The following is a 72,089-nucleotide window of genomic DNA, read 5'->3' as shown; positions in this document are numbered from 1 at the left end:
CTGTGGTGCATCAAGAATTTTGTTTATACATCCATACGGAGTGATTGTAGTCTCACCCAGGAATATCGTCTCAAAACAGAGCCTGATGCAGCAGATTTTGATGAGGCTTCCACAGCATCATAACTGCACTTGGAGTACCTAGTAACTTTGGAGGCTGTGAAAGTATGGTGTTACTTTGGGCTTTAATGGGAGAGTCAGAAGCCTCAGCGAGGAAGGTAGAAGCTTTGATGATGTGTCCAGGACATACCTAGCCATATGCGTTTGTTAGTTGAGAGCTCTTATAGCCAGAGTAGAAGAGGTATACACTTTCTTTCCTAGTCTGCCAATGGATTTGCTGTCTTTATCCATCGGTAGGCAGCAGCAAAAGACAATTGCCTGGATGTTTTGTAAGCATGGATTGCAATAACTGCCGAGTCTGATGGAGGGTTTTAAAAAGGAACTGGGTGTCCTGAGGGACCTTATAGAAATGGTCTGGACACTGAGGCTGGTGGTTGTGAGTCTGGGGACTGAGAAGCAGCTAAGAAGGCATCCTGGAAAGCAGGTAACAGAGGGGGCACAGCAGAAGGGGATGGTTGCTCCATTTGAATTAGGTCAAAGTACCTTTGCTTGGTGTCAGATACTTCTGATGCCTGCCACTTGAAAATGTTCCCTCATGAGGGAGATTGCGTCTCCAAAGGTGAATTCTTACCCAGGGGACTCAGGAGTAATGGAGTTCTCCTCCTCTGGGGTAATGAAATCCATGGGGCAGTCTATTTGTGATTCATAAGTAATAGATTCCTCTGAAGAGGAGTAGTCTTCCTCTGATACCTCTAAAGGGAGCCGAGGAGAGCAGGTGGTAATTGTTGTGTCTGCAGTACCTGGAATGCCTTAAAAAAACTTTGTGAAAATATTTCCCATCCAAGAATCGGCTGAGGCTCAGGATGCTTTAGTTTTTGTTTTCTCTTCAAGGGGGTAACCGGTGGAGAAAGAATCGGAGCGGACGTCTGTTTGGGTGGAAGTGTAGGAGCAGGGCCCTCTGACTGAATGAGCCGTGGTTCCCCTCCGCCATCAGGATCTGATGGCTGATTAGCCTTAGCGGACGTACTTAAAGATTCTGCCATCCCAGCTTCCACTGAGGTTCCCAGGCCTGGCTTGGAAACAGAGGTCTGACAAGATCCCAGACTTTCATCAGCCTCAAGAATCTGCTTGGGATTCTGGCCTGATTTTCTTGGCCTTCTTCCTTGGCGGCTCGGCAAATGGGCCTACTCCACCTTCCATACCGGCGCAAGATGTCGGAATATCTGATTTTCAAATACAGTTTTAAAGCGGCCAGACTGCTGCAAAGTGTTTTTGGGAAAAAATATCTGCCAATGGGGTAGGACATATGGTCGTGGGCCTTGCCTAAGCAAAATATGCACTTTTTGTGTGTGTCCTTGTGAGGAATTTGTCTTCCACAAGCACACTTCCCCTTTCTAGTTGACATGTACATCTTAGCAGTAATCAAAAGACAAAGAAAAACCCAACAGGGCACTTATCTGTATTGGTAGACTGAAGTAGTTGTCTGGTCTGGAGCGGTAGCTTTAACCGGTCATCTGAAAAATAACAATCTGCTTTCGGAACAGGCAAACAGGAGTCAGACGTTCACTGCGGCAGAAAAATTCTGAAGAGGGTACGTGCAGACGTCACTTTTATACCTTACATCGCTTTATGGCCCTGACAAGGGACGTCACATGTACCCTCTAGGAGCACAGACTTTGGTATACTGGCCAGATGGCGGAGCTGCAGGCAGCAACCTCCATACTGTAATGAATACTGCAACATGAGACAAGAAGGACATCAAAAGTAAAAAAATAGATAAGATAACAAAAACCCTAACAGGGCACTTATCTGAAAGCAGCTTGCTAACCAGCAGATGAAGAAGTGCTCAGCTTGACAACCAAAGATGGCATTCGGACTAGCGGCAAAGATGTTCTGAGAATGGTATGTCTGGATGTTACCTTTATGCCGTACTCTGTGTGCGAGGAGCATACACGTGACGTATGGCATACCAATTACAACCTAAAGGCTTTGGTATGCTGGCCAATTGCCTGGCTGTCTTAGGCAGGGGGATCCCTATTGTAAAGAATACTGAAACAGTGATATGGAAGGACATAGAAGTTCTTTGCCATTTTACATATTTTTTTTAGTTGTTTCATAAAGAAAAGAAGCCTATCTAGATTTAGGGTTGGGTGACAGTTTCCACTGCTATCATGCAGAGTTCCTTGTTTTTAAATGAGTTGTAGCTCTTAGTTGTTGTTTGCTATTAATTCTTTAGTCTTGAGATCTTTGAGAGAAAAAGTAATGTTTTTCTAGGCAGTGTAGTTTATTACAGAGTACAGAGGAAGCTTTGTAAGGGTCTGAAATGAGAAATATAAGAGACCAATCAATTGCGGACATTGCATACATATTTCAAGTAACTACTTGAAAGGTGGTTAACTTTTGGGGGATTTTCATTAAAGGCACATGAAACTAGAATATAATAGATGCATTATCACTAAGTGAAAGATTTACGATTGTACAAGAGGAAATTTTTGTCGAGTTGACAATTACAAGGGAATGGAGGGAAAGGTTATTGGTTTTGAAAATGGACCTGTTATAATCCATCAGGAAAACATTATATCAAACTACAGAGGGCTGAGAAGATTAATGTTGACATCAAACAGATAAGTACATTTTTATATACATGAAAGGCTTGAAGTAGGTTTTGTATTAGCTTACTGAATTTGTCTGGAGGGAATGGAGATAGTTGGTAAGCTACAGCAGGTGAAGTAATGAAGCATTCTCCACTGGGATTCACACCAGAAACCAGTGAGTTATGACTGTTAAAAGAGGTAGCTTGGTAAACTGGGCTGGATTTCTCTAGAAAAATAACCTAAAAAAAGGGCCTCCCTTCTCCAATTATTTCACCTGGATGTGCATTAAATGTATAGATGGGTTGCATGCTTTGTCTTTAACCAAGGATTCTGTGACTATAAACACAGTTGGGGGGGGGGCATGTAGCTGGTTCAAAGGTTAACACTGACACTAAGGAGGACAAAGTTTAGATGGTAACTACTGTGTTGGGGTGTTTAGGCTATATTGGGTTAACTCGTATCTCTCAACTGCCCCTGATTTTGCCTCATTTTCCCTGTCCCTTGTAAAATGTTTGATTTTCTGGTAAATTAATAAGGATTCCATTTAGTCAAAAATACCAGTCATTACAGAGGTTCATACCTCCTGTTGGTTCAGAACATGCACATCAATGCAATATCTATTTTTCTATTACACATTTAAGTGAATTACAGTAATATCTAAAAACTGACCATGATTTTGGGCCTTTGTGCCTCCATTATTTTTGTCCAGAATTCTTGCAAACTTGAGATGAATGGGTTTACTGTGAGTGAGGCATGGATGACAGGTAAGACCATACTTTATGAGGTATATCGCAGTAAGACTGATGATGTATTATGTGAAGAGGTGGGAGTGTGATTCTTTGAAACAAGGTTTTGTCAGCAAGGGCCAACGGTGGGGCGTTGACAAAAGTACGAAACTTGAGTGCAGGCTAACAACGGGGTATGAGATGTGTGGTTAAAGTGGTTAAAGTGTGATTTAATAGCAGAATGTTTGTGAGAAACAAGCTGGTAAGGTTGGACTGGGAAATGTACTGTGGAAAGTCTGGTGCATACATGAATAAAACAAAAAAGGGTCTGCTGATGTAAGATATCAGGGAACACATCTTGTAGTTCGTATCTAGGAAAACAATGGTTTGTTTTTGAAGTGAGTGGTGAGTACATACACTTAACTATGTGGAGCATATCTATACAGATGGCAATATAACTTGAATTTTTGTAAAGCTGGAAAGTGGGGGTGGTTAATTAAAGGTAATAGTGGAAGTTGATTTGGCTAAAGACACTGTGTAATTATGTAAATTTTGCTGAAATTATTTAGAAAGATTTTTGCCAATTAGTACAACTAGTTATACAGTGAAACCGTCATTTAACTGGAATTATTAGTAGTAATTTAGTGAGCTGAGAACTAAAATGGTAACTGTGTTGGATAAATGAGACTGGGGAGTGGGTCAGAATAAGTAATTAAAGTCTTAGCTTCTCATTTCTGTTGTAAAGAAGGTGAAGTTTTAATTTATAGTACATATGTAAACAACTGAGGTGCTTTCTATTGTATAGCTTGAGAAGTTAACACAAAATTAAAAGTGGCATACAGAATGTTGACTGAACTAAGACAGGAAACTAACTTTTTTAATACACCTGACTGCATGTAGTGTTGATGAATTAGTAAGGAGGTCGGTGGTAGGCATTATCACAGTCAGAAAACTTTGGCTGCTAACACTATTGAAAGATTTTTGTTACTGTATTATGGGGGCTGCTGAATTACTGTGTTTCACAATTTTTTTATTACAATGCAGACAGTAATATGCAATAGTATTATACGAGGCCTGTAATGTTGTTTGCTTCAGTTTTATTGACTAGTAATATGGAGGAGAGACTAGGTATGAATAAATAAGTGATGTGTGGTAAAATTTGTTTTCCATATGTCTATTTTTTTGTTAAATAACACATGTACTAAAATATCAGTTTGAATAACTCTAGTAAGTTAACTGATCTTGCTAGAACACAAGTTTATTCTGCAAGAATGCTTGGCATGCAACAAACAAACTCTTCATAAAGGCATTACTGCCTGACATCAGGACTGAAAACCCAAACAGCAAGCTTGCTGGCTAGGTGGTCCTGATGGTTTCAGTCCCACTCCTAGTGGCCCAGACAATCTTACTTGGAGGTGGTAGAGTTCATCTGATGGCTCCACACAGCTTATTCAGGCTGAATCTAACCAGGCTATGTGGGTTATCCATTTCCCAGGTGTTTTCCAGTGAAAAGCAACCCTAGTTCTGCTACAGGAATCCATCCCAGTATCCTTGTTGGTGGTGTCACAGTGCTATATTTCAGGACTTTTGTCTGACCCCTCTTCTTAAATTAGTCTAAGAAGGGTGGGGCAGTCATCAGGAGCGGAGAAGCAGGCAAATCACTTTACCAAAACAAGACTGCAATCCCATCAGTAGGTTAGACAGAAGCCACTATGCCAAGTTGAACATTTTTAAGAATACTTGAGGTCTTCTTCAAAAGGAAAGGCAGAGGGGAAATCTGAATACTGACTAGTAGATAGGTGCAATGCCAGCTGTACAGGTTTCATAGTTTCATAGTATAGTACTAGGCTATCTGCCCTGGGGCATTTGTAAGCCTAGCCATAGTGATGTGGCTTTTGCCACCCCATGAAATGGTACAAAAATGTACAGAATAAATCTAGAATACTGTGCCTCTGTCTAGTAGTGACACAATGAAGGTCCCCTTATATAATAGAATTAGTTTACTGTGCCCCTGTCTAGCAGTGACACAGATGTGACCCCTGGGGTAAACTTACGATCTCCCATCCACTCATCAAGATTTCTCTTGAAGAGAGTCAGTGAGGGGCTCTGCCTAATACGAACTGGGATCCTGTTCCAAAGCATGGGAAGCCTCTGGGTTATGAATCTATCCACCCAGCATGTCCTATTCATACTTGTGCCGAGGTTAAGTCTTTAGCTCTCGTGGTCCTGATGGATTTGGATTTTTTGAGGTGGAGCATGTCCATCAGATCCTGATTGGACATGGCCTTGTACGTCAGGCAGACATCACCTCTGAGCAGGCGGTATGCTACTGAATAGAGCTGAAGTTTCTTTAGTCTGGCAGAATAAGACATATGTTGGAGACCCTTGATCCTTTTGGTGAGGTACTTTTGTGGTCTCTCCAGCTGTTGCAAATGCCGGGTGAGGTACATACCAAATGGGGCATTGTACTCAATCATGGGTCTGATGAGGGAGGAATATAGGGGTAATGACATCCTTTGATCTGGATGTGAATCCCTTCATGATGAGGTGTGCGAGGTAGAATGTTTTTCTAACCACTTTGGCAACGTGGGTGTCAAATGAGAGGTCGCTGTCTACTTGGGTCCCTAGGTCTCTGATTACTTTTTCCGTACTCAGTGGGTTGCTGTCTATGTGATAATTTGTAGGTACTTTGTTTTTTCCAAAAGGGATGACTATACATTTTTTGGCATTTAGTTTAAGGCCGTGACTACGGCACCAGTTGTCCGTTTCAGTGAGGCCTTTTGTAGGATGTGTGTGTCTGCTGGTGTATCGACTATGGCGCCTAGTTTGCAGTCATCTGTGAACTTTGTCAGCCACAGCCCTCCCATGTTTGCTTTAACATCTGAGAAATAAATGCCGAACAAGAGGGGTCCCAGGACAGATCCCTGTGGGACACCACTTGTGACTGGCTTTGAGTCTGACATTGCTCCAGCGATTTTAACTTTATGGGTTCTGTCCTTTAGCCAGTTTGCAACCCATCTAGTGACATAAGGGTTTACATTTAAGCTGTTTAGCTTATCTATGATGCCTGAGTGGGGTATTGTGTCGAAGGCCTTAGCCAAGTCCAGGTATGCTGTATGGACTGCTTTGCCTTCATCAATGGCTCTAGTGACTGTTTCGAAAAAGTACTAGATTGAGGTGATGGAGAAGAGTGGAGAAAAAAGGTTAAACACTAATTGTAGATGACTACAGTTATTATAGGATCCCATGCTGCACAGTGTAACATCCTGCATTCTTAAAATGACTGAAATACTTTTCAGGGGAATCAGATGGAAATTTCTTTCCATGCATAAAAACAGTAGGACAGGAAGCTGTAATTTTCACTGAACACTACACACTACAGATTTCAGATTGAAATGCCTGTTTTAGACCAGTCAGCAAATGAAGAGGTCATCAAGAGCACTGGGTAGTACTTATGACTTCCAGGACAGCTACTGAAAATGGATGTGCTTCCAGGACAAAAAGGAATGCAGGTCAACTGCATACCACAATGGTGAAAAACAAACATTTGTTGAAATGTCTAATTAGGCTGCATTTCTAAGATTATTTTGTTAGTGTTGCCAAACCAAGTTAAAAATTAATTATGACTCCTTGAATAAATTGCCCCACCACCTGCAGCTGTACATGAAAAAGAAGTTATGTACTCACCATAACGTTCCATCTGAGTAGGTAACTTCATTTGTCAGCAACCTGTGGGATACGGATCCGAGCCGGCAGAATACCAAGCTAAAGATCCAAGCTCCAAGCTCCACCCCCTTACCCATACTACCCTGCAACCTCCTTCCAATCCTAAGATCGCATTTGCCACCTGCACAAACAACAAAACAAACTAACAACCTGAGAAAACCTGACTCAGAGCCAAACAAAACTCGAGCATCCAAACCTCGAGTTCAGCTAAATAATTATTCAGGTTAGGGGGAAGGAGGGAGGGACGGTTGCTGACAAATGAAGTTGCCTACTCAGATGGAACATTATGGTGAGTACATAACTTCTTTATCTGAAGTAGTTAACTTAATTTGATCAGCAACCTGTGGGACAGAGTCCCCAGCTACCCGAAATCTTGGGAGGTCCTCAAGGAAGAATATTCCGGAGCACTGCAGAGCCAAAAGCAGCCCTTCCTCTAAACACCAAATCTAGCTTATAATGAAAAATAAAGGTGTGAGAGGATGCCCAGGTAGCCGCTGAACAAATGTCATCCAGGGAAACTCTCGACCAGAATGCAGCAGACGTTGCCATAGAACGCGTAGAATGAGCAAGCCAGATTCTCTATATGCTAAGAGAATACAACTTGAAATCCATCTGGCAAGAGTCCCTTTAGAAATCGGTTTCCCTAGAAAATATTTTGCAAAGGAGACGAAAAGTTGGTCAGATTTACGAAAGACAGCCGTCCTGTGTAAATAAAAACGTAACTGTCTGGGAACATCCAGTAAATGAAGTTTATACTCCCCTTTGTTCTGGTAACTGGGGAAAAAAAATGGCAAATTAATGGATTGATTAATGTTCGTCTCGGAAGCAACTTTGGGAAGAAAAGAGGGATTAGCCCTGAGAGATACCCTGTCTTTGTGAAATACAAGGTATGGAGGTTTGATAGAAAGAGCCTGAAGCTCCGACACTCTCCTTGCTGAGGTAATAGCTACCAAAAAGGCAGTCTTCCATGACAAGAACTTCAGATCAACGGAAGCTGCAGGTTCAAACGGAGGCGCGACTAACGCCTGAAGAACCAAGGTCAGGTCCCACAGTGGGGATGAATTTCTAATAGGAGGTCTCAAAAGAAAGGTACCTTTTAGAAAGGCCTTACAAATTCTGGTAGCAGTGAGAGAACCAAAGTTGTCCCCAATATGGAAATGGGAAATAGCAGCCAGCTGAAACTTTACAGTAGATGAACTGGCCCCCTGCTGAAAAATATGAGACAAGAATTCTAAAACCGCTGGAATAGGAGCGGTAAAAGGATCCAAGTTCTTATGTGAAGCCCAAATGGAAAAACGTTTCAGTTTACTATTGTACTGAGAGCTTGAGCTCGTCCAGGTTCGGAGGGGCAATTCTCGAGGGGTGAGAGATCAGATCCGGGATGGGATCCAAGATCCAGAGAGGAGCTATGAGATGAGACCGTAGGCAGGGGAACCAGACTTGATGAGCCCAGAATGGGGCTATGAGGATAATTTTACTCCCCAACCGACAAACTTTCTGCAAAAATTTTGTCATCAGCGGAAGTGGTGGATAAGCATAAAGAAGACCGGGCGGCCAAGCATGGACTAGAGTGTCTCTGGGGGCTTCCCCTAAAGGAGAAATTAGAGCGAAAAAAAATTGCTGCACTTCGCATTGGAAGGCGATGCAAAGAGATCGCAGCAAGGCTGACCCCACTTGAGGAAGATCTGTTCCGCTACGGAAGGATTCAGAGACCACTCGTAAGGGGAGAGAATAGTTCTGCTCAATTTGTCTGCCAGAATGTTGGACCGACCCGGAATGTGCGTCGCTAACAGGAAGTGGGTGGTAGAGATTGCCCATTCCCAAACTTTCATGGCTTCTCGGCAAAGAGGGTAAGACCTGGTTCCCCCCTATTTGTTGATATACCAAACCTCCGACATATTGTCTGACTAGATCGCAATAGTCCCCAGAGGGAGGAAGGCATGAAGGGCCTGCAATGCTAAAAGGACCGCCCTCATCTCCAGTACATTTATATGCAGAACGGTCTCTGTCTGAGTCCATGTGCCTTGGACAATCTGGACTGCATAATGCCCCCCACCCTAGGCGGGAGGCATCCGTGGTCACTGTGGCCTGGGGTAGGGGCATAACAAAAGGTCGTCCTTCCCGAAGGGCTCGGGATTGGAGCCACCACATGAGGGAATTCCTGCAAACCCTGCGGAGGGGAATCGGCAAGTTTAGCGGATGGTGTAGAATGGACCACTGGACTTGCAAAGTCCACTGTAAAACCCTCATGTGCAGATGAGTGTAAGGGATCAAATTGATCGTTGCCTCCATGGACCCCAAAGCTCTCAGAACTAACTCTGCTGGGGAAGCAGGAGACTGAAGAAGAGCTAGTACACGTAGAGTCATGCTGTGAAGTCTGTCTGGCTTTAGGAAAGCCTTGACCTGAAGGGAATCTATCCTGGCCCCTATAAGTCTATAACCTGAACAGGTTGGAAGAATGACTTCTTGACATTTATAGTGATCCTCAACTGGGATGATAAACGGAGGAAGAAGTCCCTGGCTAGAGAGAGTAGATGCCTGGTGGGGGGGGGGGGGGGGGCGGTGAGGAGCCAGTTGTCTAGGTACGGGAAGACCTGTATGCCCTGCAGCCTCAGGTGGGCCGCTACAACTGCCATGACCTTGGTGAACACCCTGGGGGCTGTGGTGAGACCGAAGGGTAGGACCCTGAACTGGTAATGACTGGCCCCTATCTGAAAGCGGAGAAACTTCCTGGACTGTCTGTCCATGAGAATATGGTAGTACTCATCCTTGAGGTCTATGGAGCACATTCAGTCCTCCTCCTGCAAGAGGGGCAGGATGGATTGGAGCGTGACCATCCGGAATTTCTCCTTGGCAACGAAAAGGTACATTGTTGACAGGTCGAGAATCGGCCTTAAGTCCCCCATCTTTTTTGCCACCAGAAAGAACCTGGAGTAGATGCCTGATCTGGACTGATCTGGGGGCACATGCTGTATGGCTCTTTTTTCTAACAGCTTTTCTATTTCCAAAGCCGCGGCCTTCCTTTGAGTGGGTGGAACATCTGGGAGGCACCTTGAGTAAGGGGGCTTATTTATGAAAGGGATTAAATAGCCTCTGGATATTATCTGAAGCACCCAGCGATCTGTCATGATGGACTCCCATTGAGCTAGGTGCCTCGAAAAATGCCCCCTGACTGCCTCCAGAGAGGGGCAGTCGGGCAACCCCTCATGGCTGCTGCATGGGTCGGTCGGAAAAGGGTTCCCGCGACCCAAAGTTCTTCGGACCCCCTCTGCCTCTGGGCCGGCGTCCACCTTGTCCCCCTCTGCCTGTGGGGGAGAAGGAGTCCTAAGCGTTCCATGCCTGCTAAGATTTCCGGAACCACATCTTCTTCTGCCCTTGCTGGTTCCTGGAGAAGGACCTTTGAGGGGTAGAGAAGCAGATTCCGACGGCTGACAGCGTTTTCCCATCTTTCTCGCTCTGGACCAGCATCTCGCAGATGGTCTTCCCAAACAGGGTAGACCCGTCAAAGGGTGCATTCGCAAAGGATGCCTTGAAAGGTTCCGAGAAATCGCAAAGCCGAAGCCAGGCATGACACCTTAAGGTGATACCAAACCTGCTAGCTCTAGCGGCTCCTTCCGTGGCGTGGGAGAGTAGCCGCATAGACGTATTAGACACTGATTTGAGAGTGGCCATATGAGCTGAGAAAGTCCGTTTATCCTCGGCTGACATGGACTCTGGGGGAGATTCAGCGGACTCTTTAACCAGGTCCCGCTGCAGTCTGATTACACGGGCCAAGTAATTCAGCGCCCTAATAGAGAAGGTAGCTGAAGCAAACATACGCATTCCAATATGGTCCATTGCCTGAGACTCCTTGTCAGGGGGATGGACTGAAGAACTGTCTTGAGCTAGTTCCTTTTTGGTGGCCACCGCCACCACCATCGCATCTACAGGGGAACCCTTGCTCCACGAAGCTTTGTCTGCAGGGGGGCTCAGAATCTGGTCGGGCCTCCTGGGGATCGGCTCTACAGTGTCCGGTTCTTTCCATGCCCTGGTGGTAATCAGGTTGACTAGAGGGTCGGCCGGGGGGCACCCAAGAGGTAGATGGGCCGGTGTCGAACGCCTCCAGGAATACTGCCTCGTCCGAGGAAGGTTTTTTTGGTGGACCACCCCCCCCTTTGGCGGAGCATTTCCATAATGTCTCTGAAGGAGACGTCGTTGAGGGTGACTTGGGAGAACCTTCCCCTTCCTCCAAATCGGTATCCTCGGTGAGGGACTCAGGGGAATCCAAGTGCCTTCTTTTGCACAGGTGTTTGTGAGGAATCTCCTCGGGGGGCTCGTCAACGGATTTGTGTTCCCCCAGGGAAACTGGCTGGGGCGTCAACGACACAGGCTCTCCCTGGGATTGGATGATGGAGGACAAACCAAGCTGCGAGGCAGCGGGGGCGGATCCTGAGGACAGAGCGAGGGGTCTCGATCCTCTAGAGAGAACCCTCTCCACAACATTGAATGCCGAAGGGGAACCGGCCTCCGTAAGACAGGTGGCCGGCACCCTCCGATCCAACGAAGGGATCGCTGTCAGAGCCGAAGCGCTTGGATCCGAGTGGACGGTGTGCTCCGACCGCAATGGAGCCGAAGACACACTCGCCCCCTCGGATCAGATGCCCGGCTCTTGTCCCCGAGAGCTCGGATCTGAAAAAGGACCCAATAGGCTCGAGGGCATGGCCGGGGTCGAGGTAGCAATAACCATTGGTGCCAACTCCCTGACTCTGAGGCTCCTCGGATCCAAAGACTCTGAAACCCGGTAGTGGATCGGAGAAGGAGCTATCGGGGCAAACAGTGGAGCTGAACCTGCCCCAGAGGGGGGGAGGCGGGGCAGTAACACTCCCATCTGCAGCTGAGTCTGTAAGAAGTGACGCATCATCCAGTCCATATCTGCCTCCGAGGGGCTTTTATTAGATCAGGACGAGGCCTCCGAAGACGGTCGGGAGGGCCGATGCGACGACCTCGAAGATGGTCAGGCCTCCTCCTCCGGAGCGAAGTGTGGGGAACGGAGCCGTGGGGAGGAAGGCTTGGAAGCCCTCGAGGAAGGGAGAACATTGGTGGGCGGGGCCAAAGGGTCCAATTTGGCCCGCCGCTTTTGGCTTCTCTCTTTCCTATCTTTTTTTTTGCCTCTCGCTCTCCCTGAGATGAGATGTGAGGGTGAGTCCCAGGCAGGGGAGGAGGGCCAGATGGTTGGGCAACCGCAGCCGCGGTTGTCGCTACAGAGGGAGAGCAGGAGGAAGAAGAAGCCGATTCCGTGGGTAGGAGGCCCTCCTATCTCTCAAGGCCTGTGGGGTTAAAGGCTGCACAAATTTGGCAGCCTGAGGAAAGATGGGCCACCCCCAAGCAAAGAACGCACTTAGTGTGACCATCCGCTGGCGAAAGCTTATGGCCACATTCAGTGCACTTAGAAAAAGTAAGCTTTTGGCTATCAGCCATACCCACACTCACACACACACCTGAAGGAAAATAGGGGCCTACTAGGTGATAGAGATATGAAGGATAAGAGGGAGATAGATAAATTAATAAGAAAAATGAATATCTAACAATATAGAAAATACTACACACACACACACACACACACAAACAACTAAATACCCAAAGTTTTTAAATATAAAATGGAAAATACTAAACTCGCCTGGAGCTCGAGGAATCCCATGCTTGGCAAAGCCACGGCAAACGAGATCTGGGGATTGAAAGGAGGTTGCAGGGTAGTATGGGCAAGGGGGTGGAGCTCAGATCTTTAGCTTGGTATGCTGCCGCTCAGATCCGTATCCCACAGGTTGCTGATAAAATGAAGTTAACTACTTCAGATTGGAGGTTTACTATGGCTCAGTGGCAAACAGATTAACAAACAAACCTGGATAAGATAACAAGAACAGCATTACCAAACATGCGTTCTATTGAAGAGCAAGATACAGCAGCCTTTCCTTGATGTGTTTATTACAAAACTAAAATACCTATGGCAACAATATCAACATGACACTACTAACAAACATTTCAGCTACATGTTTCTATGAACCTTTTTCACATTAATAAAAGCTCTATGGCAGAATGAATAGCCACTTACTAAAACCATCAGATGTGGACTCAAACATATACAAATTTCACTTTTTAATCTTTGGTGATGTGGTCAAAGGGGAACAAGATGGTTTTAACTTTTTCCTGTGGGTTACTAGAGGCGTAATTTGATTTGTGAAGTTATTAACCTCCAATCCAAATGCATATTACGGTACAAAAACCTGCTTTTTGTCTTGAGTAATGCATACCACATGTAGTACTCATCAGGATTGTAGGCATACAATTGGCAAAATATTCTTGGACTCAATGTAAACGCACAGATAAGAGAAAGGAGAAAAAACAGATCCAAAAGGGATGAAACACATATAAATTCACATTGTTGTAAGACTGAAACATGCAGCTCATGGGCAACAAGTAGAAATAGTCACATTAATACCAAGGTTTCCATTATCTGCAAAAAGATGTGCTATGGCTGTGTCAAAAACAAGACAATCACTGTTCATTATAGCAGCAGCCACTCCATCGTGAATAGACTGTGGTGTAGCTTCCCAAGTTAATCGTCGGCGACTGCCGTTCAGTTCAAGTCTGTATGCAAAGTTCTCTGCTTGCTTCCGTGTACCGATCAGTAAAACAATGGCAAAAAACTGCTGGTGACCTTCGTACTTCTCCTGTTTCTCCAGTACAAGCATGAAATGATGGCCAAAGCAGGACTGCATCATTACCCAGTCTACTGCCCCCTGCAGGTTAATGTCTGTGGCAAGGAACACAATATCTTCTCCTTGCAAGGTGGTGATGCTTTTGTGCGCGTGCATGAGGTGTGGCATTACAGCTTCAAGGGAGCCCTGCCATTTGCAGGAAGCACCAGGGCAGGGGCAGGAGTAGGGACGGTATTCACAGATGTCCTCATGTTCTGGCTTCTCTGTGTGATGAAATGACTGCGAACATCCTGTTGAAGCATACTGCACAGAAAGAACACAGACAAGCAGAAAAAGATACCAGTGAGACAGATAAGCAAAAGAAAATGTGTTTAATTTTTTGACAGCAGCAACAGCTATATATAACAGAGGAAAAAAACAAGGACTACGATCCAAGATTATACCGCATATGCTCTTTGAACATTTAAATTCTTGAAACATAGCAAAAGTTACTAATTAACACCAGTAACATTCACTCAGTGTGTACTAAGACATACTGTACAAAACAAAACAATGCTTGTGTATTAAGTTAAATACCATTTCCAAGAATACAGCAGGAAAAGGCATCTCTTAAATACTGACTTGTGAACACGGAAAACCCAGATGTACTTTGTGGCACATATGAGGCATCATTAAACTACAAAGACATCTGCTGCACATGCGTATGCTTATTACTCATGAGAAATGCAAAATCATGATACATACCTTAGACCACACAGTTCAATAGAGGACCACAGATAATACACTTCCTACAACACCCCTCAACTGTTCAGAATGTTGCAGAATATCCCCCATTCTGACTTATATTTTTCTCCCTGTCCCCATAACAGTTTGATTTTTCTGGTAAATCACCAAGGATTACAGTCAATAAAGCCAGACATGGATTTCCATAGATATTATTGTTCAGAAAATGCACATTGATGGCAAAACTGTTGTTCTATTAGCTGTTTCAGTGAACTAGAGTAACATCCAAGAAAAAAAAATGTCAATTTGAGCCCTTTGTTGTTCCAAATTATTTTGGGGTTTGCAAAGAATTATTGAGCAAAGGGGTTGACAGGTATGTTTCTTACGCATGTCCAGTTTCTACTTACAAAACCTTTCATTTTAGACTACTACCATTACATTTTCTCAACTACAAATGACTAACTGAAAAGGATTAAGCACACAGGTGAAGGATATCAATGGCAGAGCAGAGCACATTTTAAAAAACTCTTCAAGCACAAAGGCAGGAGAGTTTCCCAGTCAGTGACAACAACTTAAGTTCCAACTAGTATTCCGGACGCTGAAGAACCAATCAATGAGCAGGAGAAAAGTTAAGAGAAACAACAGATTCCCTTTTTTTTGGGGGGGGGGGGTCATGAAGGTTTTTCATGTAATTTTTTCAGTGTGCTAAAAGACAAGCTAGGAAAAAAGGATCAGTCGATAGGTCTGAATGTGTCCCTTCTACCCACCTTGGCATCCCTGGATATCAAATACCATGGTAGAAATCAACAAAGTATTAAACGCATACCCACACACAATGGATGGCTTTACAACCTGATGAGAACATGCTGAACAGCCAATGACTGGGGCAGTCTACTTGAGGCAAGTAAGGGGAACCATAAGAGGAATAACTTATTTGTGACAATGATGCGTGACAGAAAAGAAACATACAATTCCCTTACTTTTAAAAAAATGTGTATATGACAATTGGCTCAAGTACTGGTGTCATTCTAAGGGGATCCAATGTCTGTCTGCCTGGGATGACATGTTGGACAAGCCACGCTGCTTCGCAAGGGACGGCTTGCACCTGTCACCACTGGGCTTCCGGATATTGGCTAAGGCTCTTGCCACCCCCATAGTGCCTTTTTTAGGCAAGGCTCAAAAGACAAACCCACCTCCTTAGAAAACAAAAATGGAAAAAAACTAAGGGTAATGCTGCTCAACGCCATAAGTCTAAATCTCAAGATGCAGGCACTCGATGCACTCCTCAGTATGGAGAACATTGACGTCTGTGCAGTAACTGAAACCTGGTTCAAGGCTCCTGAGAGCACCCCAGCGCTACCAGGCTATACCTCGTATCATGCTTTTCGACCCCAAAACCCGGGCCGAACCACAAAGGGAGGGGGAGTGTCCATATTCATCAATGACACCCACACCTCCAGGTTAGTAGCAACACATGAAGCATCGGAGACCATACATGTGCAACTAACTATAGGCAAAACTGCTATACAACTGGTAGCATGTTACAGACCACCCTCCCAATCTCAGGAACCCCACTCAGCCTTCCTGAAGACATTGGAGGATATGAATGTATCACAAAATACCATCATACTGGGAGACTTCAACTACCCTAACATAGATTGGGTACATTATTCTAGCCCTAACACCCTAGGCCAAAGGTTCCTGGAATTCATAAATTCAAATGCACTGGAACAACTAGTCACCTCTCCCACTAGGGGAGATAATATACTAGACCTGATCATCACAAACATGGGGACAAAATGCTCCACACCGGAGGTATACCCTCACTAGTGAGATCTGACCACAAACTAATCACCCTGGATATACATATCCCACCTCCACCCCAGCACAAAAGACCACAGTGAAAAACTTCTCAAAAGCAGACTTCACTCTTCTTAAGACTGAGATGGTATCCTTTAAGCCCACTGGGCCAGTGGATACCACATCCCACAATGCTGAATCCTTCACAAATGCTTTCTATGGACATCTCCAAGAATGCATGGATCATGCAATCCCAAATAAATCCAAGTCCCTCTCCACCAAAGGCAAGCGTCCTGTCTGGTGGACCTCAGCCATTAACAAATTGTATAACAAAAGAAGGAAACTACACGACAGAGCAAAATCCCATAAAGGGAAGACATCTCTGATCAACACTAGCAGAAAACTACATTCTCTCATAAAAATATCCAAGGCCAACTTTGAGAGAAAAATCACTAAGGACACTAAAGATAACCACAAAGCCTTCTTCAGCTATGTTAGAAACCTGGGCGGAAACCCTCAGATATGCTCAGAGTTAGTTCACAATGACAAAAAATACACTGAACCCACAGATATTGCCAACATTCTGGCTGACAGGTTCAGTGCAAATTTCTCCCCTCCCTCACCCCCTAAAGAAGAAATACTTATCCCAGCTGAATGTAATCTCCCTGTCATCTCAGATGTCCAAGTGAGAGCCGCCCTCAGCAAAGCTAAAAACACAGCATCAATGGCACCTGACGGTATCCCGGGTTGCGTGCTACGTGAACTCCAAGAGGAGCTAAACCCGCACATAAAAATGCTATTTAACCTTAGCCTTACTACAGGATATGTACCTGAACACTGGCGTACAGCAACAGTGGTCCCACTCCACAAAGGGGGTACCTCTACAGACCCTGGAACTACCGCCCCATAAGCTTAACCAGTCTGGTCTGCAAAGCTATGGAAAGAATCATTATGGAACTCATAAACAGAGACATTGGGGACCTACAGACACTTGACCCCACCCAGTTCGGCTTTGTAAAGGGCAGATCCTGCCTTTTGAACCTGGTTGACTTTTTCGAAACAGTCACTAGAGCCATTGATGAGGGCAAAACAGTCCATACAGCCTACCTGGACTTGGCTAAGGCCTTCGACACAATACCCCACTCAGGCATCATAGATAAGCTCAACAGCTTAAACGTAAACCCTTATGTCACTAGATGGGTTGCAAACTGGCTAAAGGACAGAACCCACAAAGTTAAAATCACTGGAGCAATGTCAGACTCAAAGCCAGTCACAAGTGGTGTCCCACAGGGATCTGTCCTGGGACCCCTCTTGTTCGGCATTTATTTCTCAGATGTTAAAGCAAACATGGGAGGGTTGTGGCTGACAAAGTTCGCAGATGACTGCAAACTAGGTGCCATAGTCGATACACCAGCAGACACATACATCCTACAAAAAGGCCTGACAAAAACGGACAACTGGTGCCGGAGTCATGGCCTTAAATTAAATGCCAAAAAATGTATAGTCATCCCCTTTGGGAAAAACAAAGTACCCACAAATTATCACACAGACAGCAACCCACTGAGTACGGAAAAAGTAATCAGAGACCTAGGGACCCAAGTCGACAGCGACCTCTCATTTGACACCCACGTTGCCAAAGTGGTTAGAAAAACATTCTACCTTGCACACCTTATCATGAAGGGATTCACATCCAGATCCAAGGATGTCACTGTACCCCTATACTCCTCCCTCATCAGACCCATGATTGAGTACAATGCCCCATTTGGTATGTACCTCACCCGGCATTTGCAACAGCTGGAAAGACCACAAAAGTACCTCACCAAGAGGATCAAGGGTCTCCAACATATGTCTTATTCTGCCAGACTAAAGAAACTCCAGCTCTATTCAGTGGCATACCGCCTGTTCAGAGGTGATCTCTGCCTGACGTACAAGGCCATGTCCAATCAGGAACTGATGGACATGCTCCACCTCAAAAAATCCAAATCCATCAGAACCACGAGAGCTAAAGACTTAAACCTCGGCACAAGTATGAATAGGACATGCTGGAGGGATAGATTCATAACCCAGAGGCTTCCCATGCTCTGGAACAAGATCCCAGTTCATGTTAGGCAGAGCCCCTCACTGACTCTCTTCAAGATCTTGATGAGTGGATGGGAGATCGTAAGTTTACCCCAGTGGTCACATCTGTGTCACTACTAGACAGGGGCACAGTAAACTAATTCTATTATATAAGGGGACCTTCACTGTGTCACTACTAGACAGAGGCACAGTTTTCTAAATCTATTCTGTGCATTTTTGTACCATTTCATGGGGTGGCGAAAACCACATCACTATGGCTAGGCTTACAAATGCCCCAGGGCAGATAGCCTAGTACTAAACTATGAAACAATGTAAATTGATAGCCAATACTATATTTTGACCACTTCCTCTCTTTCTGTCCTGTCCAATATAGTGCAAGATACCACCACCACCATGCCGTGCACATAACTTATCATATGAGAGAGATCAAAAGCAACTGGAAAAGAATTGAACAAATAAAATTCAAGATAAAATAAAAAAAACAATTATAACAGAAATATAACAGTGACATGGCAGCAGAGCTGTCGGACATGAACATTAAATTAACTTTAGGCATGACAGTTGATGAAGTGCTTTCTTAGGATCAAGAGGATTAGAATAACATATAAAACTTTGATGAGCAAAACAGAAACCGAAAGCAGGTACAAGAAACAGAGATGCATTCATTTCCATTTATAAATATACATTGCTCGTGCATACAGACCTTGTAAAAGTAGAAACCAAAGTGAGAATACCGACACTAGCATAACTATATGCCTCAAGTATAAAAACAAAGAACAAAGAAGGTCTATTGTTAGTCGTTGTTTGGTGTGATTTGGACTACCTACAAATAAATGTGCTGTTTTTAACCTATTTGTTTCAAAGTACATTTCCTGGAGATTCGGGTACTGTGGCCTTGGATTTTGGTGATTCTTGGTTTTGTGTCTACATTTTTTGATATAAAAACAAAGAAGACTGCATCTAACTTTACCTCTGAAGGTTTAGTAGTCCTAAACTGTAAAACAACTCAAAATAAAGCTTTTTTTCCAATAGAGCCTTAAGTAATATATCACCCACTATAAGGTATTCAAGTTTAGCCAGTTTACACATCCATCTTGAACATCAGCAACAAGATGAATTTTAGGAAATTGGGAAGGGAATGCTCTAAATTTCTTTTCAATATGTACATTTAAGGGCTTCCTGGAGGAATCTGTCCATCCTAAGAAATGGGTGGTCAATAAAAGCTGCTTTATCTGATCAGATGTCCTGTCTAAAGCATGATAAAAGCTATTCCATCCCTCAATAAACCCACCATTTAAAACAGGGCAATAAAAGTACAGCTCTCCCTCTCCTACTACCAACTACCACGTAAGCAAATGCCTGACCACTGCTATTTTGGAATAACCAGCTAATATGTACAGCTTACTTCTTGTAACAAGGAGACGCACCAGTATGAAATCATCCCTTAGCTTTACACACAGTTTCTACCAATGACTGACCCATGATCAATGCCACTTAGGACTGCACTCTCAAAGTGAAATGTTAACACTGGAAGAAAATGACAACACTTATCTCACAGAAAATACATAAGCAATTCAGTATAGATAATAACTACCTATTGTAGCAGACTGCTGACTGACTGTAGAAAGCCCACTTGTTAGAGATGGACAGACTGAGCAAATATATGGATAACATAAAAGTCCCTGAGGTTTGGTGACTTTTCCCTAGTTGTAAAGATGAATCTGTGGCTGTCCAACAAAAGGTTCTACACAGTCACCCATTTGATCAGCTAAATCTAATCAAATGGACTTTGTAGACTCTAGCCATGATTAACTGGCTCAACGTTGAATGAAATATTACAAATGTGTATGACAAAATTTTAGTATATCACTGTAGCTTCTAACAGGCCCATATGAACTCCCTAATGGAGAAACAAAGAAAAGTGAAAGATAAAGTCTCAGGCTTTGTCTCAAACCTCCAGTATCCCACTCTGATGTCAATGTTTATACATACAGGTTCATAGGCTAATGGCCCTGGGGCCTTTACAAGCCTAGCCACAGGATTACCCTGGCATAGTGCCACCTGACCTTAGTTCCCAGTGCCTCTGTCGAGTAGAGCCACTGGAGTGATCCCCAGGGTGAATTTTCTGTTCCCCTCCACTCATCAAGATTTCACTTGAAGAGGGTCAGCGAGGTGCTCTGCTTGACATGTATGGAAAGTCTGTTCCATAGCATGGGCAGTCTCTGGGTTATGAACCTGTCCCTCCAGCATGTTCTGTTAATTGTGGTAATGAGGTTGAGGTCTCTGGAGCGTGTGGTCCGGAGGGATTAGGATTTCTTTAGATGTATCATTTCTAACAGAGCTGGGTCAGACATGGCTTTGTAAGTCCAGCAGAGATCGCCCCTAAGTAGGCGATATGAGACAGAGAATAGTTGGAGTTTTTTGTCTGTCCGTATAGGACAAGTGTTTAAGGCCTAGGATCCTCTTTGTGAGGAACTTTTGTGGCCTCTCCAGTTGTTGCAGGTGTCTAGTGAGGTACATGCCAAATGGGGCATTATACTCAATGATATCTTCAACAAGTTGTGGCGATGACACCTTGAAATCAGATTAAATGGTTAGGGATGGTGTTCTTGATCTACTTCCCTGCACAGCATTTTAAGCAAATTTGAGTATTTTACACACTTCGATAATAATGGACACTCTCAGAAGCAAACACAATGCAATTTTTAGCAGTAGGACATCTACATGATTTGCTGCCTATATGAAAGGAATCAGCAAAGACTTTTTTAATTGGTGGCTGGAACTATTTCACATCAGTCAACATTGCTGGTTTAGCTCTCCAAAGCAACACAGTAAAGAGACATTGGTTAGTGATGGTGGTAACAGATACAGTACTGAATCAAACAACTTTTTCAGTTTCTTCTACCTTGCCTCCACTACTATGCTCTCTGTTTTTCTCACATTTAAAACAGAAACTGAAATACTGACACCTTGTTTATGAAAACACAGTACATTTTTATCCTGAGCTTCAAACACAAGCAGCCTTAATCCTTCAAAATTAAAATGCAATATTTCTCGATTGATGCAATTTGCCAGAGTAGACTACTTAAGCGGTCTACAGAGAGTAACTTCCTAGGAAGTCATGCTTACTAAAATGTTCATTGTTTTAAACATCAGAATGCTTTTAGTAAAGAAGTTCTGCATGTCAACAACTTTATAGCAATTTATGCTCTGCTTTATGAATTCACATTTGTTGACCCTTGCATCTTAATTCTCTTGTAATATGCAATCAAGCATGCACGTTTCTTTTTACCTGGTCCATGTTTATTTACAGGTCCAGGCTGCACGCGATGACTTGGCCTAATACATATGCACATACAAAGAATTCAATGCTGCCTACAAATTAAGCTTTACAATACAATTTTACTTCATCATGCACATTGTAAGAGTTAATGCACAAACTAACACAAACAGAAGTCTACTAACTCTACACAATAAATCAATATAAAGTTTACAAAACTGCTAAAAACGTAGACAATACAGGTTTAGCTAAACAGATATTTTAGCACTGTACAACTCATAAAAGGACGTACAGCCAAACCAGCTTTATATCTTTCTATTAACTTCTACTTTTCACTTCCTGAACAATTCTACCAGTTTTCTGCATGTCTTTCTGAATTATAACATCTAACCACTGATGGAAAAAGTCAACCAAAGCATGCTGCAATTTTCATTCACACAGCTAATTGGTCACACAGTAAAACAGGAAGACATGGGCACTGATTAAAGCAGTGATGACAACATGCTTGCTTATTCTTCAAATATGATTATTGATTCAACAGAAATAAGTTACAACCTACTAGCCTCATGGTACCTATACTGGCTTCCAAATTACTGGATTTATTTTACTCCCTTTTAAATAACTTTTCATTAAAAACAGCAGAAGGGGAAGTAGTCCCAGGTTTCTTCTAAAACAAAATTCTGAAATGTTCCTCATCTCAAAGCATGCTTAAAGACATAACTGTGTTTCAGTCTCTTATCTTCTGTTTGGCTTAACATAAGCATCCTTTCTTCCATTCAAGTGTTTCTGATAAGTCTGGCAAATGTTGCACATTTTAGTAAAACTGAGAGCGGATGGAAAGTCTGACATTCTTAAAGCTGCAAAACTCGGAAACTCAACTATGGAAATTTAACAGCATTGGCTACAGCTGTCTTAACAGAAAACTGGAGAAAAGGCCACATTTGCTGGACAGTGTGTAATGTTTATTAATAAAGTGACAAATGTGCTGCTGGGTGATTTTTAGTTTGGTAAAAGACTTCTAAAATAATACATCATGCACTTTATTATTGCTGTTTCAGTTTACTGGTTGCCAGCTTCTTCCTACTGGCTTAAAAGTAGAATATGATGATTAATGGAGCCAATGACAGACTGCTGTTCTGTATCATTAATGACAACTATGTCACCCTGTGCAGAAACAAAAGTGGATAACTGAATCCCACATTTGCCCTGTATGAGCACCAGTGGTGATTCTGAAGATGTTACAGACTCTGCTTCACAAAGCAGAATTGCTCCACTGCCCTGTAAGCTTGATATCTGAATGTGTCATACACAGAGAAACAAGTGCTAGGTAACAGTGTATTAAATGAGGCATAAGTCCTTCTGCTGACTGTTGCAATGGGGCTTCAGGAAGGTTACATGTGTATTGGGAAAGACAGGCCCATGTTTAGCAAAAAAAAGTTATGAAAGCAACAACTCAGATGGAATGTTATGGTAAGTACACAATTTTTTTATCTGAAGTTGTTGTTTTCATTTGATCTTCAACCTGTGGAACAGAGCCCCCAGCTACCTAAAGACCCTGGGAGGTCCTCATGGAAGGATGTTCTGGAGCACTGCGGAGCCACAGGATGCCCTGCCTCTGGACAGGAGATCCACCTTATAGTGCGAAATAAACATGTGTGAGGATCCCCAAGTAGCTGCAGAGCAAATGTCATCCAAAGAAACCCTGGACCAAAGGCCTGGTGGAGATAATCCTTTGGCTGTATAGGCCAGAGCTAACCATGAGAGATCCAACAAGCAATAGTTACCTTGGACAAACCTAAGAAAGACAAAGGAAACAAAAAGCTGATCAGACTTACGAAAGGACTTTGTTTTATGCAAATAGAAACGCAACTGCCTATGAATGTCAAGCAAATGCAGTTTGTACTCTCCCTTATTCTGGAAGTTTGGAAAGAAAACAGGAAGACTGATGACCTGGTTAAGGTTAGATTCAGAAGCCACTTTCGGAAGAAAGGAAGGGTTCGTGTGCGAGGAAACCCAGTCTTTATGAAACACCATATAAGGGGGGACTTGACTAAGGCCTGAATATCTGACACTCTTAGCCGATGTAATAGCAACCAGAAAGGCTGTCTTCCAAGACAGAAATTGTAAATCCACTGTAACTGCCGGTTCAAAGGGGCAAGAAACCAAGGCTTGTAGGACTAGTGTAAAATCCCAAGGTGGCATAGGGTCCTTGACTGGAGGCCTAAGTAAAAAGGTACCTCTGAAAAACTCTGGTGGGGAGTCCAAATGCCTCCTTTTACACGTGTGTTTCAGAGGGAGCTCCCGGGGGGGGGGTCTATAGGGAGAACTCGGAAACTTCTGGCCATTGCTGTGGGGGAACTCCCTGGGGTGGAGAGGCAACAGGCTGTCCCTGAAGGGGCAAGATGGTGGAGTCTGGGCCAAAGAGAGAGGGGAGCCAGGATGGACTCAGAGGACAATAGCATTGAGAGTCTCAAGGGAGGCGAGAGAACCCTCTCCACTATGTCAAAAGCAGAAGGAGAATGAATCCTGGATCAAGGCCGGATCCGTAACTCTGAGTCAACGGGGGAGTCAAATCTGAGCCGTCAGACACCGAGACTCAGAGTGGAAGGGCAGACTCCAAAAACAACAAAGTCGACACCATCCCTTCAGCTCCAGCGAACTAGTTGGGGCCGAGCCACTCAGGGCAATGGTCAGCTTCAAGGTACATGGTACCATCAGTGCTGACCCCTTGACCCAGAAGGGCCTTGGACTCAAGGACTCCAAAGCCAGAGGTCAAATCAGACAAGGAGCAAGGACAGAGTGGGTGGCCCTCACAAGTATTACAAAATCCTCTAAGCTCCCACTGGACAAATGCATGTTTTTATTGGCTCTCGTGTCTCCCACTATTCTTGAATACCATGGTCAAGAAGAAAAAGTGGACTTAAATGTGACAATGGGCTTCATGGACACAGATGACGGATGGGGACCAAATTACAAACAATGATTTGCAAGATTCATGTTAAACTATGTGAAAAAAATGAAAATAGTGTTGCTGTGCCTTGCACAGAGAAGGTAGTTCACAAACTCTTGCTTATTCAGGCAAAAGGTCATTCAGCTATAGAAGACGGGGAAATAAAACATAGTAAAGAGGTTAGGCTGGTAAAACATAAGCTAGTTCTTCCCCTTGATGTTTTTATTCAGTTTTTTAGTTAGAAGCAGTTGCTGTGGAGACTTAACTTGTTAGATTTCAGCAATCTGCTGTACACTCCTTTTCTTCCTACTCATTTGGTCACAGTGCTATACAACAGTTCCAACAATAAGCATTCAAGAAGCATTGCATGCAACTTCCTTATTTTCAAAGGACCAAAGCTAAAAACGGCAAAAGTTCCACCACCTAGCCAAAGTGTCCTTGCAAAGTTTAACCCCCCCTTTACCACCACCAAGTGTGGTACAGCCCAAAAGTAGATCTAGTCTATAAAGCACGTGAGAAAACTGCAGTCCTACCAGCATCCCATTCCAGCTACTCTTATCAAAGCCAGTGCCACAAGTGCTCTTATAATCATACAAATAAATACTCGTACATCAGAAATACTCAGTCTGGAGATCTAAACCTCTTCTGCAACATCAACAGAACAGAATTGGAGGAAAAGGTACATCTCACAGATGATGCCGCTGCTGTAGAACAGATTCCCTGCCCATTTTCAAGCACAACTCAGATCTATGGATGGGAAGAAAATTTATCCCAGGACTGCCCCTTGCACTACTAATGGACAGAGGCAGCTCTGAAATGCTTCATCCAATGCATGGGTCCACTCAGATTATAAATAGTATAATTCCAATTATCCTTATCAGAGGTAACATATAATTATCAAACCTGGGATGGGTAAAGGCCAATGTATAACCAAATGTGATAGTTTTTTTCGAGAACAAAAAGTGAAATTGTCTACCCTAGCAGTCACCTATGAATCTACAAAAAACATTACAAGACACAGTCTCTTTATCAAGTTCAGCAGGAAATCCTAAATGGCCACACAAGTACATTTCTCCTCTTGCCAAACAAATACTATGAAAGGCATGGATAGCAAATGTATAATTGTGATAATTTTCATAAAACTGTAGCAGTTTTGCTGGCAAGTCAAAAAGCAGTGGATTTTGTCACAAACTGCACATGCCCATTCTAGGATCAACAAAGATGCTGTCATGTTCCGAGGACTACTTATGAAGCGGTACATCAATGGGATAACTAATGTTACTACATCACAGACCACAGTGCTTGCAACACTAGTCTGTTCCATTCCAAACAACAATCTCACGCAGTTACACTGAAAATACATAGCATCAGTAAACACATTGCATCAGTAAATGCATCATGCATCAAACTGTTTGACTATTACAGATTTCCTGGTAAAGATCATGGAAACTGTCTTGCATTACACTTCATGTGCCTGACAGGAGAAAAGCATATGTGGTATGCTCTTTAAACACATTTAACATTCTGCCTTGCCTCCATCCACATCTTCTCCTCACCCTTTCTCAATCAGTTCCATGCCATCTTAAATGTTTGTATGGATTTCCTCATCATCATCACCATTCCATAGGCACACAACCCTCTGTGAGGAAGTACTTCTACAAACCCAAGTAAGAGTGAGTCAACGTAATTTGCCACCTGTGCCCTGCTCCTCCTCCCTCTACACTTCCTGTCCAAGCTGACCCTTTCACATTTTCCTGACATGGGTTCTGCATCTCATATGGCCTTCAGTGAGAAGTGATTCAGCTCTTCTAGTATTGGGTCATATCCTTTACCTTTCATCCCACTAATCCTTCCAGTGCCTTTCCCTTGAGATTATTCCAGCAGCTTGATGTTACTCCCTGTATGACCTCCAGAACTGCACACAGTACAAGGTGCAGTCCAAACACGTCCTGATAGACTGACAACATTATCTTTTTGCTTCTACAGGCTAGTCTGCTAGAAACATCACCAAACCTTTCTACTGCTACGAATTCTCTCTCACTCTGCTGCTGGTGATTCAATCAAGGTTAGAGTGACAACACAAAATCCTCTTCCAGAACTAACTGTGAAATTCTCTGCTGATTAATTCAACACAAGACTATTCACGACCAACTGCAGCACTTTACATTTTAAACAATGAAGCACAGTAGGCACCTTTCTGTCCACTTGCTCAGACTTTATACACATGCATATACACTCAAAATCATGCACTACAGTATCCATCCTTGTTTTCCTAGCAAAGATGCTTAGCCTATGCTCTGTTCCAATAAGAAACATCTGAAAAAAACACAGTGGCTGCTCATTTTCCTTATTCCTGACACTATCCCTCTCACCAAATCCTTCTGTTGTCCGATCAACAGCTATGCACCATACCCGTTCCTCTATGGCAATCCTACCACCCAATCCCTCCATTTTTTTCCAGCAGTAGGCCTTGATGAATTCAAGGCTGAACATATCTATAGCTGACCCCCCTCCCCCACATCAAGTTCTACTCCAATTCAGTCATAGATCTTGATGACATTTAACTGACAGTTTCTTCTGACCATGAACCCATGTTGGTTATGTCCAGGAATCTAATGCTTTCATGGAAAAACAACCAATCCCGTCTTTTGGAGTCTGTTCCTAACTTCCCCTGTCACGGCTGTTGGGCTAGTACGCTTGTAGTTTGATTTTTTTAATAACCCTCCCTACCCAGTAGAAAGATATTATACTTGTTACCTTAACATCAGACCACTTCTGCACAGGGGTTCTGCCGGCAAACTGGCAAAATGGTGAAGACCCTTGTATCTAGCTCATACAGTCCTGTGTTCTATCCTTCTAAACAGCAGACACTGCCCACACCAGATCCTCCTTCGGTTATCTTTCTTTCCACTCAGCCCTACCTCCCTTGTCTTCCCACTGAGAAGAGTGACATATTCAATACACCTGTGTTCCTTTATTTTTTAATATTCTCTTACTGTTGCTCAGCCAGGTCTGACCATCATTTTCTCCTTTCTGACATATACCTATAAAGCCTCTGTCCCAGTCTTTCATCTTTCTCACAGCTCCCTTTCACATATGTATTTGCTGCACCCTTCTCTTTCCTCTTCCTTTTATTCTGCCTTCTTCATGGTAAACCCACCTTCCTTTCATCTTCTTTATACCCTATTTTTGCTCACAATGCTACATAGCCACATTAGCCTTCTTTCTGAGTCTTCCACAAGCTCTTCTTTGAAGTCAAAGTCTCTCTCTGTGATCAATACGCGGAGCCTGTCTCACCTATCAGTTTTATTTCCCACTCTAAATCACAAAGCACCATGATTATCACTGGCTTATGGTGCCTTTACCTGAACACTCCTGAGCCCCTCCATGTTGATTAAGACTATAGCCAGAATTATCATCTTCCTGGTACGATCATGTAGGTGGCCCAAAACCTCAATCAACTGCAGCTCCCTCTCCAGACTTCTGCTCAAAATCTCTAGTTCAACAAATTCAAATCTGCATCTTGATTTTACAAGAGGTGGAAAGCATATTTTTATCAAGGGGAAGAGGCACTTCTGCAGCCAATACACAGGTCACACAACTTCAGAACAAGTCAGTGATCTTCACTGAAGCAAATTTTTCTGAAACAGTTGCCTCCCCACAGTTGTTGCCAAGCCTTTTCTAGCTGGTCCCAAAAAGCAACTAGATGTGAGGCATCACAGGACACATCTTTCCACTTCATTCTTTTGGTAATTTCACCACCATTACTTACAAGATGTGGCATGATAAACTATTCTGTTAACTTTACGGCCATCAAAAATCCTCTATGAATGAATTCCAAAGAGAAGATGGACTCTTAATGGAGGCGAACATTACCAGAAGGTGATGTATTGCTGATATTGATTATATATATATACATACATACATACATACACACACACACACACATTTATAACCTCTGGAAAGTCTACAAAAATTTTTGTGCTACATACATACTAACAACATAAAGTCAGAAATGCAGGGTTCCTGTCATACATCTGTTGATATAACTGCGATCCCTGTAACTGAGAAAATTTAAGTGCGATTACAGGGAAACTTTAAGTCTAGAATTGCTGTAACATGGAGATTTTTTTCTCCTACGTTACCGAGATTTTCGAGTCAGTATACATACATAGCATGGATTTTGGTGGTACAGCCCCAACACATACATCAGGGAGTCCAGGTGAGCCTCCCAGTAAAAAACACGTGTAATGTGTAATAGCAACTTTTGCAATTCGCTCTTACTTGCCATGAATTGCATATGACATTTCTATGTTATGGGACTTGCGCTATCAAGTCCTGAATTTGTGACATATGTTCACTGCAACATGCATACTACACTGCTGTTTTGCTAAGTTCAGATATTATAACATATGTAATGAAGACTGAAGTGGTCAATAAAATCTAATGTACAAACATAAATTTAGTTGCTAATTATTTACTGCGGAGTCACACATATACCAGTCTTCCATGCACATTTCCATGATTGTGGGAATTGCATTTACAGCACAACGTCTTGTTTATTTGTCTGGAGCTTTCCTTTTGTTACTAAATCTTATCTCTCTCTGGAGCGTTTGTCTTCGAGCCTCTAACCTAAATGGGTCTATACAGATGGACCACCTCCCCCAGTCAACAAGCCAAACAGTGACAGGCACTGGGTGTCAGTGTAAGAAACTTGCAGCACTACATATTGTGCTTCAAAGTTGTAGCTACAGAAAGTGTGGGTAGAACCAAGTCCTGTCTAGATGAAACACAGCGTTTCATATACTGGGTTCTTTGTACAGTTAATATACACTTTGCAAGGATAAATAACATTTGATGCTGGTGGCTGTAATTGTTAGCCTGAAGAGGACCACTACTTATGCGGTGCATACAGGAGATCTTTGCACAAGTAATTTGGATTTTGTAAGGACATCAGTATACAACAGCTTTTAAAACTGTGAAAACGCCTTGGATACTGTTTTGTATTGGTTGCAGTTGTACAAAACTGGATCTTCACAGCACTGAAAGGTGATTAACAAACCTTTCGTACTTTAGAAAGGTACTGTGAAAAGATTTTTTTTCCTAGAAATCAGTGTGCAATCACAATGCTCCATTTACCACACAACAGATTTCTAGGTTCATTCACAATCCATCCAGTACTGCAATGGCTTGAAGATGCACAATGAGGATAATCCACACTCCTTGAGAATGCATTCTTTAGTGGTCTACACCAGAACACAAAAGTGATATGATGCCTTTTATTTGGATCAACGCAGATCATAAAATACAGTCTACTCTTCTATGTTGATCCAATAAAAAAAGGATCACGCCAATTCTGTTTTAGTGTTTTTCTACTGATGGACTAGCAAAGCATTTCTAAATTTTTATCCTACTCTGATATGTCAGCCTGAACCATGGCTTAAGTGGGATACAATAAACATAAATGTAATTTTATTACATTTCTTTTACTTATTTAACAAGATAATGAGACTGGTCAAAGGCCATTCTCAGCTACAACCCAGGCCAATGGCACAAAGAACAACACATCCTACTTAATGTGCACAAACAAGTAATATTGCAGTTGTATAAAACAAAAAAGAAAGAACAGTTTGCTGGGTAACTACTAAAGAACAGCGACAGAAACAATCTCCAAAAGATAACGCAGCAAGTTAAGATCACAGTCACTTAAGTATAAAGGAACAAACAAAATTTACAACAGAAAATAGCAGAAACAGAATGAGATCACGACAATAACACAATATGAAGAGGTAAATTAAAACAAACCTTGGCTAGGATTTCAGCAGTGCAGTGCAGAGATACAGCAAGGAGCACTGCCACCTCACAGCAAGAAGTACGCCTGTTCAAGTCTCAGCTGGGGTGCATTCTGTGCAGTGTCGTCATATCCTCACTGCATCCATATGGATTTCTTCTGGATATGATTTCTGCCCACCTCCTAAAGCCAAGCAGCAAACAGCCTGTAGACAGGCTTGTGGTATGTAAGAACACACATTCTGCAATATAGACCATCACCCATCGGAGAATGAGTTTCAATGCTCTGCACCCACTGGATGCTAAAGATAGGTTCTAGTTTCCCAGAGACTCTGTTAATGTAAAGCAGGTTACTGGAAAATGGATGGATGAAATTATATTACAATTTATGACAGCACCGAGCAGGAACTTTTTTTTTCTGAAAAACACTTTCACTCATGTTTATATGCTCAACCAGTTAAACTCTAACAATAATTCAAATCTACTCTTTTTTTTTTTTTTTTTTTGCAAGGTGCTGGTTCAGTTATGATGAAGACTATTACCCTGCCATTAAACCAAATTAAGTCATGAGTGTAACCGTCCCCCAATTGTGAGACCAATGAGGGTAGTTGGTTTGGAGGCATGTCTCATGAAGTATAGTTTTTTTGTAAAGTAAAAATAGCATGCAAACGTGTATTGTTATGTACAGACTGGGTTCTTAGTCAAACCCTCTAAAAGCAGGTATAAATATCAAAAACTGGAAATTTCAAACAATACCATAAAAGCTGGATTGTTATATATTAACAACTTTCTAAAGGAATTAATAGGAATTACAAATAAGTGAATATCAGAATATTCTAACTACTAACTGTCCAACAAAAATGCAAACTAGTTAGTCTGCGCTTTCAACTTTAACATGCTACAGACCAAAGGATCAAAGCTTAGCCTCAAAATAGCAGCAGACAAATCCATACCATCGTAACAAAATCATAAACTCAATGACCATTGTAATCTGCACAGGTTGAGAGCTATGTACTTTTACAAATTAAATAAAGTACAACAAAGCAGCAAAAACTAGTGCTGAAAGGCTTAACAGTGTAGTAAATGTATTTAAATAACAGAGTGCAGTGATATCTCATGATGAAGGTCTATCACGGAGTAAGAGGACAGGAACAAAAACCATAACACTTTAAAAGTAGCCTCAAACAATGTCAGTTTCAGTCAATGAAGCGAAACCGTGTCAACTATCCAGTTAAGAAAGCATATAAAAATAGCCCAATCAAACCTCTCAACCTCTTAGTGCAAGAAATCTGGACAAAGTCTACAATAGGGACAGATTTTAAATATTGCTCTTTTGTAAACATACAACATTGCGTTTGTACCCAGTTTTCTTTTTGTGAGGAACCTTTATGGATATTACAGTTGTTGCATGTGCCTGATCAGGTTAAGTACCAAACAGGGCATTATACTCAATAATAGTTCTGAAAAGGGCTAAGCACACTTGGACCTAGAGGCCGTGCCCTTACTTATAAGTTGAGTGACATAGGATAATTAGAATACCTTAGACACATACTGGTTGAAAGGTTACTAATTACATGACTCCCCAAATCCTTGACTATGTCAAGATTTAAGGGTGTTTTATCACTGGGTTAGTTTCCATGGGTCACCGACTTCTCAAAAGATACTACTATGCACATCTTGTTATTAACTTTCAAGTTGTGGCTTAGCATCAGTTAACTGTCTGTGTTACACCTACATGCAAGATGCTAGTTTCTTTGGGAGGGGGGGGGGTTCTATGATTGCTCCTAGTTTGCAATTATCTGCAAACTTGATAACACACATGCCCTTGTCACTTGCCTTGACTTCTGGCCCAGCACCCAGCCCTGAAGTACTCCACTGGTGACTTGGCCTCTTTCTGGAGGTGGTCTCTCCAATCCTATCTTTCTGGTTCCTGTCTGTGTGCCAGCTGGCTATCCACAGAGTTACATGGAGTTTTTGCTTAATTCCACGAGTCTGTTTACAATGCCCAAGAGGGGTACTGTATCAATTTATTTATTTCAGTTTTATTACCGGGGAACTCCACTGGGCCAAGAAGAACCCATTTTCAGTGGAAGCCCGGGGAGAAAAGCTCCAAGGCAGTACAACAATACAATGTTTAAGAAGAATACAAAGATAATCCACACAGCAAGACAACATAGTAAGACACCGCAAATGCAAATTTACAATAGAATGTACACACAGTAAGAACATTGTAAATGCATATTTATAATAGAATGTACACACAGTAAAAACATTTGAAAATGCAAATTTACAACAGAATATACATGCAGCAAGAATTTGCAAAGGACGCATCAAATGCTAAAGAAAAAAACAGCAAAAATAAAAATTAAAAATTAACCAACTTATTTTTTTGCTAACTTTTCAATATTTTCATCCATACAGTGAAGTTAGAGCCTGCTAAAATCATAGCTAGAGTTTGGGTGCATAAAGGTGCAGGAGTATTGGGGCTTAGTCTAGAGGAACTTTGGGATTATGTAGGGTGAAAGCAAGAACATTTCCATTTTGAAGATAGGTGTAAGAAAAGTTGGGTTTTAAAGTAGTCTGAGTTAGGTATGGTTCTAAGAGAAGGAGGGAGAGAGTTCCATTTCCTACCTAGAGAGAAGGAAAGTAGTTGTTGGCCAGCGGGATGTTTAAGTCTGGGGATGGAGATTAGATTTTGGTGTTCAGATCTTAAAGATCAGTTGGGAATGGAAGGGGGGGAGGATGTTGGATAGAGCAGGGCATTTTTCTGGGTAGAATATTAATTTATGAGTGGTTGTTAGTTGAAGACAGTCAAGGTGGTTTGGGAGTTCTAGCCAGTTTAAAGATTGAAGGGAGAGGCAGTGGTGGGTTGAGTTTTTGGATTTGGTGGCGAATTTAGAGATTTTATTATAGCAAGCTTCAAGTTTAGAGGAGAGGGAGGCAGACAGATTAGTTAGGTGAGGGGCTCCATAAAGTAGAGAGGGTAGGAGCAAGCAGGTAGCTAAGGTTTGCCTGGAGGATTTGGAAAGAAATAGATTATTCCTGTAGAGCATGCCTAGTTTTTGGTGTTTTTTTTATGTTTTGTTGAATGTGGAGGTCAAATTTAATGCGTTTGTCTATGGTTATGCAAAAGGAGTTTGGCGTAGGGGACCACGTCTATAGGAGTGTTAGATTGGCTGAGGATGTTGAAAGAGTTTTTTGTCCAAGGAAGAAGTCTTGGAAGGGAGGAAAATTAGTATTTTGGATTTATTGGAGTTGAGGGAGAGATGGTTTTGGTGCATCCAGTTTTCTGTAGTGGAAAAAGCTGTTTGAGTTTTAGAGAGAAGTTCAGATAGGTTGGGGGTGGCACAGACTAAGGTAGAGTCATCAGCGTATTGGAGGACTGTAGTGCAAAGGTTGTTTATAAAGATGTTGAAAAGTATGGGACCGAGAATGGATCCCTGAGGAATGCCGGTAGGAGTAGGTAAGAAGGAGGAGATAGAGTTCTTCCATCTGACAGTCTGGGATCTGTCAGAGAGGTAGCTGGAGAACCAGGAAAGAGTATTAGTGGAAAGATTAAGGTTGGAGAGGTGGCAGAGTAGGTGTGAATGGGAGATGGTATCAAAGGCTTTAGAAAGGTCTAGCAGAACAGTGGATACTAGAAGTCCAGAATCTCGGGCTTGATTAACTGTTTCTAAGAAGGAAAGTAGGGCAGATAAGGTGATGTGGCCTGGACGGAAACCGTGTTGGGTGGGTGTAAGTAACTGATTCTCTGTTAAGTAGGGTTAAGAGTTGGCAGTGGACACATTTCTCAAGAATTTTGGATATAGGAGAGAGTAGGGCTATAGGGCGGAAGTTAGAAATGGAGTTGTTTTTACATCCTTTATGAAGTGGTAGAATGTAGGCAGAACGCCAGAGTTTGGGAACGTATGACTCTTAAAAGGATCTGTTAATCAGGATGCTAATTGGAAGAGCTATTCCTTTGGCTGTGTATTTGAGGAAGGAGGAATGTTGTTGGGGGTGTTGGAACAAGGTTTTAGTTTGGTTAAGAGTTTTTTTATGAATGTTGTGGAAACTGGTTTGAGTTGAAACTTAGGGTGACAGTCATTAGGAGAGTTTAGGAAGTTGGAAGGGTTGTTGTTAGGGAATGTTTTGGTTAGTTTGGCTATAGAGTCAGTAAAGAAAGTGTTGAACAGTGAGCTCAGTTCATTGTCAGTTAAACTAGGGTCAGGGCAGGGGTTATTTTGTGACCCAGGATGGAGAAGAGAGTTAACAGATTTCCAGAATTGTTTGGGGTTGTTAAGATTAGTAGACTGAAGTTTATTGTAGTAGTTTTTTTTTTGTCCCTGATGATTAGTTTTTTTACTTGGTTGCGGAGTTGGGTATATTGGAGCAAGGCAGAAGGCTGTTTACTTTTCTGATAAAGCTTCCAAGATTTGTCTCTGAGCTGCATGGTTTGTTTAGTCTCTTTGGTCAGCCAAGGAGCAGAATTGTCTTTGATTCGTTTATTTCTAAGGAGGGCTAGAGAGTTAAGAGTATTTAGGAAGATGGAGTTGAAATGTTCTACGGCATTGTCAAGGGAGGGAGTGTGAAGGATTTGCCAGTTGATTTCTTTGAATATGTTAGAGAAAATTGTGGGGTTGAAGTTGCTAAGGTTACGAGTTTGGATATAATGATGTAGGAATTGAGAGGGGTTAGTAGAGCGATGAATGAAGGCAGGTAGATGGTCACTAAAGGAGTCAGGGATAGTTCCTGATAGAGAGATTTTGTTTGGATGGGAGACTAAAATCCAATCTATGATGGAACCAGGGGGGGTGGTTTTTGTTAGGCCTGGCTGTAGAATGGATTAATTGAGAGAAGTTGTAAAGGTTGATAGCTAGGGTGGGGAAGGCGTGTTGATTTTGTTCCAATCAATGTTGACGTCGCCTAGAATAAATGTTTCATATTTTATTTCTACTGAGGCCCAGTGGAGAACATTCTCTAGGGTAGACATGTTGTCACCAGGGGAGATGTATAAAGAAATGAAGCAGATATTTTTATGTTTATTGAGTTGGAGCAGACAAGAAGTTATTTCAGTATTTCTGAATAGAGGGGTTGGGATTTGCAGGGGGATTATGGAGAGAAGGTTAGAGTAGATTATGGCACAGTCTCCATCTTTTTTGTTTATTCGGTCACTCCTGAGGATGTTGAAACCTGGAGGTAGGATTTCAGAGTCAGAGATATGGGGTTTTAGCCAGGTCTCGGAGATGGCTAAGATGTCAGGTTGGTTATGATTAATCCAGGCGTGAACATGGTGAATTTTGTTGTTAAGGCTTTGGGCATTGATAGTGAAGACATTAAGGGTGCTAGGTGAGGTCTTAGGAGTAGAAGGAGTGGGAGGGAGAGGTGTATTTGAAGTGGGGGAGGAGGGGGAAGGAGGGAAGGAGTTGTTTGTACTGAGGCAGGGGCCAGGGTTAGGGTGAATGTCTCCAGATAAGGCTAGGAAATTATTAGAGAAAACTAAGTCTTTTAAGTTTGGAGAGTAAGAAGTTGTTTGGGGTTGGTGGAAATGAAAGAGAGAGGTTTTTTGTAGAGGAGGAGAGTATTTTGGGATGGAAGAGGTGTAGTAGGTTTATTGGGATAAGGCAGGGGGAAATGGAGTGGAAGTGAGTGAGTGAAGGAGGATGTGGGTGGGAGAAAGTGAGAGTATGAGTAGTAGCCAGGTATGGGTGAGTTATTGAGCAGTAAGAAGTAGCGTGAGAGAGAGGAAGAAGAAAAATGAGAAGAGAGAAGGGGAGTCTGAGGGAAATGAGAGTTTGGGAGTACATGTTAGAATGGGTGGGGTAAGGGATGAAGAAAAGATGTGGTTGGAAGAGCATGAATTTGGAGAGAATGAGAAAGGAGTGGAAGAAAGATATCAAGTAGGAGAGGGTAGGGATAAGTGTAGTGAGAAGTGGGAGGGGTAAGAGAGGTTGGAGAAATGAAAGGAGGTTTTAGATTGGTTAATTAAAGTAGGAATTGATGGAGGAGGGAAAGAGTCTGATTGGTGGAAGAAAAATGTAGGGTGGAGTTGGTGATGTATAAATGTGGATGTGCTGGGGGTGGGTGGAATTTGGGGGTAGGGTGGGGGACCGGAGTGAGCCCGAAGGGCGAACGGAGCGGGAAGAGCCAGATGAGGTGAAAAATGCAGAAGACAATCAGTAAAGAGAGAGTATTCAGAAGGTAAGTATAACAAGTTTATCAGAGTTGTTAGCTCGGTCAAGGTAGGCAGAATGCACCATTTTGCCCCTCATCCACTGCCTTCATGATCTTCTAAAAGAAGTCCACCAAGTTCAGTAGGCATTACCTGCCTTTGACAAAACCAAACAAACGGTGTTGCGTCTAGTATATGAAGAGTTCCTTCATCACTGCTAATAATTTCCATGAACATTTTTTTCATGGCTTTGCGTATGTGACTAGTCAGACTAATGGGTCTGTAGTTCCCAGGAGCCATTGAGGGTCCACCGCTGTGCAGAGGGATGACTGCTGCAGTCCTCTATTTATGTGGCATAAAGCTTGTGAGACGTTATAGTTGGTTAGTGACTCCAGTGGCCCTGATAGGTCAAACTTCAGGCTGTTTAGGAAGTATCCTGGGATATTCTCAGGGCTCAATGAAGCTGTGTTATTCACCTTAAGAGGTTGCATCCAAGACTTACTCCCTACTGATAGTTGGAGATGATACTTTAGGTGGTATTTCTTGGGTGGTGGCTGGGAATGAGAGGTGGGAATAAAGTTGGCACTGAATTTGTCAGCTGGAAGATTTATATCATCTTCCGGTTCTGCGAACATGTCTTTATTTAGCAACTGTTTGGGGAACTGTTGTGTACTGCCTATGAGGTTCCAGACATAGCTAAAGAAGATCTTATAGTTGCCCTTGGCCTGGGATACTATCTTTACTACAAAATGTACTACAGACTTAATTAGTTCTCTTAGTTGTCTATTCAGTTTGATAAGAATTTTTAACTTTTTTTCTTTTTGGTGTTGCACCTTCTAATTTTACCATTGACTGTTTTTCTTTTGTTGTACAATCTGTTTCATTTTGGATTTCACTAAAGTAGTTTGTTTTCTTAGTCAGCTTTGGGCTTACTTTTTGTAGGCACAGCAACCTCTATGCAATCAGTGACATGGTTGTGCAGAGCTTCTGTGAATAATTTTGCATAGACTACCATCTTGTCTGGGTTTGGAGGTGCTTGAAATTTTGACAGGTTATCACTTAATAAAAAATAGCTTGCCTTGGAATAGTTTCTAACTGTCTCCTGTGGTTACAGGATTGATTCTTATTTCAAAGGAGACCGCTTTGTGGTCTGACCTTACAAGAGAGGACATGACATGGGGGGGGGGTGCAGCATTTTCCTTATTTGTGAGTACCATGTCCAACATGTTTGCACTTCTAGTAGGTGTATGCACTATATGCACTAATGGGTCCATGATGTTTGTGTTTACCACGTCAAGGAACCTCTCTGCCTGCAAATAATTAAAGTTCCCCATGAGTATGGTATCTGGTTGAATGGTGAGTGTTTCCAGTAGGTACAAGTATTAGCCTCAGTGGGACCAGATAATATCCCAGGTTATTTACTATGCAAACTAAAATAAGAACTAACAAACCCACTTGGCATTCTCTTTAATCATACATTGAGAACTGGCTATATGCCTGCAGAATGGATAGCAGCCAACATTAATCCCTCTGTACAAAGGGTGGTCATCAACTGACCCTGGGAACTACAGACCCATAAGTCTCCATGGCCTTGCAGATGAGGCTGGTTAAAGAATTATCATGGACCATATCAACAAGGACATAGATCATCTCCAAATGCTGGACCCAACCCAGTTTGGCTTAATTAAGGATAGATCATACTCATTAAACCTGGTAAGACTTCTTTGGGTCTGTGCTAGGCCCCTTACTGTCTGGCATCTGTTTCTCAGATGTCCAGGCCAAAGCAGATGTCCTTTGGCTCACCAAGTTCACTGATAATTGCAAACTGGGAGAAATCATTGAGTCCTCCAACAAAGTCAACATATTACAAGAAGGGCTAAGACAAACAAATTATTGGTGCCAAAACCATGGTCAAAAACTAAATGCAAAAAAAAAAAAAAAAAAGCATTATCATTCCCTTTGGCAAAATGGAATTCCCTACAAATTATAATACTGACAGCACCCCTCTGAATTCCAACCCAGTGGTACGAGATTTGGGAACACAGGTTAATAGCAATCTGAAATGTGGCCACCAAGTTTCCACAGTGGTAAGGAAAGCTTTCTAAGTAGCGTACCTCATAAGCAAAGGCATAGCATCCAGGTCAAGGGATGTTATAACTCCACTGCAATCGACCATTATCAGACCACTAATAGAGTATAATGCACCCTTTTGCATGTATCTCACCAGACACCTGTAGCAGTTGGAAAGATCTCAGAGGTTTCTCACCAAGAAAATACAGGGACTCCAATCCATTAATGACATGGACAGGCTGAGAGCCCTTTCACTTTACTCTGCATCTTACAGGCTACTGAGAGGTGACTTGTGCCTGGCTATAGGGCAATCTCCAACCCTGCCCTAATAGAAATACTGTAAATCTGCAAGTCAAATGGCTCAAGAGTCACTCACTCTAGAGATCTCACCCTAGCTTGTGATATTAACAGATCACACTGGAGCAACAGATACAGCTCCCATAGACTGATGCTTCTCTAGAACAGACTCCCTATTCACGTAAAACAGGGCTCCTTAATGACTATTCACGTAAAACAGGACTCCTCTCTGACCTTATTCAAACACAACCTAGATAACTGGATGGGAGACCGCAAATTCACACCTGGGGTGGCACCCTTGCCCTCATGGACAGAGGCAGCCAGTCAGATCCGCTCTGTTCATAAATTCATTCTTAACTACCCGAAAAAAGAACAAATGGGGATACTTGGGATTAACATGGCTAGGCTTGTAAAGGCTCTAGGACCGCTAGTCTAGTAACCTCCTATGAACCTATGAGCTAAAGGTCTCATGAGACATAAAGGATGTCCTACAGCTTGCTAGGATATGGTATGGGACTTCATCTGTGGTAATCTGGATGTGGAGAAAGTCCAGTACGTCTTCCTGTTTAACCAATCTAGAAGTATGCACGTTACTGATGTAGACTGAGACAACTCCATCTTTAGTCCCAGTCTGTGCAGTTGCTGGTCTAAATGTGTGGAAGTTACTGAAGTCTTGCACTGCTGGGGTACTCTCTGCATCTTTAAGCCATTGCTTGGTAACTGCACAGATGTCTGCATTCTTCAAGGTGAGGAGAGCTTGGAGGAAGTGTAACTTCTTGGTTAGATTCCTGGTATTCAGCAGTAACACCCTAGATTTTTTAGGGTAAAGTCTGTCAATTTGACATTACCAAAAAAAGGCTCTATCTGGGAGGACAATGTTTTAGCCACTATTCAAAAGCCTAGTGGGGACAGGTGCAGATCATCCTTGGCAAAGCAACGTTGTTTGTTAATCATGTCTTCCCACGCTGACAAAAATTGTACCCCACTAGAATGATATTGAAAACGAAGCCAATTATGTACGACAATCATCTTCTGTTCATACTGTGACATCATCCTTGGAGAAAGTGGAAACCTGCTCAGTTCTAGGCATGTACCAGCCTATAACGCACAGAGAGCTCTATAATGTCTCTCTCCACACAGTTTAGGAAGTTTATGTCTCAGGTCATTTACACCTACACAGACTGGTACCTCTGATGCAATGACTTCAGTGCTTGCATGACTTGGTGGATTCTGACCCCTGATAGGTAACCAAATTATTTTCTCCTTGCTCAATCAGGTCAGTGGCATTAGTATGTCATATTATAGAGCCTATGACTAGAGTCATAGGTGATGTATCGACTTGTTTTATGAGCTTGGTAGTTGAGCCTCCACTGGGTGTAGCTGTATGTGCAATGGTAGGTGGCGTTTCCTTTGAGCGCTTTCAGGTTTACTGATGATAGTGTTTGCAGAAGGAATATCTGGGAGGACTTTAGGGTTTGTGAAGCTTGGTTTTAAGTGTCTCAGTATAAGCAGGTCTATGTGTGGGGTGGGTGTAGTGTCCGTCTCTGACAACTAGATTGTTATTACAAGAGCTTGTATTTGAGAATTTTGCCTCCAGAGACATTGTGTGTATATAAATCTTTTGCATACTGTATTTGTTTCTTTTGGGATTAAATGGTTGTCAGTGAACATTAGGCAATTCTTACATGGTCTCTATATTCCCATATCCACCATAGTGGCTGCAGGAAAATTGGAAAGGTACATAATTGTGATGTCAGGTTCTTATTGGGTGAGCTTCTAGAGCATGGTGCAGGGGGTTAATAGTGGATTGACTAAGGGCGCTTTTAAGCGCATTTTCATAAGCCGTGCAATGTCTTAACACTTGGGAGTGATTTTTTTTTTTTGCATTTTCTTGGTACAATTCACAATCTCAATGCTAAACTGAAAAAGTCCACATGCAGAGACATTCTTTTCAAATAATTTATGGTTCATCACCACTGTATATTTTATATACAGTGTCTGTGCCTGTAACAATACTCGCTCTGTTGTACTGCTTCCCTCTATGGGCTGTTGTCAGAAAATGGCTACTACTGACTGACAAAAATACCTGACTGAAAATTAATCAATCAATCAACCAATTAATGTCTGCATTATGCTCTCATGATCATGGTACACAAAGGAGATAACAGAAACTGGATGCTAACATCAGACATAGCCTGAATCACATAACAGTGAGAAACAAAAACTGCTAAACAGAATGAAATGGACAAGACATGCTGGGTTTGCAAAGACTCAAAAGTAGGGTCACATCCTAAGTACCTTACACTGCTATGAAACTAATAAAGGGGAGGTAGACACTAACTAGCCTCTGGTATCCAAAAAACACTTCTTGAAGAATCCACAGAAAAGCTTGTATGGAATTTGCTCTGTCAATACCCACAGATCAGAGACCACAGTCATTCTTTTGAGTGTCTCGGAAACTATTAATTCCTTTTTGCTTTTACACTGTTAAGGACACAACGCAACAATACACCTGTCTGAAATACTAAGTATATACACAGGATAACATTGCACTCGGGGTTAAAATACAAAGGAACTGCCAAAAGGGACTATCATTATTTTGTGCAGATAGAATGCAGTCTCTCTGTGGGAAAGCAAAGGGGGGTGGTGTCAGCATCTACATCAGTAAAAATTGGTGCACCAGCTGTGAGGGGTAAAAACACACTGCTCTGAAGACCTACAGTTTATGCCACTGAAATACAGACCCTTCTACCTACCAATTCTATATACATCACAACATCACAGCAGTATACATACCCCAGTGCCAACACACACACAAAGCACTAGCTAAAACTATATCAGTCAATAAATCAATGACCACAAAAATCAAAATCCTGGTACATATAATTATAATAGGTGACTTCAATCAGACAAACCTCTTCACTCCTACCTAAATTTGCACCAGGTGAGAATACACTGCACAAGAGATATAGAGGAACTCCAGGCATAAAATAAATATAGCATGCTACACACCTCACAGCACCTCACCCCTACTTGGTAATCACCTTGGCATTATGCTGCTATACAGACCACTGCTGACTGGAGGAAAGAGGGAAGATGGAAGCAAGTGAAGCAAGTGAGAATGGGGAGGGTCTCAGCACTATAAGATCAGAATTTGAATAGAATGGCTGACCCACAAGGGAACAAGGGCCCTGAGGCACAAGCACAATCAAGTGATGGGAGTGCACTGAATCAGTGATGTTACACATGCAACCTATGACAGTCACCATACAGTCAACCAGAAACCCTCCAAAAACCCGATGCCACAAGAGCCCTGTGAAGCAAGGAATGCAAGAGCCAAGTCTGGTGATAAAGAGGCTCTCTGATTGGCCAGATCTCAATTAAACAAAGGGGTGAGGTAGGTCAAATGCAAATATGGTCAAAAGGTCATGAGCCACTTCTCCAAATAAAGGACCCCAGGCACCTGTGGCAGGGCATCCAGTCTACAACAGATTACAGGTCCCCATCTTCACAGTGCGATGATGATACGGAATTTCTAAACAAGCTCAACATCTACTTCAGTACATTTGAGGAAGGGAACAAGACAGCAGCAAAGAAAATCACCAACAACCAGAGCTCAGCCTCAACCCTGCTGATGTCAGAAGGACCCTATGAAAAGTTAACCCCAGGAAAGCAGCGGGTCCTGATAACATTCTTGGAAGAGTGCTCAGAAACTGTGCGGACCAACTAACAAGTGTACTCACAGACATCTTCAACAACTCACCGAGTCATGCTATTGTGCCCGAATGTTTCAAGTACACAAACATTATACCACTGCCAAAGAAGTCACCACAGGCTAGCCTAAATGACTAATCACCCAGTAGCTCTCACCTCCACTGTGATGAAATGCTTTGAGAGACTGGTCAAAAGATGTAATAACATCCAAACTACCTTCAGACTTCGATCCACTCCAGCTTGCATACAGACCCAATCGCTCTACAGGAGATGCTACTCCTTTGGCACTCCACTTATCGCTGGACCACCTGGAGAACAAGAATAGCTATGTGAGGCTACTTTACATCAACTTCAGTTCAGCTTTCAATACAGTCATCCCGCAAAATCTGATCAGAAAGCTGGTTCAGTTAGGCATCAGCACTCCACTATTCAACTGGATTCTGGACTCTCTTATAGACAGACCCCAGAAAGTGTGCATAGGCAAGAATGCATTGGACAGCATCACCCTGAACACAGAAGTCCCACAGGGATGTGTCCTAAGCCCCCTGCTATTAACCATACTAATCCATGGCTGTACTGTCAAGCATAGATCAAACCATATAATCAAATTTGCAGATGATACAACAGTTGTGGGCGTCACCAGGAAAGATGACGAGACAGCCTACAGAGGGGAGGTGATTCAGTTCATAAGTTGGTGTTATAGCAATAAACTTGAACTAAATGTCAACAAGACCAAAGAAATAATTGTCAACTACAAGAAGAGCAACAGAGAGCACTCTAAACTTGTAATCAATGAAGAAACAGTTGAGAAAGTAAAAAGCACATTGCAGAAGACTTGATGTGGTCAGCCAACACAAATGCCATCATTAAGAAGGCACACCAATGGCTTCACTTCTTGCGAAGGTTGAGGAGAGCAAACCTGCCATAAACGGCTCTCACAACCTTCGACAGGGGCACCATCGAAAGTATACTGACAAACAGCTTTACATTATGGTTGGAAGCTACTCTGCTTCCAAGCACCAGTCTCTCCAGAGGGTAGTGAAAGAGGCTGAGAGGATTATCAGGAACTCCCTCCCATTCATATAAGGCCTTCATATGTCCAGATGTCTCAGCAGGGCAAGAAAAATAACCAGGGATAGCACTCATCCTGCTTACAAGCTGTTCTCACATTTAACATCAAGAAGGCGCTTTCAACGCATACACTGCAAAACCATGAGATTCAGAAACAGCTTCTTTCCACTAGCCATCAGGTTACCGAACTCAATGAATGGTACCCTTCACAATGGACATCAAGTCAACAATCCAATAATACTGAAAAGTCTCTATAGTGCATTATGTAACAAGGTCTTACCCGCACCCAGACAGCAAACTCAGCAGTACTCAAACTGAACTGTCTTAATCTGCAATACAAATGTAGGCCTTAAATCAATCGCTTAAGTGCAATTTTTCCAGTGAAGATAAGCTAATAACCTAGTACTGAGGAACAATCTGTTAAATCAGTGCAATAATGCAAGTATTTATTACTGATGAGTTTGTCGCCTGTGTCTATAGAATTTTGTGCATTATCATCATGTTAAATGTAGTCTATGTAATGCATGCACACTGAGTCTGAAGAAACGTAATTTGGCTCGGTTAGCACTTGTGTGAATCGAAGTGACAATAAAGTTTTACTCTGACCTTGAAACCTATGTATGTACAAAAGGAGACATCTTCAGATGCATTATGCCACCACCCTCATCAGTTATCACACACACACAACTAGGTCACACTTGAGATGGAAACAAGGCTGCATATGGTATAATACATGCTATAAATAAAAATTAAAAGCATTACATACTCTTAAATAAAAGCATGTGAATACTAGAGGGTAGAAATGAATGTGATGGCCAAGTCTAAGAATCTTTCATCAACTAGCAGGCATGAAGGGATGTCTTATTCAGAGTCAAAGTGCCTAGTTTTGTTGAAATGCTCAGGAGGGCAAATCAGCACAAAAAGACATAGCTTCTGCAAGGTAATATTATCTCCAATGTGTGATAATTAAAAATAAGGACTGCATTTCTCTTACCACCTGTGGATTTGTTGTGAAGATGACAGAAACAAACTACAAAACACACACATCTAGATGAGCTCTTTATTCAGTTAAGCAGAATTTTCTTCCTCGTGCTATACAAATTAACAAAGTTTATTGCCTTTGAACCAACACTTGATGCATGCTGCAGCCAGTATACCTTGCTAAGGGGCCTGTTCCTTAAAGCAGCCAACACAGATACATAACCAACCGGCAAAACTACTTCATATTTTTGCACACAACTGATACACAACACTTTGCCAGTAAGCTTTGTTAAACGTTCCACCCCCACCCCCATTCCCACGGAAGCAATGATGTTATCCTACACAGTAAAGCCATTCTTCTTCAGAGGAGTTACAAGACTTATAACGTCTCCCTCTATTCAATGGTTATGCAAATACTGCTGACACATATACACACCAGAGGAGGTGGTTAAGGAGTCATTGACGCAAACAGGAATCCTCTTACAAAAGGACTGGTTCCACCCTATCGCAGGTACACATGTTATGCTGCATTTTTGACAATGATACTACTATTAAATGACTTGTTGGTATTTTTAACCCATTTTAAATACTATAATTACTTGTTACAGTCACCACTGCAATATTGAACCTGGTGAAAAATGTGTGTCCAGGGAAGACGTCCATTGAAAACAAAACAGTCTTTCAGTTCACTGATATGTATATGGGTAAATGGTTGATTCAACTGTTTGTTCAAATCAAACAAAATATTAAATGGAGTCTACATTTTAGTACATTTTACAGAAGTCTTATGTTTACAGGGGTTAAGTACTTTGCCATGAACACTGCACTATCACATATCCCAGTCCTGACAAGAGGTTGTGGCAGAAGAAATGCAAGTGTTTAAAAGGCATCAATAATTGACAATTTCACGGTTAGACTACTAAATGTTAAAAGGTTATTAACAGATTATAGCCGACTTTCACCATAATCTCCCAGCATATAAAACATTTCTGGACAAATAACAGCCACAAAGTATTGTTGGATTCCACATACCCAGCAGCTCTGCCTCAGTTTTCAACAGAAAACTATGACTACAGAAACAAGTCCTTTTGCTCAAGTATTTTCTCATGATGTAGAACTGCACTGTTCTGGTGAGTTAAATGCCATGATGAAGTTTGCACAAGTGCATCCATATTAACATGGGTCACTTTTTTAAATAAAATAATAGCTCAAGCACACGAGGACATGTAAGGTGGCTGTCCATAAGTTTTAATGGACGCCTCTGCATGTGTGCAACTTGTGTCCATTAAAGTCTATGGATGCCTCTCATGTTTTCCCTTCAGATGATGTTACTTACGTTAAAGATCAATGTTAAACTTCAATGTCATCAGTCTGGGGAAAACTAATTTTATTACTTTTTTTGCTTTGATATGTATTTGTGCCTGAAAAAAACTTGCCGATATAATGAGGATGCAAACTGGCAATTTATACACGACATACAGTGGTATAACAGGTAAGTAACAAACTTACGTGACAAAACACTAAGTCTGTTACATGTTACACACTTTCAAGGCTTCAATTCTAACAAAAGGTTTTACTCATCTCTGGACAAATAGCTGCCTGTTGCTCAAAGTAAGTAATAATACCTGAAGGGGCTAGCATTACAAGGACATAACTGACAGCTAAACAGTATTGCAAGGTCCACAACTGCAAACATAGGGCCTTTTCACCTACTCCGCCATTTAGAAAATGGAATACCTTTATTTTAATACTTATTTAATGCAAGAAATGTTATATATTGTGCTCCTCCACTCTGTATGCTTGCAGTGAAAAAAAGGGAGGGGTTAACATGTAGATGTAGATTTTCTTTTCATGAAAAAAAGATTCAGTCATTGCTGTGTTAAAATAAGAATACAGGTTCTTGTCTTCATCTGAAGTTTTGCAATTAGGATGGTTCCGCTGTTACACCGGATCTTAACTGCACTTTAGCTACTACAAGACACACAGGCAGCTGTAAACACTGAACTATAATGTTTATAGAGCCTGCAACTCTCCCAATTTTGGAGACATGTTCTTATTTTCAAACTTGATTTACCCCTACATAGGATGAACCTATCTTTGAAGTATGTCCCTACTAGAGGGAAAACAGACTATGTGACCAGTATACTAACAGAAACAGTATTTTAAATAAACAGAGCACACATCTTACATCTCCCTTTTTTTGAAGACAAAACAACTGACCTTATGGGGGCAGAATTTCACAATACAGTTCAATGAACAGTGACTGGCTATGTCCATGTCTAAACCCAGACTAACCTGACTTATACCAAGACAAAAGTAAGCCAAACATAGCTCACAGAGGCGAGTACCCTTTTATTTTCTTTACACACCCTCACACCATACATTTCTCTACACCATTAGAATTCTCTTATTCCATTATCAGGAAGATAACGTATTATTCTGCCCATACTAAATAAATTCCTTCTTACCTAACCACCTGTCTCTTAACTATCTTCCTTACCCTCTACCTGAAAATCCTTTTCTTTTATACACACTTCTGATATGCAATTATCTCTGTATACTTATTCCATTAACCAACAATGTTTTATTCTTATCTAAATGTAAACCTTGACTATAATTTGTCACTGACTTTGTTAAATGTTTTTAGATTTCTCTGTAACCTCAACTTTAAGTGTTGCTTAATTTCAATGTGGAGCTTTTCTCCCCGGGCCTCCGCTGAAAATGGATTTGTATCCAGTCAGACTTTCCCGGTTAACAAATGTAAAATAAATAAATACATAAAACCTACATATGTTACACTGTCTCTTTCACTTTCCATATTTTGGGCACACACTGTTTATTAAATGTAAATGTTTTTCCAAGTAGTATCCCAAATTCCTACCGGAAGCAAGAAAAGTTACATGCTATTTGGCATTCAAATTTTATGCTAATTAAATGCTCAGACTTTCAGCTGGATGTACCTGCTTTTCAAGGGCCTTTGTTCCTACTTTTAAAGTTTGCAGGTTGTGAGGCATGTGTGTATGTATGACAGTGCGAGTGTGTGTGTACACAGACGTGCTTTAAGTTTCCAGCCCTGTTACAGTTTTTGTAATAACTGTGTATCTGTAATGCAACATGAAACTGCTGCTTGAAAAGCATGCAATTTTTTTTTTACATTTTATTATTTATAAGTCATGGTCCATTGCATTTTGTGATCTAGAGACTGCAGTAGATTTGTAAGGAACAGTGTGACAAACAGTTGACTGATGTGCAGAACTCTATAAAATGCTGTGAGGAAAGCTTAGAAGTAGCAGGACAGCAAAAACTAATTCATTATTTGCACATGTTTGGTAATAAGAGGACTGACTCATGGCCTTTTCAACGGAGCCTATGTAAACATACATTTAAAAAGTTCATCCAACCACAACTCAATTTTCCCCATTTTGCACATGGGACTGGGGTGTCACTGTTCACTTCAACAGTGACAATCTAGAGTCAAAGTTTACACTGCTATATGGCTAGACCTGCCTTGGTACACATTTAAAAATAAAGTACAAATAAATGTTTCTCAAGAAGCAGAAATGGTTGTGAGGTTGCACCTGCACCCCATTAAATAAACTTTCAGACAGAACTGAATCAGACACCACCTTAATGACCAAACGTCACCTAAAATAACAGAATAAGGATTACTGACTAACTCAAATTTTCCAATCCTACTACATTTTCAGTAAGGAATCATTGCCCCTTTACAGGTTGCAAAACTTACTGATACCATGTTACAGTCACAATTTTTCCCTTTTCGGATTTCTAATGTAAAGAATAATTACTTTTCTAAGTCAGTTTAATGGATTAAGATTCACTGAAAAGTGATTAAATTAATAATACTGCAAACATTCCCCACTATGGCTTACTTCATCCTGTTGTCTAACCTTGCTTTACCCAGTGAGCAAAGCATTTACAGATATTAGTGGACCAGAGTTCCGCTGTGACGAACCCTAACCGGGAAAAGCCGAAAGATACAAAAAGTTATTATGCTCAATTGGTTAACAAGGTCAATATTAACTAGCAGGTACTGTCAGTCCTTTGTGAGGAATCAAAAAGGAGGGAGCACAAACCCATAACTGGCTCTGTCAATAAACCAGAGTGGGGGGAGGGGTTGTGGTGTGTTTAACTGAATCACTTTTCAGTGAATCTTAACCACACAAGCCCATTTCATTGAATTGGCTTCAATCTGTTACAAAAATTTTCACTTACAGGCAAAGCCTTCACATACCCTGTGCAATGGACTTTGCCCTTGCTTCACATTACTTATAACTTTGTGGTTCTTCTGTTATGATTTACATAAAACAATGGTCAACTAATAGGTCCAAAACTGTTTGGACCTTAAAAACGATTCTGCTCTGGACCTGTGAATTGGTAACACACCTAGTTGTATGTTGGTCATGTTGTGTGTTTTAACAGAACTTTGGTTTTCCTTGATTTGGTATGTAAAACCACTAGGCATGCTACCTGGTTCTATTGAGCTTGAATCTTTCTTTTTATTCTTGCCTTCTAGTTGTATACTAACCATCAGCTATCCCACATTCATTGGATGTCTTAGGAAGGGAGAGTCATCCTAGTATCCTGCAGCAATCTAAGCAATTGCTTCTCCAGTAATGTTGGCTTACAGATGCATGCATCTATTCCAGTTTTTACAAAGACAGGTAAACCGGTAGAAATTATCCTCAGCCCTTTACACTGCCTCACTACAGCACCTAGCCCCTGCAGGTGTCAGTACTTTAGCAGATGGGGCTTTCTGCTTTTGCCCAGGATGGGGAGAAAGGGTCAGGCACTATCCCTCACCCTCCGATATGAGGGATGCTTACTGAACTGCAATCACATGAGAAACAGTCAGTGACAGAACACTTACTAGCAAGAAACGAAGTACAAGTTAATAAAATTATAAACAGAAGATGAAATTTATAATACACTAAGAACCATTTGTGAGTAGTTGTAATGATAAAAAAAAACTAAGGGACTGTAAGTGTGTGTGTGTGTGTGTGTGTGTGTGTGTGTGTGTGTGTGTGTGTATGTACACACTATCTATATATATATATATATATATATATATATATATATATATATATATATATATGACACGTACACACACTATATATATTATACATACACACGTATAATACAGATAGAAAACGGTACTACAGGTAGTTGGGTAGTTGGCTGGCATTTGGAAAACTGCACTGCAACTTATAAGCTCCCATTGCTGATCAAAGAGAAGTTCCAGAAAACCAAATGAGACCAATATTCAAGCAGTATGGACATAATTAATATTACCTTTATATATTAAATAGATACAATATATAATTTCTAGCTTGTAGACACTTTTACAACCCTGGGATAAGACAGCTAATTCACTGTACAGAATTCCAGGTTTGTTGCAGACACCATTTTCTACTCTAACCATTAAACTGAGCTGTTTAACTATTCACATAAAACATTAAATCTGCTTGTTAGTTGCTCTAACAAACAACACATAAACATCAACAATGCAGCTTTTAATCTAATACTGCACTGTAATTATCAAGATATTAAACAGCTCAGTCAAAAAAAAGGGAAAAGAATTATATTCTCTAGAAAATGAGCTGCTATTTATACCTCTCCCTCAATTTCTCCCCAAGGGCAAAATATAACCAGCAGTCTGAATAAAAACAACTCGTATTTTTTTTTTATTACAGTAATCAGTGTGTGCTAAGTATTACGCAAATTCAAACATGATTAGCAGTCTCGTGTACTAAGTAATTAATTAGTGCTCTGAACACATCTTTTAATCTATCATCCACCATTTAACTGTAAGTCATACAAAGACCTAACTAGTCAAAAAGCTACCGATAAGCCAACAGCCTTGAAAGCAAATGCAGCATTCTAGGTAAAGTGCTACTTCACATGAGCACTGAAGAAACCATATGGCTCAGTGAGAAAATGTTTTATTTATTTAAGCCACCTGCATTCTAGTGCTGATTCTGTGAAATGTGCTGACATGCTGTCTAAGCAACATTTATGCTGCTTATTCCCTACTAAGACAAAAAAAAACAGCAGCTGAAGATACTGTTTACTGGCAATTTCTCTCTCAATACAAAAATAAAGAATTAGGATAGTCTTGGTCTGCAAAAAGAAACAGTTCAAAAGGTGAAGAAAAACTTTCACTTCACAGCTCAGGAGTCTAGACTTCAATCCTGAGCTGCAGTCACTGACCAAGTAGGGTCATATGGTCTCACTGTCTACATGGACTTTATTCAGGGACTATTTTTTCCACATCCTGGATGACTACCTTATAAAACTGTCTACGCAGCTATTCATACCTTTGGCCTTAATGCCCATGTCATGGCCGAAAAGGGTACATGACATTAAAGAGAAGGATTCATGGAGGTCTATCCTTAACGAACTTTCGTCTGACTGAGCTTACCCTTTTCACAAGGCACAATCATAGAGTACACTGCTTTTGCGCCATTCAAGGTAGTGGAGTCTCAATGACCTACAGTCTTGACTCCCGATTTTGGCACCAACCAGCTCTCTTGGGTGCAGCTTCCCACCACCCTATAGTCAACGTCCAAGATTGGCACCGAAACTTACAATTCTTCTCTTATTGGCTGTCCTCGCTACATCACAATCCCAGCCCAGCACCCTGCATGGGCAACTTTAACTTATGAATCCCAAACGTAGCTGTCTGCACCCTCCAATAAAATTCAGACCCACTATCGCACTCGCACTATCTAGTGGAGGCAGAAAAGTTTGTTTCATTGGCCACCAAGTCTGGACTTCAGCCAATGAAAACTCGATTGTGTCCACCCAACACCACTACTCACAATAAATAAATAAATAAATAAATGTTTTTCTATTTTAAATTCTATTCAAGTTTCTGGGAAATAATATAAAAGGCATAAAAGCACACTAGTTTTATGAGTTATCACACTGCGCTTGTCTGCTCTACAATTTATATACGTGAAATAAAACTTATGAAACAGAAGGAAACCATGAGCACCTCATTCTTTACAACATTAAGGATATTATTTGATACTTTGGCAAGATTCTAACACATTTTATTTGCTGAAACTAAGATTTTGATGGAAACGGTTATTAATACACAATGAAAAAAATAATCTTAATTCAGCTTGGGTCCTGGTTTCAGTCTTACAGCATTAAGAGAAATATGGACTTGCAAATGCTGGTGCTTGATATGAGAAACTATACAGTAAATATACATCCAAACTCAGAAATGTACATGCTGATTGGACAAATCGGTTAACGTACTCCTAAAAATCAAGCCTTCCCCAGAGAAAGAAGTCCCAACAACTCACTTTCTCTGCACTACAAAGTGGAAACTTTAAAAATATGTTTTTAAAAAGGTCTGCTCTCACTGGTAAACTGCTCCACTAAGCAGAACACACACACAGATGTAGATAAATACATAAAAATAAATAAATAAATATATATATATATATATATATATATATATATATATATATATATATATATATACACACACATACATACAGACACACACACACACACACATCCAAACTCAGATGTACATTCTGATTAGACAAATCAGTTAGCGTTCTTATTCTAAAAACCAAGCCTTCCCCAGAGAAAGAAGTCCCAACAACTCACTTTCTCTGCACTACAAAGTAGAAACTTTAAAAAATGTTTTTTTAAAAGGTTTGCTCTCACTGGTAAACTGCTCCACTAAGCAGAATACACCACACACACACACAGATATAGATAAATACATATAGATATATACATACACATTATATATATATCTATATGTGTATATATATATATATATATATATATATATATATAGACATATACACACACAGACACACACACAATGTATACGTGCATTATACACACACACATTACATATATATAATTTATTATATACAGTTTACTATCATATCGGATGACATTCCATCAAACTGGGATAGCCGAAAGGCTAACTGTCCAGTACATGGAAGGCTGAACCGAAAATGGTCAACACCACAACACCAAATGCTAGCGTGCATTCACTGTTGTGAGGTCAAAATTCTGCTTTGAGATTGCGGTACAGTGGGGATTGGGAAATTTACCCATTTCCTCACTGTAGTGCGTTCTCTGAATTTGTATATATAATTAGCAGCGGATGTGGGGGCTTGCCCCCACTTGGGGATGCAGCAGGGCTTGCCCCCCTGCAAAATGTTAGTTGGAATTGACTGGGAGGGAAGGTAAGCTGAGTATTGTCGACTTTGTCAAATATGGATGGGTGAACATTACCGGTTTCAGTGTTGTGCCTTTTCAATGCTGTTTTCTATATTTTGTTATTATTATGATAGTAAACCATTATGCATGTACACACACAAAACAATAGTTGTATACATATACAGAAAATAAAAAAATTCCATGCCTGATGTGACCCTAAATGCAGCTCTACATCATACTTCACTATCTCTTACCTCCTGAAACACAGATCATTGTTATTGTTTAGCATATTGTTGTTGTTTAGCATATTAATTTTTTCAATCATAAGCCAGACACTACCAGTTTTATGAACAATAGACCAAATGTATAAGGCAAACAGCTCAATGTCTGGCCAAAACCTAATATCCCTCAATAAACTTAAAAAAAAATAGGCAAAGATAACAATAGAGTGTGCAACCACAGAGCATGCACAATACGTATCTTGGCTGTCCCAGAGTAAAAGAATCTGTCGGAAAAATATCAAAGTCTTTTTATACAATGACATTACTTAGAAAAGATAAGACTTTTTCTTTTTACATAATGTCTTTGTATAATAGCAATAATCCACTCCTGAGTGTGTGTAAAGCAGGATGTGGATTGATTACTGCTAAATGATTCCACTGCCATTTTCAGTTAGAACTTCAAAGTTTCATCTCCATTCTAAGAAAAATGTTAAACATATAAAAATGTTCATCTTTAAAAGGCAACTATTTAAATAACTGTTCATTGCAAAAGGAATATTGCTACAAAACAAGTTATCTGTCTTGTAGTTGGATAGCACAGTGTTCTGGATTGCACTCTAAATGACTAACAAGTTACAATGTTTATAGCCCAATAAAATAAATATTTTCAATACTTTCAGTCCTGTAAGTGTAGAAGTACTGATCCCACTACACATCATCGGCTTTTTGCAGTTCTGATACAAGTTCTTCAGCTTCCTTTTACTGATCTGCTCCCTTTTTTCAGAATAATAGGAACTGTTTCATCAATTTCCTCATCACTTACAAATTTGGAATCCTTGCCTTTAAAGGCAACTTGCCGTTTTATTATTTGCAATTTGTTAACCAGGAAAGTCCACTGGGGCTTTCAGAGCCTATTTTCAGTGGAGGCCCAGGGAGAAAAGCTCCTCATTACAATAATGAAAGTAGAATTTTATAGATGGGTAGTATACAAAACATAGTTAGTATACAACTAGTTCAACAGAATTTTATATATAGGTAGTATACACCTAACAAATAATTGGCTTACAAAGTGAGAACACTGTTATGTCCTGCGTTATTACCTTTTTTTAGAGCTTCAATAGTTTTTTTCTATTTAAAGGCTTCTGCTGATCTTCTATGATTCCAGCAGATTCCCACCACAACTTAGGACATGGGTTAACACATGAAAAAGTGGGGTTCCTTTTTCCTCCCTCCCTTTTCACACACACACTTCACATCTGTTTTTTTTTTTCAGGTCAGTGTTCTTCCATGTATTTCATTAGCTTCACTACTTCCTTTCCTTTCCATGAAATAATTCCCTTTTTTACAGATTTGCAATTTCCCCGAGGATCTTGAACCTCATACACATGTTCTCTACTTTGCTTTGTTAAATAGACCTTCAGAAAAGTGGAGTAGGTACCCAGTCTTTTTGTGCAAGGATTTAATTTTAGCATCAGATTGGTTGGACTCTGAACTAATAATCAAGCTGAAACCTTTTTTACTTCTTTCGCAGACAAAGTAATCAGTCTCGGACCTTGGAAAATACAAGCAAATCACTGTCTATACTTAACAATGGGAATACATGCAAACCTCTTAGCAGAGTTCAGAGTCAAACAATGAAAACACTGACCCCTTAAAATGTCTCTCGGTGTGTTTTTTTTTTTTTCTTGTCGTATGTCATTCTTTTATGTTCTCAAAACTAGTTTCAGGTGCAAAATCTCTAGGATACACTTTCAATATTTCAATATACTCAAAACTTAGGCAGATGTCAGGAAACCTTCAGATTTTGATTTTACTTACACTTATTTCTAGAAGCTAAATTTTACATGATTTCTCCTCGAGGAGTTTGACCTGTTACATTATCATAATTTCATGGGTCAACAAGCCATATCCATTTTCATTTGGAATTCTGTTTGTAGGTTATGATCACCCCAATAACATTCTAAGTCAGACATGGCTTCATTAGTTTTATTTTTAGACACAGCATGCAAGTCACCTACACGAGACTGAATCAACCAAACAGATCTGTAGTCGTTCTGAAAGTAAGATGTGGGGAAAATGTGGTAAAGTGATACAAGGGCAAAAAAGAAGGTAGAGACTGTAAGAAGAACAAAAAATGGATAATGCAAATTAATATGGCCTCCTAACTGACTGCCAGCAGGATTTTAAATGAAGTGCCAAAACCCTCAGTGCCATACACAATGATACTGACAAAATATACATAGTCAAAGACAATCTTCCTAACATATCAGGATTTGGTTACCTATTACATGGTTCAAAAAACTATCTAGAAACCAATCTTTAAAATTCAGCCAGGCAGATTTAGGACAGATACTGGCACTTACTTCCCAGGTGTCCCTCAAGTGTCTGTCATACCCCCAACCCTGTTTTATTTATACAGTAGACTTATACTTAGAAATGACATCATTTATACAGATTGGCTAGCACCATCTTCCAAACAAAGACCCTTTAACACATCTGACCAAACTCCAACTCTTAGCATAACCAAAACTACCCTTATGTTTTTCTTTTTTGTAAACCTCACAAAGCTTTTCAAAAGCAAACACCTGTCAATCCTCAGCTTTGACAAAACCCATTCCTCACTAGCAGTCCAGCAATATGAATATCTAAGGCAGACATGAGGCCTCAGCCTAACATTTAAAAAGCTTACAAAAACACTGGTAACCAAGTTCATTCTCAGTTAAAAGTATGTCATACAATTCCCAGTAATCTTGCCAAACCCCTGCTGGTCTGCTTTCCAAAGACACTCCAGTGGTCCACTACCCAGACTACTTCCCCTATACAAATTCCTGGCCAGCCAATAGCCACAACATTAAGAAGGGGCAGTCACTTCCAGTTAACCTCTGTGTTGTACACTGCACCCATGCATCAACTGTCGGAATTCTGATATTCAAATTCCCTTTATTGACGTGCACATAATACACACTGTCACAGGAATCCTGCACACTACTACTGTTGTATACGGACACGCACATAATACATAATTGTCACAGGAATCCTGCACAGTACTACCCGTATACTGACGTGCACATAATACATACTGTCACAGGAATCCTGCACAGTACTACCTCTGTACACTGAAGAAGACATAATACATACTATCACAGGCACAGCACTACACCTGTATAATGACGCGCACATAATACGTACTGTCACAGGAATCCTGCACAGTACTACCCCTGTATGCTAATGCACACATAATACGTACTGTCACAGGAATCCTGCACAGTACTACCCTTGTACACCGATGCACACATAATACATACTATCATAGGAATCCTGCACAGTACTACCCCCGTATACTGATGGGCATGTAATATACAGTGTTACAGGAATCTTGCACAGTACTACATCTGTATACTGAAGTGCGCATAATGCATACTATCACAGGCACAGCACTACCCCTGTATCTCATGCACTACTTCTTACACATGTTCAATGAAATAGAAGCAAGGCCCTCTCTATTCAGTGGTCAACAGCCTGCACCTCCATAGCCACTAGCATCTGAAAATCCAAAAACTAGTTCTCTATTTTTCTCCCTGCTCTAGGTGCAGCTCAGGCCCAATATTTATTTATTTTATTTTTATTTTACATTTGTTAACAGGGATGGTCTGACTGGACACAGGTCCATTTTCAGCGGAGGCCCAGGGAGAAAAGCTCCACAGTGAGTAAAATTTTACACAATATGTTAAAATACAGTATACAGAGAATTTTCAAATATGTTAAAATACAGTATACAGCAAAAGATATAACAAGACCTATATACACAGGAAAAAATAGTTACACATGGTTAAAAACAGAATTAAGTACACAAATTCAATCAGCATTAGGAAAAGACCTAGACTGTAATACATATTACAGTAGGTATATTACGAAGTGAGGTATATAAGTGGAATAATCTGAGGACTTATGTAATACATGGGCATAGCCACTTATTCTTTAAGTAAGTTTTTAAAGTGAGAAGAGGTAGGGGCAGAAAGTTTTTAAAGTGAGAAGAGGTAGGGGCAGAAATCAGAGGAGGAGGGAGATTATTCCAGGTTCTAGCTATGGAGTGGGAGAACAGCGCTTTTCCTCCAGTATTGTTAGCCTTCGAGATACACAGGAGGGGTTTGTCAGAAAATTGGAGAGGACGATTTGTATTACAGTGAGTGAGAAGTTGGCCTACTGCAGGGGTTTTTTCTGGATGTTTTACCACATTGTAAGCAATGACTAATTGGTAATAGGTTAGTAGCTGGGGAAGTTCCAGCTATTGCAGTTCCCTTAGAGCCTGGCAACGGTGGGTTCTAAAGGTGTAGCTGTTTGCAAACTTGGCACTTTTATTATAACATGATTTGAGTCTGGCAAGGTCAAGTTTTCTAAGCTGGGTGAGAACTGGTGCAGCATATATTAGGGTAGACAATAGGTGAGTTTGGGCTAGGGCAATCCATGCTTGTTTCGAGAGGGATTTCCTGTGCTTATATAGTGTTCCCATTTTTTTATGGACTTTTTGATAGTTTGTGAAAAGTGGACATTGAAGTGTAGATTTATATTGATTTCAACGCTTAGGAGTTCATATGGTCAGAGGGAGAGATAATAGTGCCATTTTTGGAGGAGATAGTGAAGGATAGAGGGGTGGAAATGGTTTTGTTGGGGGTGAAAAGTAGTAATTTGGTTTTATTAGGGTTTAGGATAAGTAGGATCTGAGTGATAAAACTTTCCACAGAGCTAAAGGATTCCTGGGTGAGTTGTTGTAGGGTGGGATGTGATGGAGCTGAACAGATAAGAGTTGAATCGTCAGCGTTTTGTATAAGTGAAGCATGCTGTGTAGTGGTATGGAGATTATTGGTAAATATGGAGAAAAGAAGTGGGCCCAATATGGAGGCCTTGTGGTAAACCTATGGTAGTTGGGAGTAAGGGGGATAGTACACAATGCCATTGGACAGATTGTTGCCTATTTGACAGATAGCTTTTAAACCAGGCTACAGCAGAAGGGGCAAGGGATAGGGATGTCAGGGCGTCTAGTAGTAAGGAATGTGAAACCGTGTCAAATGCTTTGGAGAGGTCCAGAAAAATTGCAGATATAAAGTTATTATTATTTCTATGTTGGTTGATCAGATTGGTGAAAGAGAGCAGAGCGTTGGTTGTGCTATGGTGTTGTCGGAAGCCATGCTGTGTGGGGAGACGAGATGGTGTGAGTTTAGGAATTGTGTTACCTAAGAATGTATACATTTCTCTAATATTTTAGAAATGGGGGACAGAATGGCAATGGGGCGACAATCTGAGTATTCGTAAGAGTTTCCACCTTTATGTACTGGAATAATGTAGGATACCTTCCAAAGCTGCGGGACATATGCTTCTTGTACGGAGCGCTTGATAAGAATAGAAATAGGGTAGGATAAGGATTCAGCAGCTATTTTTAGGAAGTTGGCTGGTAGATTGTCAGCCGCAAGAATAGTAGGTTTCAGTTTTAGGAGGTGTTATTAAATTGTTGCGGTGGGAACGGGTGAGAGCGTAATGGATGGGATGTTGTCAGGGCATTTGGTTGGGTTATATGTAGGGCTGTTTTTGGATAGTTGGGAGGATATAGTGTTAAGATGGATTCTGTGAAGTGATGATTGAATTGGGAGGCAATGTGCTTGTTGTCATTCTTGGAGTTAGGAGTGGGAGTAGCAGTTTTGCCTTGTTTTAGGAGTGAGTTAATAGCATATCAAAACTTTTGGGGATATTTTGAATGTTTGTTTTGGATATTGAGGAAGTAATTTTGTCTATCGAGTTTAGTTTGTCTTTTGGCCTGATTTCTAAGTTGTAGGTAAATTTGTTTGGCTAGGCTAGTATTGTCTTTCTTCCAAATTCTCCAAGTCTTATCCCTTGACTTTAGAAGGGCTCTAGTTTCCCTAGTTAGCCATAATGCATAGTTTGTTTAGGCTCTTATTTTCCTAATTGGTGCGAGACTATCAAGGATATTGATGAAAACATTGTTGAAGTAGTCAACGGCTTCTAGATTTAGGGTTTGTAATGGTTTCCAGTTACTATGTTTTAGAATACTGCTTAGTCATTGTATATTTAGTTTGTTAGAGATACTTCTGATGTTGACATTCAGAATCAATAGGTCAGTGATTTGCTAGAAGTGAGTACAGAGTTTTATGGTCCAGGGTTTGGGTGTATGCCTCCAGATATAAGTAGATTTGTAGTGATAAATATTATGTGTTTGTGTGTACCATTCTATGTTGGACCTAAATGATGTTTTTCTAGTGTAAGATTGTGTTATGTGAGACTTATGAATGTGCAGGATTAAGCTGTCTTTAAATAATGTAGAAGAGACAGGAAAGGAAATGTGTGAGTGTACATTTGTTTGAGAAAGTGTTATGTGGAATGATGTGCTTTCTAGTGATGTGTTTGTATATAATGATGTGATGTTTGTTAGGTATGTGAGGATTAGGAAGAGAAATCCTAGGATTAATGGTATTTCATGAGGGAGTAGTGGTTGGGTCTTAGTGGTTTTGGGGTTAAAGTATGGGTGCGAGTGTGAATGCATGGCAAGTAGATACTATGTACCTTTTTAAGGTAGAAATTTGATAGGGAGTGTGTATGAGAGGTCTTTGATTGGAGGAGGGTGTGGTTAGGTGATCTGGGGTTCGAATAAATGTAAAGGTAGTGGGGGCAGGTGGGAAATGGGGGCAGGGTAGGGGAGCGGAGTGAGCCGAGCTACACCAGTCCTCGAGACTGCAGAACCTATCTATACGGCTGGTCAGGACAGAGCAGTAAAAAGAAGATACCTATGTATTTAAGCAGGAGTGGGAGGGAGTTGTGCAGGTTCAAGGTGGGGGAGGGGGGTAGACAAAAAATAATACAAGGTTGAGAGTCAGAAAAACTGGACTAGGCCAGCTGCTAAAAAGAAAACAGGAAAACCAAACTAAGTTAATTCCAGGTCAGTGTAGTGCAGTATCTTAACTACAAATCTACTACATCTCAGGCAGTGCAGCATCCTTCAATCCTGGCCTCCTTTTCTGTATCCATCTAGACTCTTGCTGAACCAGAGTGGCCACTTGCTCGCACACTTGGTGAGCTAAGATCATGCTACGCCATACATATTTTCAGCTTTGTGCTGCCAAATGCGATATCCTTTATAGATAATATATATAATTTCCCATTCTCATGGTGGAAGGTACATCTGTAGCTTTTCCTTTATTTTGTAACTCAGCCTGACATGGAAGTTAGCTGTTGTACTGAAATTTAACCTTTAGTGCCAACTACAAGAAAATGCCTCTGAATGGCATTCCTTTAGTTTTATTTTGAACTAATGTGGTTTATGATCTTATTTCAGTGGTCAGATGACTCCATGTAGCTGGAGCAAGTTTGTTAAATGCCTTGTGATCTACTGATAATATAAAATGTGTACTGAGCAGAATAACGCAGTCTCCACAGCTAGATCTGAGTGTGTATGATGGGTCTCTAGGCTCCCTGACTCAAAGTGTGGTCCATAGAGAAGGGCACTATACACATATTATGATTAATACGCCAAGTATTATCAAGACCGTCTGTTCTGAAATGTCAGCCAGAGGAAGTCCTTTAGTTATGGCACAGTGGTGTGCCCATTTGTCAGCTAACAAAACAGACACATGTGTTTTTGCTATCTGCGGTTGTCCGGTATTAGTGATGGAGTAGAAAAATAATGCTAAAAAGACATTCAATCTTGCACGGTAGCTAAAGATGCAAAAAAATATGGAATACTGTGCAAATTAGAATCCATCTTAAAAAAAAAAAAAAAGTGAAGCAGTTTACCTGGAGGATCAACCATCCAGTCAGCCGAGTTCTATTTGAAGGGTGACGACTTATCACACCGCTCAACTTGCAGGGGAACCTCATGCCACAAATGGGTGAGGTGCTGTGTAACGAATCTCTCTCCCCATCATGTTCTATTTATCTGCTGGTAAAGAATTAGGTCCCTGATTCTGGTGTATGTTAAGCTATCAGCCTTGCAGAGATACAAAAGCAACATGATCTCTAATGGTGCAGTAGGCAAGGCACAGACTGCCCCTCATGATTCTGTAAGATACTAAGAAAAGGAAGAGAGTCTATAGCCTCTCGTGGTAGTTCAGGGTCTTTAAGCCTGAAATCTTTTTAGTTACAGAAACCCCAGAAATCCTAACTATCTGATATGTCAAGTGCGGAACACCATAAAGGGGGCACTGTACTTTATAAGTGATCTTATTGGTACAAAAAAAGGAAGAGAGTCTATAGCCTCTCATGGTAGCTTAGGGTCTTTAAGCCTGAAATCTTTTTAGTTATAGAAACCCCAGAAAACCCTAACTATCTGATATGTCAAGTGAGGAACACCATAAAGGGGGCACTGTACTTTATAAGTGACCTCATAGGTGCTGAAGATAAGGGAACAATATCATCTTTAGCTCAGGATGATACACCATTGGCTATTACTTGCTCTAAGATGGATCTTCTCACTACAGTTGCCACAAGATGATCGAAGGTTAGAGCATTATCAACCCCAGATACCCAGGACTCCAACTACATTTTTGTTCAGTAATGAGTACCGTCTACAGAATACATTGAGGGTAGGGGCTGCTTGCGAAGTTAAACAATGTTAAACTCTTGCATTTGATATGAGCCCATTTTCTGTAAAGCAGGTGTTCTTTCTGAAGGATACAGGTGTCACAGGGGGAGTTGACAATGGCAACCAGTATGCAGTCATCTGCAAACTCAGTTAACCAGCAGTCCTTGTTTACAGGAATACACAGTAGTAAATTCCTAAAAGGAGGGATCCGACTACATTGCTGGATACCTTTGCATACAAATCTCGAAGTCCACAATGGTAATACATCTGCAGTGTCCCTTTAGAGTTCAGTCTGACTGCTCTCAAAAATAGTGCAACTTACTTCAGAAGCAACAACAAAACTAATGAACAAAGCGAGAATGTGAAATGCACTAATTTTACCTGCAAACGGCATTAAAGAAGACCTGCATACTGACTAGGATTTCAGGGCACACCACATGGCACTATGAAGAACAGGGAGCTTTCCAGAGGGTACAAAAATATCTATACTAAAAGGAGATGAAATCAAACTTTAAATGGCCAATCTTTAAATTAAATAACCGTCAATCTGATAGTATACTATACATACAGTACACAGCTAAAACAATGCACAAGCATTTTCTAGAGTAACCTGTCAACTCACTAAAGTTAATTACAGCCAGTGCCATTTATACAAAGTGAAGCTGCTAAAAGCTCCTTCAATGAATCTATAAGTATGTCTTTGGTAGAGGATCAAAGTCCCCTGCACCCCACATGTTGGGGACACCCTCCAAAGTGATAAATACAAACTCTATATGGTTGCATAACAATGGGGAAAACTGGGGAAGGCCAGCAGTGCTAAAAGTGGTTTTGGCAGTTTTACTTCATACAAATGGTAATGAAAGACTTCACAGAAACATCAAGCCTTCTTTTAAAATACATAAACTTTCATCAGCAGACCTACTACTCCAATGTACACACGCGCACGCACACACTGTTCTTACTGCAATGGACATGTTTACCAATTCTTTGCTCCATTCCAGGCAGGCACAGAGTCAGAAAAACACCAGAAATGTGACACCTTCCAGTTGTCATGCAACACTGTTAAGTTTTGCAGAGATAACTCTTTATCACTAAACAGTACAGCAATGTAGTGCCTAATGGTTTGAAACTCACCCCCTCTATTTGGGTGACCTGACTTGCATGCATACTCCTAGATTTTCTTATCCTAGCACTGCATTCTTGTAGATTCAATGTACTGCTACTCCACAAGTAGCCATAGCTCACACTTCTAAATATGCTATGCTTTAGAACACTATGGCCACGTGGCTTCAAATGGAACAAAATAAGCGCACTCAAAACACAGAGAAAGACTTGCCAAGCAAACCACTAAAACACAACTACTGGTCTTATCTCCATGCAGGCTGTGGCAACTAAGAATGCATACTAATTAATACAACATGAAACATCACTACCAGTTCTTAAATATACCCCACTATAAATGAAAGCTTAAGAGTGTGCACACTTTAATGCACTTACGCCTTAAATTAAAAAATAGCAAGAGTCATTTCCAAATAAGCCACTATGACATACTCTGTAACTGTGTGTGTGTATGTTATGTTCTACATTTTCACAGTTTAAGCTAGAGCTCATTTATAAGTACTCCTCTGTTTCCCCTCTACACAAAACAATACAGACAGCTAAACATGCTGGTCAGTATCAGAAGTGAGGTAGCTACCACCTCCCCAGGCATGACTTAGAACCTGGAGATCGCCAGATAAAAAGAAAGTGTCTGCAACACTTTATATTATACTTTCGAAATGCCCTCAGTGGCTATTGCACAGTAAAATCCAGAAACTACAAGGTCAGGTGATAGCAGTTCCAAGCAGAAAGTCACTCCTACTGAACAAAAAATGAAATACATTTTTTCAGGAGATGGAAGAGCGAACTTGAGGTCTGAATGAAATGAAAAGTAATTTATCATAAACTGTACAAATTAGTGGATAGCAGTGGCACTTCTGGTTATCACACGTCTGACCTGGTGGTGACCTTTTAAAACTACCACGTTCCTGGGCACACAAACATTACAACATCCTAAGCAATAAAAGTCAATGCAATGCTATTAACGTAGTACATTAATGGAGCGGGGCGCACTTTTGTACATCACCTACAGTAAGCAGCAAAAACTGACATGTACCAATTTCCATAACTTAGTATGCTGTGTGTGTGTTTTCAGAAACAACCGCAAGGTACTGCCATCAGCAATACATCTACGTGCAGCAAAGGTAAATCTGACAGCTAAAAACGCTGCCAAATGTAAGTTATGCAAGCTCATACAGATGTTGCAGAAAACGCATTCTGTAAGCTGTAGGTTTCGAATCAAAGATGTTCTATTTCTGTCTTGGAGCTGGAGGTCAGGGCTTACGTTTCCTGGGGACCACTGTCAACCTCTCACTCCTACCTTCCCGCCCCCATGACTGCTGGTCACACAGCCTACCTTGCAAGGGAAGAGGACTGCTGAAGCCACCTTCTCCATGGCCAAATTCCTTATACTGGGTGTCAGCGAGCCACGACACGTCGGGCAGCAAGACAGTTTCTGGCGACATGTGTTGCAAACAAGGTGTCCAGCCTGGCACTGAAGGATCGGCGGCAGCACATAGTCGAAACAAACAGGGCACTCGAAGATCGAGGTCAGTTCGTGGTGCTGGGGGGACACCGGCCCGGGGCCGGTAATGACAGCTGCAGCAGCAGGTAGCAAGGCAGCACTTCCAGATCCTGGAGGCAAAGGAGGCGGAAGAACAGGCGACGGAGCGTGCTGCTGTTGCTTGCTGCAGGGTTTGCTAACACTAGGTCCGGCAGAGGAAGGGCGGCTCATCGCGATGCGTAGCAGAGCATCGAACCGCGATCTTCGGGCTTTGCAATCCAATTAGTCGGTACTAAGCGGTAATATTAAGTTATTGACGTGGCATTCACTCCTACTTGTTCGATCACTGTAAATCGGCAGTGAACAATCCAGTACTGTTACCGAATCGTATTTCAGTACTCGACAAAGTCTCTATATATTTTAAATATACTACACTGTATAAATTACAGACCAACAACGATCTCCAACTTAAGAATCATGCTTTAAGGTACTTTCTGGAATATTACAGACGTTAAACGTGATGACATCCTTTCTCTGAATGAACACATTTGTGCTTCCGCAAGGGGCGTTGCGCCTTAATAGCGGAGGGCGTGGAGCACAAACATCACGCCTATTGAACGTCACTGGGGGGCTGGATTCCTTTCTACGTCATTTCTTGGGCTTAAAAAAAATCATGAGATGTGATTTGTGGTCCGGCTCAGTCAGTGTAGACTACTATTTTTAACTGTAGACGTTAGTTATGCAATAAGGCACGAATGTTGTAATAGAATTTTTACTTTCTCCGTAGGGTGTATTTGGAAGTCAAACTTTTCAACTTCTAAGCGCAAGAAATCTGGACAAAACTTAAAACAACGAGGGACAAAGCCCCCCCCCCCCCCCCCCCAAAAAAAAAGAACTAGGGATAGATTTTAAATATTGCTCTTACAGACTTAGGACGTTGCTTAAATAACATTATTTGTGTTAGCATGTATTTTCTGATAGATGTGAAGTGTTAAATAAAATGTATATCATTATTTAATATTTTAATCCCAAGTGATTTTCTAGAACATCACAAATTTTATGAAGAACAGACAAAAATATGAAGCAACATTCTGGTCACGCTCGGAAAATCTAGACAGTTGAGAGGTATGAGGAAGCACCCTGGTACATTTAACATAGCATTTGATGCATACCTCTCAAGTGTACCTCACTATGAGGAACCTACCTCATTTGGGGTCTTAAAAAGTTCATGTTCCTGAAAGTTCCACATTGAAAGACTCTGTCACTCATTCAGTGTTAGGAATTTTTTAAGTGAAATCCATTGTAAATAGATATGAATCATATTAATTCATTAAAAGATCTTCTTTATAAGTAAAACCAGCATATTGTAACCATCCTATGACCTTCCTAGTTGAAGTTGTTAGTAAGCCATTATTAGCATGTGTTCCACATTTTGCCCATTTGTTCCCCATTATGAGGGCTAGTGTTTTGGATATGGAAGGTTCATATTCCTTGACAGTGAGTTTGGTTCTGAACCTCAGAACCAACTTGGCCTCACCAAATTACCCCAGATCTCGTTTGCTGCTTCAAAGTGCCAGACGTGTCACCTATAAGCTCTCGAGTAAACCAGTTTCACTTTTGTAAATTAGTTATTTTTGCTTCCTTTTCTAAAATGTGTTAGTTTTCTTCTGCCTGCTCCTTCCCTTTTGCTGTTAGTGTGCATGCAACTCCACGTTTTTGTACTCTTACCAGCTGCGCTGGTGGTGCTGCGGTAGCATTGTCGCCTCACAGTAAGACATTGTCCTGTTCGATTCTCAGCTAAAGCGTCTTCTGTGTGGAGACATGCATGAAAGGGCGTACCTTCGTTGAAGGTTGTGCGTCAGGGCTGGCAACTCGGTATGTAAAAATCTACTGCCAATCATTAACGGACCAGAGTTCCGCTGTGGCGACCCCTAACCGGGAAAAGCCGAAAGATACAACAACAACCTTTAGGTAACCTTACTACCATTGTTGGTACATTCCCCTTTACCCTTTGGGTATCTCTTCTGTACCATTGTTGGTACTTTCTTAATTCTTATAATTTCTTTGTACATAAAGTTCTTGCTAACTCCTAAAAAATAATTTCTTTGTACATCACTTCTTTGTACATAAAGTTCTTGGCTAACTTCTAAAAAAATTTATATATATATATATATATATATATGTGTGTGTGTGTGTGTGTGTGTGTGTGTGTGTGTGTGTGTATATATATATATATGTATATATATATATATATATATATATATATATATATATATATATATATATATATATATATATATATATATATTTATATATATATATATATATATATATACGTATATATATATATATATATATATATATATATAAATATATACATAGTTTTTCTCTGCATAGCCCTTGTAGACTCCATGTGTGTGTGTGTGTGTGTGTGTGTGTGTGTGTGTGTGTGTGTGTGTGTGTGTGGTTCTAATTTATGGCAGACAAACCAGCTAAAGGCACCTTGGGTTTTAAGTGGTGTCTTAAGTGTGACAGAAAAATGCCCAATTCGGATGGGCATACCCATTGTGTCTATTGTCTTGAGGCTGTGCACTTACAGGAAGACTGTGCCATATGTCATAGTTTTAGCCATAGGGCACTAGTTGACCGTAAGAACAAACTTTGTTGCGGGTAATTCGGATGGGCATACCCATTGTGTCTATTGTCTTGAGGCTGTACACTTACAGGAAGACTGTGCCATATGTCATAGTTTTAGCCATAGGGCACTAGTTGACCGTAAGAACAAACTTTGTTGCGGGTTGCAGAGTGATGGTTTCAGCTTCAGTTTTTTCAGAGCCATCCATGCCTCTCGGTGTCTCTGCATTCATAAGCTTGGCCCTGGCTTTGGCCTCAGAGGAGGCCTTCTCGGTGCAGGGTGGGTCCATGGTTCCGAAAGAGTCTTTTTTGGTTTCAGGCCCCCATTTTTCTATGTGGAGTGGCCTGTCTTTCAGGCCATGGAGAGGGCATTATCAATCATGGGCAGTCAGTTGTTGCCTATCCCGTCGACATCTGGCCTTTTCTCCTGCCTCTTTCCTGCTGTGACAGAGGGTACAGAAAACTCAAGATTTAACCTCTGTGGTTATGTCCTCTTTGGGTTCTTTTCCGGAGCACCCCACCAAAGAGGTTGCTATGAAGAGAAAGAGCAAGAGAAAGGACTTGGACACCCCTGAGGAGTTGTTCATGGAAGATAGTGATTTTGATGAAGGGGAAGGTTCCCCCAAGTCTCTCCCCGATGATGTTTCCTTCTAGGACATCCTAGAAATCTTGAAATAGAGGGGTGACTGGACTTCCATCCAACCTTCATCAGAGGAATCTGTATATCCTGAGTTTTCCATCCCCAGCTCTCCACCTCTAGGATTTCTCCACCTGCTGACGATCTCATTAAGCTGATCGGTCAACGGGCATGAAAGTTGCACGATGCTATCGTGCCGATCCCTAAGAGACCAGACCGCATATTGTCGGTCCCTAAGGATCAACCACACTGAGCTAAGAGAATTCCAATAGATGCCATGGTGATAGCAGCAGCCACTAAGAAGGAACTTACCAATGAAGTCCTACTATTCATCCCCCTAATAAGGAATCTAGGGCTATGGATAGGTTTGGGAAGTGCATATATGCTTTATTGACCTTTGCACTTAGGTCCTTGAATTACATGACACATTTTAATAGATTGCAAAGGGATCTGATAAAAGAACTTTCAGATACCCTTTCAGGAGCAGTAGTTGAAGGAGACTGAGTCAAAGTAACTTCTCAGCTCGCAACCCTAGAATCGATGTCCAACTCGTCCATGAGGCTAATTGCACATGCTGCCAAAGGGATGATGAGAGCTGCAGTTCAGGCATAGCCATCAGGAGACATGCCTTGATGTGCTTATGTGAGTTTGTGGAGCCATTTAAGTCTTCTGTCATCAATGCTGTATTTGACGGAACATCCCCATTTGGTCCCAAAGTTAAAGAGACTCTAGCCAGATATGAGAAGACTCTTTCTGCCATAGGGGTATGCTTTTCCACTCCACCACAGTCTTATTCCAGGAATCAGTGGAGTGAGTGGCTACGGTTTAAAAAGTCCAAAGGGCCTTTCCAGGACACACACAGCAATGACTTTTCCTGTGGCAGAAGGGGAAGGTAATAATGGAAGACGCTGAGGAAGAGGCAGAGGTGGCCCTCAGAATCAGGGATTCTTTCTCTGTGAACCTGTATCAGCATTCCTGAAAGGAAGTCTGGTTGCCGTCCCCTGGAGGCAATCAGGGGACAATTATCCTGCACCAACATGCTTGGGTAAGGATAACAAATGACTTTTGGGTGCAGAGGATTATAACCAGAGGTTATGTTCCCTTTGTAGTTCAACCAAAACATATGACCAAAATTCCAAATGTTCCAGCCAGTCACAGGGAAACAGCAGTCTTAGAAATTCAAAAACTGCTCGAGTATCATCCAAACAGTCCCTCCAGACCAAAAAGGATCCAGAATTTACTCAAGGTTCTTTTTAGTGCCAAAGAAGATGGGACTGGAGGCCAGTCTTGGATCTCAGCAGGCTGAACAAATCAGTTCGGCAAACCAAATTTCGGATGGTCACAGTTCAGTGTATCCTTCCCTTTTTGGGGAAAGACAATTGGATGTGCTCTATAGATTTTCAGGACTAGCATTACCACTTAAAAATGAACAAATGGTCCAGAAGATACTTGTGCTTCCAGCTGGGAGCCAGTCACTTTTAATTAGAGCACTGCCCTTTGATCTCACCACAGCCCCAGGGAGTTCACCAAATGCATGGCAGTGGTGGCAGCTCATCTCAGACTGCAAGGATTTCATGTTTCCATATCTAGATGACTGGCTCCTTACTGCTCCCACTAGGCATCTTCTTGAGGAGGCTCGAGATTATCTTCTCCAGCTCTGTTCTAATCTAGGCATTACTGTAAACTATGAAAAGTCCAAGTTGGTGCCATGTCAACAGAGTTCAATGAATATGCACAACACTGTTTGTAAAGAGCACTAATAAAAACCCATAATCCAAAGAAATCATGCCCGATTGGCAATAACAACACCATAAGCTCCACACAATTCTTCCATGTTGCAAAATCTTTATTCCTTAGGACCAAGTTTTTTCCTTTTAAAACAAGTTAAGCGTGTTCTTCCCGTGTATAACACTCTGGGACTTCTTCAGAACTAATTATAACAATGAAGTCATCTCCTTTTTATAGATTGGCTAAAGTTAATTAACAAATAAATATTCAAATATTGAAGGGATGTCCAAAAAGCTACATAAAATCCATTAACAGGCTCAGAAGCACATGAAAAAATCATTGTTGAATAAAAACCACAATACAAACAAATAAAATTCCTACGATTAAACACATGAAAGAAATGAAATACAAAATGCTAAAAACTTAAAAGAACATTATTAAGTATATGTTGAATATATATTGAAAATGTTAAGAAATTTTGTTAAAAATTAATTAAATGAAATTAAATTAATTAATTAAAATTAAAAATCTAGGGCTTTCCTCTTTAACACTGGTAACAGGGCTACATAATCTTTTAATCCTGGTTCAACTACTGCATTAACTCTTGTAATCCAATAAAACTCTCTTAAATCAATCTGGAGTTCCCATCAACCACCTCTTATACTATGTGTGATCACTTCCAATATACCAAATTTGAATTTTGTTTCCCCTTGGCAAATAAGTGTGTGTCTATATAAGGCATTGTTGGTGTTACCTTTAGCTATAGCATACATGCGTTCATATAATCTAGATCTAAATGTATCCCTGTTACCAGTGTTAAAGAGGAAAGCCCTGGCTTTTTAATAAAATTTCTTAACATTTTCAGTATATATTCAACATATACGTAATAATGATCTTTTTAAGTTTTTAGTATTTTGTATTTCATTCCTTTCAAGTGTTTAATTGTAGGAATTGTATTTGTTTGTTTTGTGGTTTTTATTCAACAATGATTTTTTCATGTGCTTCCGAGCCTGTTAATGGATTTTATGTAGCTTTTTAGATGTCCCTTTAACATTTGAATATTTCATTTTTAATTAATTTTATCCAATGTATAAAAAGGAGGTGACTTCATTGTTATAATTACTTCTGAAGTCCCATAGTGTTATACACAAGATGAAAGCGCTTAACTTGATTTAAAAGGAAAAAACTTGGTCCTAAGGAATAAATATTTTGCAACGTGGAAGAATTGTGTGGAGCTTATGGTGCTGTTATTGCCAAATGGGCACTATTTCTTTGGATTAACAGTTATAGAGTTCATTGGAGCAAGGATAAACATGATCACGAGCATTGCATCCCTACCCTTAGAAAGACTGCAAAGAATTAAAGGCCAAGTCAACGTCAGCCAGATTGTTTGCAACAACAAAGTACTAGCAAGGCTTCTCCTACAAGTCCTAGGGTCTATGGGAGCATCTATCACTCTAGTTCCCCTAACAAGATATCACATACAAATCCTTCGGTGGCTTCTAGCATCTCAGCGGTCAGTGTTAGACTAGCCAATCTCTCATTTGGTCACTATTACCAACTGATGCAAGTAGGGTCTACAATGGTGACTTCACTCTAACAAGAGTTTGATGGGCTGTCCCTTTGTCCCCTCTCAGGCCCAAGCCATAGTGACCATGGACACATCCCTGATAGGATGGGGGGGCATTATCTGGGAAAGACAGTCCAAGGCACTTGGTCCCCTCCTGGAGTCCAATTTGCATATCAATGTCCTAGAGATGAGGGCAGTGCTGTTAGTGTTGCAAGCATTCCATCTAGTCCTCCCCTCGGGATGATTGCAATCCAAATTGACAACATGACAGTAAGATAAAACAACACAGCCAGTGAATATTTCCTTTCTTTAATAAAAATACCAAAACTCTTATCGCCTCGGCAATCATCCGAGGCGCTATAGTTTTGGTACTTTTATTAAAGAATAGAAATATTCACTGGCTGTGTTGCTTTATCTTTCTACCTTTTTGTGCTTGGTGGTTCTAGACAACATGGCAGTAGTTTGGTACATCAACAAACAAGGGGAACCAGGTCCTATCCTCTCTGTCAGGAAGCTGCCAGAGTTTGGCAATGGGCGATTTCATCCAACCTTTTTCTCATTGGGACAGACATTCCGGGAAGCTCCAACGTGATTGTGGACGGATTGGGCAGATGTATTCTAATGCCTCATGAGTGGTCTCTCAATCCAACAGTGGTGGAAAAGATATTTTGCCAATGGGACCAGCCTTGCTGTGACCTATTCACCTCCCTGCTGAACTAGTGCAGTAACTACTTTGCCCTGATCCCCCCACCGGGGGAACCACTGAGAGATACTCTTCTCCACGATTGGTCCCCCGGTCTACTCCATGCATTTCCCCCGATTACTCTTATATCCCAATTTCTAAAGAAAGCCATCAGGTCGAAGAACAAGATAATCCTCATTGCCCCATTCTGGCCTCGACAAATCTGGTTTCTCTTTCTTTGGCCTCATTTAGTTTGGAAACCTTTAAGCCTAGATCCAAATCCAGAACTATTGTCCCACCCAGACAGATAGCTTCACCTGAATCTACAAAACTTCAAGCTCACTGGATGACTTCTTTAATTGCCATGATTGCCAGGCATACCTCTGTTAGTTCATCAGCTCAACGAATCATTTTGGCTAGTCACAAATCCTCCACAAGAAAGTTGTATCTCAGCAAATGGCAAAAATTGTCTCTGTGGATGTCTAAATCTAATACTGATCCATATTTAGCT

The 72,089-nt window shown here is 41.2% G+C and overlaps 1 protein-coding gene across 1 annotated transcript; it reads right to left on the bottom strand.

The window, feature by feature from the left end:
* Positions 1 to 13,046: 13,046 nt before the first annotated feature.
* SIAH2 (siah E3 ubiquitin protein ligase 2) lies at positions 13,047 to 64,855 on the bottom strand. The gene is made up of 2 exons (XM_044063743.1): positions 64,181 to 64,855; positions 13,047 to 14,100 (listed from the first exon to the last, which is right to left on the bottom strand). Exons 1-2 carry the CDS (start codon positions 64,556 to 64,558, stop codon positions 13,543 to 13,545), a joined length of 936 nt encoding a protein of 311 aa, XP_043919678.1. The 5' UTR covers positions 64,559 to 64,855; the 3' UTR covers positions 13,047 to 13,542.
* Positions 64,856 to 72,089: the final 7,234 nt, after the last annotated feature.

Source organism: Protopterus annectens, chromosome 2.part2 (assembly GCF_019279795.1).
Source record: "Protopterus annectens isolate FY-2018-M chromosome 2.part2, PAN1.0, whole genome shotgun sequence".
NCBI classification, from domain to species: Eukaryota; Metazoa; Chordata; order Ceratodontiformes; family Protopteridae; genus Protopterus; species Protopterus annectens.
This window is presented reverse-complemented; position numbering and strand designations above follow the sequence as displayed.

Excerpts from the sequence above, each read along its gene's own strand:
- SIAH2 (XM_044063743.1), bottom strand. The coding sequence starts at position 64,558 with ATGAGCCGCCCTTCCTCTGCCGGACCTAGTGTTAGCAAACCCTGCAGC. Across the intron at positions 14,101-64,180 it reads CAGTCCTCTTCCCTTGCAAG|TATGCTTCAACAGGATGTTC; the intron begins GTAGGCTGTGTG and ends CTTTCTGTGCAG.